The sequence below is a fragment of the Pelophylax lessonae genome, assembly GCF_965119305.1.
Source record: "Pelophylax lessonae genome assembly, chromosome: 1".
NCBI lineage: Eukaryota > Metazoa > Chordata > Amphibia > Anura > Ranidae > Pelophylax > Pelophylax lessonae.
In genome coordinates this window covers 892,028,821-892,100,909 of record NC_138768.1, presented here as the reverse complement: position 1 = coordinate 892,100,909, position 72,089 = coordinate 892,028,821, and positions in this window count along the sequence as shown.

The window sequence follows — 72,089 nt, the reverse complement described above, 5'->3', positions numbered from 1 at the left end:
GGGATGGCTTGCCTGGAAAAGTAGTGGCGGCTGGGCATGACGTACTGTGGGACAGCCACCGACATAAGGTTTTTAAAACTGTGCGTCTCCACCAGACGGAATGACAGCATTTCAAAGGCCAAGAATTTTGAAATGCTGGCATTCAGGGCCAGGGATTGCGGGTGAGTAGGGGGGTACTTCCTCTTCCTCTCAAGTGTTTGGGAGATGGAAAGCTGAACACTTTTACGGGACATTGTGGAGATGGTTGGTGACCCAGGTGGTGGTGTTGCTGACAGATCCTCTGTTTGCGGGGTGGGAGGTGCCGGTATCACCAGAGACGTTTCTTGGTTTTGAAGGTGTCTACTCCACTGCAGCTCGTGCTTTGCACTTAGATGCCTGATCATGCAGGTTGTGCTCAGGTTGAGAAGGTTTATGCCTCGCTTCAGGCTCTGATTGCACAGGGTGCAAACCACTCGTGTCCTGTCATCAGCACATTTTCTAAAGAACTTCCACGCTAGAGAACTCCTTTGAGCTGACTTTGGTGCGCTCGTTCCCTTGCTGCGTTGGGCAGTAGCAGGCGTAGTGTCTAGGACACGGCCGCTCCGCTTCTGCACCCTGCTCCCTCTTCTGCTGTGCTGGTGGCTCTGTGCGACCACCGCCTCTTCCTTCAAACTACTCAGGTCACCTGCATGACCTTCATTCCATGTGGGGTCGAGGACCTCATCGTCCTCCACATCATCTTCCACCCAGTCTTCACCCCTGCCCTCCTTGTCGATCTCCACAATTCTGAACGCCGCAGCAGTTGGCACCTGCGTTTTGTCATCATCGGAGACGTGCTGCGCTGGTCCTTCCATGTACTCATCTTGAGAAATAAGTGGTTGGGCATCGCTGCACTCAATCTCTTCCACTTCTGGGGCAGGGCTAGGTGGATGGCCCTGGGAAACCATGCTGACAGAGTCCTAAAAAAGAAGAAGAGACTGCTGTATGGCTTGGGGCTCAGACTGCTTGCCTGATTTGCAAGGGGGTGAGGTGAAAGACGGTTGGACATCGGCTGAAGGTGCCAACTCTGACCTTTCTGCAGTAGACTGGGTGGGAGACAATGTGAAGGAACTGGACGCACTGTCAGCAGCAAACCAATCTACTATCGCCTCTCTGTGTTCTGGCCTCATCACTTCTAGAGGCGTATGATGCCCTACCAAATACTGATGCAGGTTCTGTCGCCTACTAACACTTGAGGAAGGTGTTTCATTTGTGCGTGTAGCTGGCACAGATCGACCACGTCCTCTCCTTGCAACAGGAGCTCTACCAGCAGCACCACGACCCAGGCCACGGCCCCTATTTGACGGTCTCCTCATATTTCTGTAATTTAAGATCTTGCCCTAGAAAGGTGTTTATTGAATTGCGGAACAAAACAACAACAGTATCGCATGGGTGTATCTCACAGTCAAATATGCAAACTATGCCGCAATTTAATGTTTTTTACCCCAAAAGGGTGTATATTGAATAGCGGAATTGGATAAAAACGGTGTATCTCACACGTACAAACACAGACTAGGCCCCGATTAAAATTTTTTGTACCCTAAAGGCAGGATGAGGAAGAGGAGTAGGAGGAGTTGGGAACAGGAGGCAAACTGAAGCGCCCTGCAATCCTCGGCGGTAGAAGGAGATGCGCCAAACAGATTTAAAAAGGTGTATCTCACATGTACCGATACAGATTATCCTGCAATTTAATTTTTTTACACTCAAACAGGGTGTATATTGAATAGCGGAATAGGACAAATTTTACAAAACGGTGTATCTCACACGTACAAACACAAACTAGGCCCAGATTACAATTTTTTGTACCCTAAAGGCAGGATGAGGAAGAGGAGTAGGAGGAGTTGGGAACAGGAGCCAAACTGAAGCGACCTGCAATCCTTGGCGGGGGAAGGAGATGCGCCAAACAAATTTAAAAGGTGTATCTCACACATACCGATACAGACTATGCCGTAATTTAATTTTTTACACTCAAACAGGGTGTATATTGAATAGCGGAATAGGACAAATTTTACAAAACGGTGTATCTCACATGTACAAACATAAACTAGGCCCCGATTACCTTTTTTTGTACCCTAAAGGCAGGATGAGGAAGAGGAGTAGGAGGAGTTGGGAACAGGAGCCAAACTGAAGCGCCCTGCAATCTTCGGCGGTAGAAGGAGATGCGCCAAACAAATTTAAAAAGGTGTATCTCACATGTACCGATACAGACTATGCCGTAATTTAATTTTTTACACTCAAACAGGGTGTATATTGAATAGCGGAATAGGACAAATTTTACAAAACGGTGTATCTCACACGTACAAACACAATCTAGGCCCCGATTACAATTTTTTGTACCCTAAAGGCAGGATGAGGAGTAGGAGGAGTTCAAAACAGGCAGGAGGCAGACTGAAGCACCCTCAAATCCTCGGCAGTATGAGATGCGCCCCAAAAATTGGAAAGGTGTATCTCACACGTTCCGACACAGACTATCCCGCAATTTAATTGTTTATACCCAAAGGTTTTGATTAAATAGCGGAATAGAAAATATGATCAAAAAAAAGTGTATGTATCTCACACGTACAGAACCACACTAGGCCCCAATTACTATTGTTTGTACCCCTAAAGGCAGAATGAGGAGTAGGAGGAGTTTGGAACAGGCAGCACCCTCAAATCTTCATAAGTATGAGATGAACCCCAAAAACCCCAAATATCATTCAGCTCTGCTGCACGCCACAATTTAATTTTTTTTAACCCAAGGCTGTATATTGAATAGTGGAATAGAAAAAAGTGTATGATTTTTGAAACCACTCAATAATAGCACATGTGAACTGAAAACTAAACACAGCAGTGTATGATCAGTGGGCAAAAAAAATTGTGTTCACTGCACCCCACACACAGCAAAATCCATGTGGACCACTGACAACTGCCTATCTCCAGCCTCTCCCTAAATGGATAGATAAGATCGTAGATCGGTCACTGAAAACCCCTCCCACACAGCAAAATCGATCATAGAAAACTGACCCTAAAAATCAGCAGCAGCCTCTCCCTAAAAGGATTGATAAGATCGTAGATCGGTCACTGCAAACCCCACCCCACACAGCAATATCGATTGTAGTTTGTAGAACACACTGACCCTAAAAATCAGCAGACTCTCTCCCTAAAAGGATTGATAAGATCGTAGATCGGTCACTGAAAACCCCTCCCACACAGCAAAATCGATCGTAGAAAACTGACCCTAAAAATCAGCAGCCTCACCCTAAAATGCCTACAACTCGCCCTGCCTAACACACTCCGACCTGTCCCTCAATTCTATCCGGACACAAATGTTTTTTTTTTTTCCAGTCTGTCCCTAATCAGCAGCCAGCACGTATGATGTGTGCTCTCTCCCTGAACTAACACAGCAGAATGACGCAGCGGCGCTGCCTCGGACTTATAAAGACTTGGTCACATGCTTCAGATGGCCAATCACAGCTACTAATACATTTGTAGGCATGGCTGGGATGGCTTAGGCACACCAGTTAAACGCTTGTTGATTGGCTGTTGAAAGCCAGCCATGAAAAGCGCGCCAATGCATGCAAAACCCGGAAAAAAAAACGTCCGAACACGGATTTTTACCCGAACATACAGTAAAGTTTTTGGGTCCGTGTTCGGGTAACAAAAAAACAATTATTCGGTACGAACACGAATAATACAGTCCGTGTTCGCTCAACCCTAACTATGAGTCAAAAACAGATAATTAATGGTTTGAATTGCTTCAGATGGGACAGTAATATTTCTCAGCAATATCTTCATATAGAAATATGAAGATTTATTCCCATTGCCATGACATCTGTAATGTGTGTATTACATATCCCTCAATGTCAGACAGGTTTTCCCTATTGTTTGTGCATTGGGATAATGTGTATTCCAGCTTCAACGAGAGACACACAGACTGCCACTGGCAGACTTGTCCTATTGTTTGTGTATTGGGAGGGAATGTGGATTAGAGATGGCCTTGCGGTTCGCGGCAAATTTTGCTTGTTCGCTACCCGCCAATTTTGCGAACACATGGCGTTGTTCGCGGTGGCCATATTAGTTTACATTTGGGAGAACTTTGACCCATGACACAGCCGTCATGTGGAACGGGACAGCCAATTGAAACATTCCAGCACATGGACATACCCCCTACCTTATAAATAGACCTGAGCTGTCGGCCATTTCACATTCCGCTTTCTGCCAGTATAGGGAGAGGTCTGCTGTGCTCATCAGGGAGAGTTTACTAGACACATATAGTGCTGTGAAGATCCACAAAAGTCCTTTTCAAGCCTGGTATTTGGGTATAGGTCTACTAGTATCTTTTCAGTATAGGGTCAGGTATCCAGTCTGTGCTTCAGGGACAGATAGAGATCGGCAGACAGTGACACAAATCGCTCTGTTAATGTCCACGAAAGTCATTTAAAGGGCTGCAATTTTTTTGGTATTGCTGTGCAGTGCACTATATGGGGGGGTAATCCACTATATACAGTGGGTACGGAAAGTATTCAGACCCCCTTAAATTTTTCACTCTTTGTTATATTGCAGCCATTTGCTAAAATCATTTAAGTTCATTCTTCTTCCTCATGAATGTACACATAGCACCCCATACTGACAGAAAAACACAGAATTGTTGACATTGTTGCAGATTTATTAAAAAAGAAAAACTGAAATATCACATGGTCCTATGTATTCAGACCCTTTGCTGTGACACTCATATATTTAACTTAGGTGCTTTCCATTTCTTCTGATCATCCTTGAGATGGTTCTACACCTTCATTTGAGTCCAGCTGTGTTTGATTATACTGATTGGACTTGATTAGGAAAGCCCCACACCTGTCTATATAAGACCTTCCAGATCACAATGCATGTCAGAGCAAATGAGAATCATGAGGTCAAAGGAACTGCCTGAAGAGCTCAGAGACAGAATTGTGGCAAGGCACAGATCTGGCCAAGGTTACAAAAAGATTTCTGCTGCAATTAAGGTTCCTAAGAGCACAGTGGCCTCCATAATCCTCAAATGGAAGACGTTTGGGACGACCAGAACCCTTCCTACAGCTGGCCGTCCAGCCAAACTGAGCTATCGGGGGAGAAGAGCCTTGGTGAGAGAGGTAAAGAAGAACCCAAAGATCACTGTGGCTGAGCTCCAGAGATGCAGTCAGGAGATGGGAGAAAGTTGTAGAAAGTCAACCATCACTGCAGCCCTCCACCAGTCGGGGCTTTATGGCAGAGTGGCCCGACGGAAGCCTCTCCTCAGTGTAAGACACATGAAAGCCCGCATGGAGTTTGCTAAAAAACACCTGAAGGACTCCAAGATGGTGAGAAATAAGATTCTCTGGTCTGATGAGACCAAAATAGAACTTTTTGGCCTTAATTCTTTTTTTTTAATTCTTTTTATTTCAATATGTGCTTAAAAATGAACATTCCAAACGTCCTTTCAACAAAGAGACAAAACAATATAAAATAAAAAAATGATACAATAGCCAAATAATTATCTGTTTACTTAGTATTCATAATCTCTTTATGCCAAGGTATATCCATTTAGCTTAATTGATCGCCGTTGTCCCGGTGTGCCCCAACCCCTTGCTCCATTGCATTCATAGATTTATTTCCTCATCATACTATGTGCATCCCTCTATATCCTCTTAGTTATCTCCTTATATTCAACCATTGGTTAATGTTGATTGACTCCAATTATCCCAAATTTTATTATATTTCGTTGAGCATCCTCTATGCATATACAATACTTTACAATACAATACTTATTCAAATGGTAAAATCTGATTTACCGCTCTTATCCAGTTCTTAACAACAGGGGGCTTCACTTGAATCCACTTAACTGTGATTGTTTTCCTTGCCATAAACAGCGTTTCCCTAAGCATTATCTTGTGATATCTAGACCACGTTATTTCATCTAATATACCCAGCAAACAGGTTTCTGGGGTCAAAGGTACAGGCATATTCAGGACAGAGGATAATATTTGAATTATTTCCTGCCAGAATCTTGATATCACTGGACAAAACCACATAATCTGTATAAAGTCTGCCCGCTTAGCACTGCATCTCAAACATTTAGGAGATGCAATGCTTTGCATAGCATAAAGTCTACTTGGAGAGAGATATGATTGATGTAGCATATATAATTGTATTAACCTATTGTTTGCTGCTGGTGATACATATAAATGGGATGTACAGGCTTCTTTCCAATCTTCATCAGTTAAATTGGGAATTATTTCCTGCCATTTTGTTCTTATTGCCAAGGGATTCATTCCTGAATTAACCCTGGTTAAATGTGCATATATTTTAGAGATTAATCCTTTAGGGCCCTGGGACCTAAGGATACCAATCATTGGATATCTAGAGATCCCAGGTCCCAAAACTCCAAATTGCGCTTGTAATGCATGTCGCAACAGTAGGTATCTATATAATGAGGTATGTGGTATATCATATTTAATTTGTATATCTGAAAAAGAGTACATATGTGTTATGTCATATACGTCTGCAAGGACTGATATCCCCTTTTGTTCCCAGAACTGATACTCTACCAATTGTTTCAGTTGATTGAACATTGGGTTTCGCCATAGTGGGAGATCCATGTTTATTTGTGTGTTTCCCTCTATACGTTTTGCCTCTCTCCATATTGTACGAGCTAATGTTAACATTGGTATTTGCTTATATTTTAATTTATTCAAAGGTGCTTCTAGGGCTATAAGTAAATTATCGATTTGTAAAACATGAGCCAGGTGTGATTCTACCATCTGTAGTGTTACTGGTACTATCCATCCTGTGAGATGTTTAAGTTGTCCAGCGAGATAGTATCTGTATATATTAGGAAGTGCCATACCTGCTTCTGTTTTAGCTCTCTGAAGTGTGGTTAACTTCATTCTATTTCTACCCTTTCCCCAAATAAATGTGGTAAATAGGGCATCTATTTTTTTAAAAATAGTTTTAGGGACTATAACCGACATATGTGAAAAAATGTATAAATATTTCGGTAATAGGACCGTCTTGATTAAATTTATTCTCCCTGCAACTGAAAGTGGTAATTTAGCCCAAGTAGCTAATTTAGTTTTAATTGTTGTCATGAGTGGATTAAGGTTAGCCTGTAAAGCTGCTTGTGGTAATCTTGTAATATTTATTCCCAGGTATTTGAAAGAGGACACTACCTTTAATAAACTTGAATCCTTGCTTAGTGTGAGTAGTTGTGGTTGCAATGGCATAAGGGAGGATTTTTGCCAATTCATTTTAAGGCCTGAATAAGAACCAAATAGTTCTATTATATGCATAGCTGCTTCCAATGATCCATGTGCATCATTTAAATATAAAACAAGATCATCAGCATATAATCCAACTATATCTATCCTTTCTGCCAATGTAATGCGCCGTACAGAAGGGGTTTGCGAAGTCGAAGTGCCAAAGATTCAATAGCTACTGAAAATAAGAGTGGTAATAGAGGGCATGCCTGCCGGGTGCCTCTATATAATTGTATGGCCTTGGTTAAAAAGCCATTTACCAACAGCTGAGAAGTTGGATTTAGATACATTATTTCCACCCAAGTACAGAATTTCTCCCCAAATCCAAATGCCCTAAGCACTGCCTGCAAAAAGGGCCATTCAATAGAATCAAAAGCCTTTGCTGATTCAATAGAGGCCAAGACACTTGAGTCTGGTAGTTGATCTCTAAGCTGAGCTATAAGTTGTGTTCTTCGAAGATTTATAGATGTGGATTTTCCTGGCATAAGTCCAGTTTGATCTGGATGTATAATATTAAGTATTACATTGTTTAATCTATGGGCCAAAATTTTTGCAAGAATTTTGTAGTCTGTATTTAATAATGATATGGGTCGGTATGAAGCACAGTCTGTTAAATTTTTATCTGGTTTTGGAATTAGTACTACTGTAGCTAAATACATGGATTCAGGAAGTCTTTTTACCCTGAAAGCTGCAGCAAATACTTGAACTAGCACTGGGGCAAGAATATCTACGTATTTACTATATACTTCTAATGGAAGTCCGTCTGGTCCTGAAGCCTTTCCTATTGCTAGACTTGTTATTGCTCTTCTTACTTCTTCCTCGCTTGGATTTTCCTCTAATGATTTAACCTGCTCGGTCGTTAAGGCTGGAAAGTGTATTTCACTCAGATAAGTTGAAATTTCATCTGCATTATACGTAAGAGAGGTGGCATACATATCAGTATAAAACGAGTGAAAGCATGACATAATACCAGCCACATCCCTTGCGCATTCCCCGTCAGGGCGTTGTATATTAGTTATAACTAAACTTGTACTTTGTTGCTTAGCCATATGTGCTAAAAGACGACTTGAAGTATTCCCTTGTTCAAAGTACTTCTGCTGATATTCAAATTGTTTGTATTTAGCTATTGCTGCTATATGTGTAGTATATTTTCTTACTGTCATTTCCCATTTTTCCCTATTTATTTCAGTTGGTGTTTTCAAAAACGCAGCTTCTGTATCTCTACATTGCTCTTCTAGATCTTCCGTTTCCTGCCTGGTGGCTCTTTTAATATATGATATTGTTGATCTAAGTGCCCCCCCGTAGATATGCTTTCAAGGTATCCCAAAAGATCAAATCGCTTTGGGATCCATGCGTTTCTAAAAATATCTGTAATTGTTCAGGTATACGATCGTGCGTTCCAATCTGTGATAACCAATATGGCTGAAATTTCCAGTTTTGCTTCATTCCCTCAATTCCTATTGCTATATTTACCAGGAGTGGTGAGTGATCAGACACTCCTCTAATCAAATATTCAACAGAGACAACCCTAGAAATAATTTTATCATTTCCCAGCGCCAGATCTGTTCTTGACAGACATCCCCTTCCTGGGATGGTCCAGGAATAAGCCCCGGTCTAGGAGATAAATCATTCGCCACAAATCTCTCCATCCAAATTCTTCCCCTATCTCACGAAACATAAGTGGTCTTCGAGTTCTTTTTAGGGGGGGTCCATGCCTGTACATCAGCGGGTCCCACAGAAGATTAAAGTCTCCAAGGCATAGCACTAATGCCTCTGGGTATAAACTTGCAAATAGCATGGCTTCTTTAATTACACTTAATGTAGCAGGTGGTGGATTATACAGTGGGTACAAAAAGTATTCAGACCCCCTTAAATTTTTCACGCTTTGTTATATTGCAGCCATTTGCTAAAATCATTTAAGTTCATTCTTCTTCCTCATGAATGTACACATAGCACCCCATACTGACAGAAAAACACAGAATTGTTGACATTGTTGCAGATTTATTAAAAAAGAAAAAAACTGAAATATCACATGGTCCTAAGTATTCAGACCCTTTGCTCAGTATTTAGTAGAAGCCCCCTTTTGATCTAATACAGCCAGGAGTCTTTTTGGGAAAGATGCAACAAGTCTTTCACACCTGGATTTGGGGATCCTCTGCCATTCCTCCTTGCAGATCCTCTCCAGTTCTGTCAGGTTGGATGGTAAACGTTGGTGGACAGCCATTTTTAGGTCTCTCCAGAGATGCTCAATTGGGTTTAAGTCAGGGCTCTGGCTGGGCCATTCAAGAACAGTCACGGAGTTGTTGTGAAGCCACTCCTTCGTTATTTTAGCTGTGTGCTTAGGGTCATTGTCTTGTTGGAAGGTAAACCTTCGGCCCAGTCTGAGGTCCAGAGCACTCTGGAGAAGGTTTTTGTCCAGGATATCCCTGTACTTGGCCGCATTCATCTTTCCCTCGATTCCAACCAGTCGTCCTGTCCCTGCAGCTGAAAAACACCCCCACAGCATGATGCTGCCACCACCATGCTTCACTGTTGGGACTGTATTGGACAGGTGATGAGCAGTGCCTGGTTTTCTCCACACATACCGCTTAGAATTAAGGCCAAAAAGTTCTATTTTGGTCTCATCAGACCAGAGAATGTTATTTATCACCATCTTGGAGTCCTTCAGGTGTTTTTTTAACAAACTCCATGCGGGCTTTCATGTGTCTTACACTGAGGAGAGGCTTCCGTTGGGCCACTCTGCCATAAAGCCCCGACTGGTGGAGGGCTGCAGTGATGGTTGACTTTCTACAACTTTCTCCCATCTCCTGACTGCATCTCTGGAGCTCAGCCACAGTGATCTTTGGGTTCTGCTTTACCTCTCTCACCAAGGCTCTTCTCCCCCGATAGCTCAGTTTGGCCGGACGGCCAGCTCTAGGAAGGGTTCTGGTCATCCCAAACGTCTTCCATTTGAGGATTATGGAGGCCACTGTGCTCTTAGGAACCTTAAGTGCAGCAGAAATCTTTTTGTAACCTTGGCCAGATCTGTGCCTTGCCACAATTCTGTCTGAGCTCTTCAGGCAGTTCCTTTGACCTCATGATTCTCATTTGCTCTGACATGCATTGTGATCTGGAAGGTCTTATATAGACAGGTGTGTGGCTTTCCTAATCAAGTCCAATCAGTATAATCAAACACAGCTGGACTCAAATGAAGGTGTAGAACCATCTCAAGGATGATCAGAAGAAATGGAAAGCACCTGAGTTAAATATATGAGTGTCACAGCAAAGGGTCTGAATACTTAGGACCATGTGATATTTCAGTTTTTCTTTTTTAATAAATCTGCAACAATGTCAACAATTCTGTGTTTTTCTGTCAGTATGGGGTGCTATGTGTACATTCATGAGGAAGAAGAATGAACTTAAATGATTTTAGCAAATGGCTGCAATTTAACAAAAAGTGAAAAATTTAAGGGGCTCTGAATACTTTCCGTACCCACTGTATCCCTCCGGAGAGCATTCTGAAGTCTCTCCTAAATATTTCTGCTCTGCGTGCCATTGCAGAGCCCAATATTGATTGTCCAGCTCTATCTCCTGCTGGACCAGCCTGTCCAACTCGGATACCCATTGCTCCTGGGGCCGCTCTCCCAGGAATGCCATCCGCAACTTCTGTTGATCACTGGCCTGTTCCCCTGGGGTTGGAAAGCACTTTCCCTGATATATACCAGCAAGCTGGAGGGCGCCACTCCAGAGCCCCACTCAAATCTGCTGCCTGAGCTCCAGGTATTGATCCGCAGACACCGTCCTGGGGTATACAGAAAGGGCGATCCGCAGCACCCCCTCGAACTCTGATGCCAGGTCCATATCTCCGTTGGGTTGACACAAACCATCCTTTGAAGACTGCTGTATGCTATCCTCTACATTCATGCTGCTGCAATCCTCTTCCTCCTCTTGCTCCTGTGTGTTTTGTGTCCCTGCAGGAATGATATATGCATAAAGGAGGAAAGGAAGTCCTCCTCTTCCTCCCGCTGTTCTGCCTCAAGTGCCCTGTCCATGATTCCATGAAGCGTGTGCTCCAGCGGGTAGACTAGAGGGATAGTGTCACTGATGCATGCATCGTCCCGGCTCACCATCCTTGTGGCCTCCTCAAATGGTGACAGGACAATGCATGCATCCTTTATCAAAAGCCACTGGCATGGCGAAAAAAAAGCCAAGCTCCCCTGAGTCTGTCCTTGTGCCATACTCAACCAGGTACTCATTGATGGCCCTCTGCTGCGTGTGCAGCCGCTGCAGCATTGCCAATGTTGAGTTTCACCTGGTGGTGTAACGATCTGGGGTCAGGCTCGAAGACCAGTAGCTATAGCAGTCGCAGGTCACGCAGGAACCAGCAGGATAGGAACACTGACAGGTCACCCAGGCAGATGACACAGGCTCACCTGAGGTGCGGAGTCTAAGTACTAACCGGTCTTCACCAGCGCTCCTGAAGGTGGAGATGGATTTTGCTGCGTGTTAGCACCAGGTCGCGGTCCTCAAGATCGCCCCACCAGGAGGTGAGCAAGTCAAAATCCAGTAGCAGATAGGGATTAAGCTGAAGCGTAGTCAAGGAGTAGCCAAAGGTCGGTAACCAGTAGTTGCAGGTTGGGATCAAACAGAAGAGTAGTCGAGGAACAAGCCAAGTGTCGATAACGGATGATAGCAAAGATACGGACGGCAGCAGGAGAGACAAGCGAGAACATTTTCTTCTGGCTCCCAGGAATTTTCTTCTGGTCCATATCATTCCCATTGAACCAGATATTGTAATTTATTCCTAAAGATCCTGGAATCAAGAATTCTCTCCACTACAAATTCTTCTTCACCCTGTACTTCAACAGGTGGAGGAGGTGGAAGAATTCTTCCAGGAAAGGGATTTTCCTTAAATGGCTTGAGCAGTGATATGTGAAAAACCGGGTGAATTCTCATACTGTCGGGAAATTTTAAACGGAAAGTGACTGGGTTGACCTGAGCAGAAATCTGGAAAAGTCCCACAAACTTTCGTCCCAACTTTGTAGATGGAACATGGACTTTCAAATTTTTGGTTGATAACCAAACCTTGTCACCCACTTGAAAGGTAGGAAGAGATCGGCGATGTCTATCAGCAGCCTTCTTGTAACATTCCTGAGCCTCCTTCAAAGTCTCAATTAATTTCTCCTGAATCTCTTGCAACATAGTTAATCTGTTGGCTACAGCAGTAATTGGAGTTGAGATAGGGAGATCAGGAATAAAAACTGGATGATAACCATTGTTTAAGAAAACGGGCTTTGAGAGGTTGAGCTATGTCTAGAATTGTTGTAAGAAAACTCTGCAGTAGGAAGATAGTCCACCCAGTCATCCTGAAGATAACTAACAAAACATCGAAGGTACTGTTCTAAAGTTTGACTGGTCCTCTCAGTCTGACCATTAGACTGAGGATGAAAAGCAGAAGACAGGTTGATTGCTACTCCTAAAGCTGAGCAAAAGCTTTTCCAAAACTTTGAAGTAAACTGTACTCCTCGATCTGACACAACGTCTTCAGGAATTCCATGTAGTCTGAAGACTTCTCGAACCATCAACTCGGCAGTTTGTTCCGAAGAGGGTACCCCCTTAACTGGTATAAAGTGAGCCATCTTGGTGAGGCGGTCAACGACCACCAAGATAGTGGTCATTCCTTTTGAGGGGGGTAAATCAACCACAAAGTCCATAGAAATTGACCCCCATGGTCTTGATGGGATAGGGAGTGGTTGGAGCAACCCCAAAGGAGAAGCTTGGGGTGTCTTATTGCGTGCACAGGTCAGGCACGAGGCTACATACCTTTTAACATCTTTCTTGTACCCAGGCCACCAAAAGGAGCGTGATAAAAGTTCCTCTGTTTTAGAAACTCCAAAATGTCCAGCAAGTTTTGAGTCATGACCAGTGGCGGCCCGTGCATAGGGGGCGCCAGGGCGCCGCCCCCCCTAAAAAAAGAAAAAAAAATGACAAAATGAGCAATAAAGTTTTCCAAAAAAAAAAAATTTGCGTTCGCCAACTTCGCCGCCGCCGGCCTATGTGGAGGCTGGGGGGGGTGGGGTTACGACCCAGAAGAGGCGCCGATTGGCTGCCTTCTGGGGGCGTAACCTGGGCGCAGGGCACAGCGCTTGGACACCCCCACTTCGTGGATTCCTGGCTGTGATTGGTCCAGTCTCCAGCCTGGACCAATCATCATCCAGGACATCCGTCGCTGACGTCGCGTGCGTCATTCTGAGTGGACGGACGATGGAGTTGGGTGGACGGACGGGAGTGACGGCGGCACCGGAGAGGAGACCATCGGATGACCCAGACGACCGGACCAGTCACATCACCAGGCCGCAGCGACGATGGAGTCGGGTGGATGGACGGGAGTGACGGCGGCACCGGAGAGGAGACCATTGGATGACCCAGACGACCGGACCAGTCACCTCACCAGGCCGCAGCGGCAGGAGCGGAGGTCATCTGGAAGAGAAGAACCAGTCAGTCGGGACTCGGTCACCACCGGTAAGTGAGTCCTCCCTGTCCTGTCAGTCTCTGCAATCATTGGGGTACAATGCTGTGGCACTCTGCAATCATTGGGGTACAATGCTGTGGGCACTCTGCAATCATTGGGGGTACAATGCTGTGGGCACTCTGCAATCATTGGGGTACAATGCTGTGGGCACTCTGCAATCATTGGGGACAATGCTGTGGCGCTCTGCAGTGATTGGGGACAATGCTGTGGCACTCTGCAATCATTGGGGTACAATGCTGTGGGCACTCTGCAATCATTGGGGGTACAATGCTGTGGGCACTCTGCAATCATTGGGGTACAATGCTGTGGGCACTCTGCAATCATTGGGGACAATGCTGTGGCGCTCTGCAGTGATTGGGGACAATGCTGTGGCACTCTGCAATCATTGGGGTACAATTCTGTGGGCACTCTGCAATCATTGGGGACAATGCTGTGGCGCTCTGCAGTGATTGGGGACAATGCTGTGGGCACTCTGCAATCATTGGGGTACAATGCTGTGGGCACTCTGCAATCATTGGGGACAATGCTGTGGCGCTCTGCAGTGATTGGGGACAATGCTGTGGCGCTCTGCAATCATTGGGGTACAATGCTGTGGCGCTCTGCAGTGATTGGGGACAATGCTGTGGCGCTCTGCATTGAAAGGGGCTCGCACGCTAAACTCTGCATTGATGGGGGCACAGAACAGTGTTCATTGCATTGAAGGGGGCACAGCACAGTGTTTATTGCATTGAAGGGGGCACAGCACAGTGTTTATTGCATTGAAGGGGGCACAGCACAGTGTTCATTGCATTGAAGGGGGCACGCACGCTGATCTCTGCATTAAAGGGGGCACGCACGCTGGTCTCTGCATTGAAAGGGGGCATGTACGCTGGTCTCTGCATTGAAAGGGGGCATATACCATCTCCTGTACCATGATCTGTGACATGCCTATACCATATCTGTGCCATGCCTATACCATCTCCTGTACCATCACCTATGCCATGCCTATACCATCACCTGTGCCATGACTTCAAAGTCACGCAATTTTTTACTGCGTTTTTTGGCACGAAGCTATACCTATTACATTTTTCTTTTTGCGCCCCCCCAAAAATTATGAGCACCAGCCGCCACTGGTCCTGACTCAACCGGAGGACTTCAACCTGAGCAGACTCAGGTACATAGAGGCGATGCGTTTTAATCCAAAAGCCATTCTTGAACTCAAGACTGATGTCCATAGGAGGATCATTGAGGAGTGAGTCATTCTCGTACCCTTCTTTGAGGAGACTCAAGAATGCCTTTGAACTTGTGACACCTAGGAAGTTCTTTTGAGGCCGAATTGTGCATTCAGCAATGTTCTCCTAGGAAGGCCCCGACAACATCCGTGATAAGGCATCAGCCTTACCATTTCTTGACCCAGGTCTATATGAGATAATAAAATTAAATCTAGAAAAGAACATCGACCAACGTGCTTGTCTAGAAGACAATCTTTTGGCAAAACAAATGAATTCTAGATTTCTGTGATCAGTGAGAACGGTCACAGGATGCTTAGTACCTTCCAGCAAATGCCTCCATTCGGAAAAGGCTTCCTTAATTGCCAGTAACTCCTTATTCCCTATGTCATAATTCCTCTCGGCTGAAGACATTAAATGAGAAAAGTAAGCACAAGGATGAAGCTGCATCTTTTCACCGCTTCATTGAGAAAGGATAGCACCCACAGCAGAGTCAGAAGCATCCACTTCTACTACAAAAGGTAGCTCAGGATTTGGATGTACCAATACTGGTGCAGAAGTGAACAAAAGCAGCCTGAGCATTAGATGACCACACAAAGGGCACCCCTTTCTTTGTCAGCTGTGTAATCGGAGCTATCACCTTAGAGAAATTTCTTATGAATTTCCTGTAGAAATTGGCAAACCCGATGAATCTTTGAATTTCCTTAACGTTTCCAGGGACAGGCCAATCTACTACTGCTCTAATCTTCTCAGGATCCATGCTTACTCCATCTGGTGAAATAATATACCCCAGAAACTGGATCTGGGTTTGTTCAAACTCACATTTCTCCAATTTGATATAAAGTCGATTCTGCCTCAATCTTTCAAGGACAGTGCAAACATACTTGTGATGCTCCTCTAGGTTATTAGAAAAAATGATGATGTCATCCAAATAAGCAACTACAAATTGGTCCAACAGATCTCGAAAAACATCGTTGATGAAGTGTTGAAAGGTTGCAGGGGCATTACAAAGACCAAAAGGCATAACCAAGGACTCGAAGTGTCCGTATCTGGTTCTAAAGGCAGGTTTCCATTCATCTACTTGGCGGATATGAACAAGGTTATAAGCCCCCCGCAAGTCAAGCTTTGTGAAAATCTTGGCAGAACGAAGTCTTTCCAACATTTCAGAGATCAACGGGAGAGGATAACGGTTTTTAATAGTAACTTTATTCATGTGCCTGTAATCAATGCATGGACGTAAGGTAGAGTCTTTTTCAACAAAGAACAAGGCTGCTCCAGCAGGGGATGTTGAGTGTCTAATAAACCCCTTCTCTAAATTCTCATCAAGCCACTCCCTGAGCACCTTTAATTCAGGTTCTGATAAATTGAATAGGCGGCCGAAAGGTATTTCTGCACCTGGGGCAATCATATGGGCGATGAGGAGGTAACTGGTCGGCGTTCTTCTTATCACAGACATCCTGAAACTCATGGTATTGTGGAGGCAGTTTAGGATATGACTGTGCTGTAACCACATCCAACTGTGTTTCCTTAATCTGTGGAGAACTAATTGGACAAGGCTCTCTACAGTATTCCTCACAATGGGGGGATGTAAAATTTATAACGCGTGCTTCCCAATTGATTGAGGGATTATGGGTGGAAAACCAAGGGATGCCCAAGATCACAGGAAATTTAGGTGACGTAATCAGCTGAAAACTGATGGTCTCACGATGGTTAGCCTCAAATTGGAGAACCAAAGGGACTGTTTCATGTGTAACAGGTCCTGAAGTTAAGGGTGAACCATCCACTGTCTCCATATCGACTGGGGCTAATTTATTTCTTGTCTGAATCATATTGTTTTTGGCAAAGTCTATGTCCATAAAGTTCCCCCCTGCACCAGAGTCCAGCATAGCAGAGAGCAAGGAATCTCAATGCCCTCAGAGATAAGTTTAATAGGGAGGACAAAATGAGGTAGTGAAGAATTTACTTTATTTTCTTCCTGAACCAACGGGGAGATGGACTGGCTAATGGAGTTTATTTGTTCAGGCGTGATCACATCAACCGATGCAATTGTTCTTCTAACCTTGTTAGGGCAGTTAATTGCATAATGACCAGAATCTCCACAGTAAAGACATAGGTTCTCAGAACATCTTCTTTCCTTCTCCTGAATGGAAATGGATCTCTTAATTGCATCTACCTGCATTGGCTCAGGAGTGTTAGAATTAGGAGCAACTTTGAAATCCTGCTGAACAAATGGAGTAGCAGAGAAACGCATGCCACTCTTACTTGCAAACATTCCCAGCCTCTCCTTCCTCCTTTCTGTAAGTCTCTGATCAATTTTGATACATAATTGGATGAAGGCATCGAGATCATCAGGAGTCTCAACTCTAACGAGCTCATCCTTTACCTGTTCAGAAAGCCCTCGGCGGAACTGACTTTTTTGCGCAGCAGGGTTCCAAGTAGTATCTGCAACCCAACATCTGAATTCTGCTGTGTACTCAGCGACAGAGCGTCTTCCCTGCCTCAGACTATGCAGCTTTGCTTCAGCAGTAGCACAGCGGTTGGGATCATCAAAAACCTGATCCATTGCTGTCAAAAAGGTCTGCAGATTATTTAAAATAGCACTGTCCTGCTCAATATATGGGGAGGCCCAAGCTAGAGCTTCTCCAGTCAGAAGTTCGAGAATCAAGGTTACCTTTCTCTTCTCAGAAGGAAATGCAGCAGGATGTGTTTGGAAATATAAACGACACTGATTTAGGAAACCTCTGTAATGATGGCGGTCTCCATTAAACTTGGATGGCATATGTGTGATAGTATTACCTCGGTCCAGTAGTAGTCTCTGCAGAGCATGAATCTCCTTCTGTTGTCTTTCCAATAGACTTTCTAGTTTATTAAACTTTTTCTTGGCAGGTAACACCAAATTCTTGCAGCTCAGCAATTTGTTGCCTAAGAGGAGTCAGGATGCTTGCTATAGCGGCCTCCATGTTTTGGGCCAGAATATTCTGTCACGATCCGGGGTCAGCCTCAAAGACCAGTAGCTATAGCAGTCGCAGGTCACACAGGAACCAGCAGGATAGGAACACTAACAGGTCACCCAGGCAGATAACGCAGGCTCACCTGAGGTGCGGAGTCTAAGTACTAACCGGTCTTCACCAGCGCTCCTGAAGGTGGAGATGGATTTTGCTGCGTGTTAGCACCAGGTCGCAGTCCTCAAGATCGCCCCACGAGGAGGTGAGCAAGTCAGAGTCCAGTAGCAGATAGGGATTAAGCTGAAGCGTAGTCAAGGAGTAGCCAAAGGTCGGTAACCAGTAGTTGCAGGTTGGGATCAAACAGAAGAGTAGTCGAGGAACAAGCCAAGTGTCGATATCGGATGATAGCAAAGAGACAAGTGAGATATCGGCTGTTTAAGGCACAATATTCTGGCGGCCAGGAAGTGCAAAGACATGGTTTATAACAGGAAGTTCATGGGTTCAAGGTTCAAGGCAATAAAGATTCATAGCAGGATCATTCAAGGATTTTTCCAAGGAGCTGTCCAGCATTCCAGGTAGCTCAGTGAGTAGAGTCATTGCCAGACACCATGGAGGTCTCAGGTTCAAGTCTGGGTCCTGACAGGTGGGCATGTCACAAATGAGGCTGTTGGTGGACAGGTTGAATTCCCGTTGCAGGTCAGATAAACGAGCACTGGCATTGTATGAACGCCGGAAATGCCCACAGACTTTTCTGGCCTGCTTCAGGAGATCTTGTAAGCCCAGGTATCTGCTCAAGAAATGCAGCACCACCAGATTCAGGACATGTGTCAAGTGTCCCTGACGGAGGGCGGAAAGAAGGTTGGTGCCATTGTCGCATACAACCATTCCTATCTCAAGCTGTTGTGGCGTCAACCATCTCTGAGCTTGCCCCTGCAGAGCTGACAGAATCTCTGGCCCGGTGTGATGCCTATCCCCTAGATAGACCAACTGAAGCACGGCGTGGCATCTTTTAGCCTGACTGCTTGTGTAGCTCCTTGAACGCTTAGGGAGCACTGCTGCTTCAGAGGACAATTGAGCAGAAGAGGACATGGAGTAGGAAGAAGAGGAGGAGGAGAAGGTGGTGGAGTAGCTAGATGTGGCAGAACCAGCAGAAAGGCCCTGACCTGTTTTTTTGTTAGGGGGCGGGGCCAGTTCTGGATGGCTTCTACTTTGTTCCTCTGAGGCTTTACTAGTCTCCTACCCACAATGTACCCCAGGTACTTCGCTTCCTGCATCCTAACAGCTGACTTTTCTGGATTTACGGTAAACCCTGCTCTTTTCAAAGAGTCTAGGACGGCCTGGACCCGAGATAGATGGGACTCCCAATCAGTACTGAAAATGACGATATACCGAAGCGTATAGTCCATGGGCCGTAATGTTTTGTCCATAGACCTTTGAAAACGTGGCTGGGGCGGAGTGTAAACCAAACGGCATTCTTTTATATTGCCAGTGGCCTTCTGGAGTGGAAAAAGCTGTTTATTCCCTGGCTTCCTTGGTGAGCGGAATCTGCCAATACCCTTTTGTAAGGTCTAGTGTGGTAATGTACCAGGTGGGACCCAACCTCTCAATAAATTTGTCTACCCGGGGCATCGGATATGCGTCAAATTCTGAGACTTCATTACGTTTTCTGAAGTCATTGCAAAAAATCGCAGAGTGCCGTTGGGTTTTGGTACCAGAACGATAGAACTTGACCATTCACTCTGCGATTCTTCAATGATGTCAAGTTCCAACATTCTTTTTACCTCTTCAGACACCGCTTTCCTATATGCTTCTGGGATGCGATAGGGCTTTAAGCGGATTTTTACATTGGGCTCTGTAACAATGTCATGCTCAATTATGTTGGTTAAACCTGGCAATCCTGAAAACTTTTCTTTATTTCTCTGCAGGAATTCTCTCACTTATTGGCTTTGGGACTTAGTCAGAGTGGCAGCAACATACGCTAGCTCAACTCCTGCAGGGTCTTCTACAGTGACCCCTACCACAGCAGATGCCTGATCTCGGTCTCTAGGGTTTTAGCAAATTCACGTGGTAGATTTGGTAGGGTTTCCTCTTCCCAGGTTGGTGTACCCTGTAATTCACATCACCAACTTTTTCCACCACCTCAAATGGACCCTGCCACCTGGCCAAGAATTTGCTTTCTACTGTGGGTATTAACACCGCTACCCGGTCTCCTACCTGGAACTGTCTTATCTTGGCGGACCAGTTATGCACCCTCCTCTGGGCATCCTGTGCCTATTGGAGGTGTTCCCTTACCAACGGCATTACTTTTGCCACCCTCTCTCTCATTTGAGAAATATGCTCCACCACAGTTTTGTGTGGTGAGGACTCCCTTTCCCACGTTTCCTTCACCATATCCAGCAATCCGCGGGGTCTTTGCCCATACATTAGTTCAAATGGCAAAAAACCTGTGGAGGTCTGCGGAACCTCCCGGATGGCAAATAACAAGGCTGGGAGCAACATGTCCCAATCTTTGCCATCCCTCTGGACCACTCTTTTTAGCATGGATTTTAAGGTCTTATTAAACCTCTCAACAAGGCCATCTGTCTGCGGGTGATAGACGGACGCTCGCAACTGTTTGATCTGAAAAAGTTTGCAGAGGTCCGCCATTACGGTTGATATAAACAGGGTGCCCTGATCCGTCAGGATCTCTTTGGGCAGCCCAGTGCGTGAAAACATGAAACAACTCTCGGCAATAGCCTTAGAGGTTGTTTTCAGTAATGGGACTGCCTCCGGATACCTGGTTGCGTAGTCTAATACTACTAATATATATTGGTGTCCCCTCACAGATTTTACTAACGGCCCCACCAGGTCCATAGCAATCCACTCAAACGGCACCTCAATTATAGGCAAGGGAACTAAGGGGTTCCTATAGTGTGACACTGGGGCTGTTAACTGACACGTGGGGCAGGAAGCAGAGTACCTCTTTACCTCTGCCTTCACGTCTGGCCAGTAAAACTGGTCAGTTATTCTGGCCTCTGTTTTCTCCGACCCCAGGTGTCTGCCTAATGTGTCATTGTGAGCTAAATTGAGGAGCCTTCGCCGATACGACTGGGGAACCAGCAACTGTTCAATAATTTCCCCTCGGCTTTCAGTCACTCGATAGGCCAAATCCCCAATGAACGCAAAGTGCGGAAACTTTTGTTCTGCCCCTGATATTTGTGGGACTCCATTCACCACTGAAATCTGTTCTTGGGCATTGACTAAAGAGGGATCCTGTAACTGGGTGGAGCTAAATGCCCCCTTGGATATGTCCAGGTCTGGGAGCACTGGTCTGGGGGAAACCTCCCCTTCAGCCTCCCCAAGGGGAATCTGCAGTGGGGAAAGTTCCTCTTCATCTTCCCCCAACATGACCTGTAACAGAGAGTCTTCCCCTCCCTCAGGGGTCAACTCGGGCTTGAGACCTGAAACATGAACGTTATCAATCATATCAACATTTTCTAGTATACCACTACCACCCCTAGGTGTTTCAAAGCAAACGGGGTGTTGTCAGGTCACCTGTGGCCAGGTGACAACTGCACCCTGTTGGAGGCAGGGGCGCAGCGCAAGGTAGTGAACCCTATAGCAGACTGCTGCGGATGGACCAGAACGTGAACCCAAGATCCCCAGGGCGCGGAGTCTAAGACCCAGCAGGTGTTCACCAGTGCCTCTAGTGGTGAGGATGGACTTCGCTGCAGCTGGGCCCAGGTCGCGGCCCCTGGGGTCCCCCAGGTCATGCTCCTTAGGGAGTGAAGGGAAGCAGCCACTCAGGACACACAGAATGGTGAAGGGCAAGCCAAGGTCGGGGGAACAGGCAGACAAGGGTAGTTAATAGACAGGCCAAAGGTCAGGATAACAGGCAAACAGGGATAGTCAGGGACAAGCCAAAGTCGGTACACAAAGTAGTAATTTCAAGCACACGGCAAACAGGAACAGGAAACTAATACTGTTGAACAGCAAAGCAGGCCTGCAGTGCGTTGGTTAATATAGACTTCCTGTGATGGCCTGGGCGGGGCAGGAACAGGAAGTATAGGTGATAAAAAGGATCCAGAAATGCAGTCTGACCTCTAATACAGACATGAAGGTACAGGTAAGCTTGCCAAGCTCTATTGCAAGTCCATGACAGTACCCCCCCTCTTACGAGGCCTCCCCCTACCCCGCCTGGGCCCAGGTTTAGAGGGACACCTCAGATGAAACCCTCTTAACAGACGAGGTGCAAAGACCTCCGATGCAGGAACCCAAGACCTCTCCTCAGGACCAAAGCCTTTCCAATGAACAAGGTACTGAAGAACGCCTCTACAGAGTCGGGAATCCAGAACTTGACTGACCTCATATTCCTGATTATCCTCAGAGACCGGTGCCATGGTAGGGAAAGGACGAGAAAACTTATTGAGGACTAAAGGCTTCAGAAGGGAAACATGGAAGGAGTTAGCAATCCTGAGGCTTTTTGGGATCTGAAGTTTGAAACAAACCGCATTCAGTTTAGAAATGATGGTATATGGACCAATGAATCTTGGAGCAAACTTCAGGGAAGGCACTCGAAGCTTGATGTTCCTGGTGGAGAGCCAAACTTTGTCCCCTGGCTGAAGAGAAGGTGGTGTGGCGGTCAGCAAAGCCTTTGAATTTGTCGGCAGCTGCCCGGAGGGAATCATGAACGTCACTCCAGAAAGAATTGAAGGACTCCTGAGCTGAAGCCAATGCTGGGATATCCGGAGAACAGGCCATGGGAAGCGGAAGTTGAGGATGTCTTCCATAAACTGCGAAGAAGGGTGTTTTCTGCGAACTGGTATTTACATGATTGTTATGTGAAAATTCCGCCCACGGAAGTAGAGAGGACCAATCGTCATGATGTGCGGAGACTAAGGTGCGAAGAAAAACCTCTAACTCCTGATTAACCCTCTCCGTCTGCCCATTAGATTGAGGATGGTAAGAAGAGGAAAAATCCAAGGCAATATTGAGGGATTTGCAAAAGGCTCTCCAGAAACGAGACGTAAATTGAACGCCCCTGTCAGAAACAATGTGAGAAGGAACCCCATGGAGGCGGAAAATTTCTGGAATAAAAATGGGAACCAAGGCAGGAGCAGAAGGAAGACCAGGAAGGGGAACAAAATGAGCCATCTTGGAAAACCGATCGATTATCACCCAAATGACTGTATTACCGTACGACAGTGGGAGATCGGTGATAAAATCTATGGCAATATGAGCCCAGGGTTCCTTCGGAATAGGCAAAGGCATGAGGAGCCCAGCAGGAGCTTGTGTGGAGGATTTAGACTGAGCACAGATATGACAAGCCTTGACATAGTCTTTGACCTCCGAGCGGAGATTAGGCCACCAGTAGTGACGGCTGATAAGCAAGAAGGAGCGGAGAAACCCTGCGTGGCCTGCCACCTTGGAATCATGTCCCCAATGAAGAATCTTAGTTCTTAGCTCAGTGAGGACAAATGTCTTACCAGGAGGAATCTTCGAGTCCAGGGTGGTAGAATGGGCAATAATGCATGAAGTGGGGATGATCGGCTCAGGTTCAGGAGTAGACTCCTCGTCCAAAGTGTCAAAGGACCTAGAAAGTGCATCAGCCCGACCGTTACAGGAACCAGGTTTGTGTCACGGAACCATGAACCAGACGTACAACAACAGATAAGTGAAAATAAGAAGGCTTTATTGAAAATCAAGCTGTAAAGCAAAAGTCCAAACGGATGGCGAAACCGAGGCAGAGTCCTTGCGAAGCCAGAGGTCAGGAACCAGAAGGGTAGTCAGACGAAGCCGGGATCAGGAACCAGCAGGGTAGTCAGACGAAGCCAGGATCAGGAACCAGCAGGGTAGTCAGACGAAGCCAGGATCAGGAACCAGCAGGGTAGTCAGACGAAGCCAGGATCAGGGACCAGAAACAGCAGCAGTCTTAGAAGCATGTGAACACAGGAGGACCAAGCAAGGAACTGAAGCCACAGACCTCCTATATATATGAGCTAGGCATCCAGCTCCTCCCAGTGGGAAGGAGGAGCTGCAGGGTGGGAGGCTACAAGAAACCCAGAAACCAAGATGGCCGCCAGCACATGTCAAACGAAGGAGAACAGCAAGAAGGTAAGACCATGACAGTACCTCCCCCTCAAGGGCCCCTCCTCCGCGGAGTAAAGAACGGTCTCTGAGGGAAGCGTGCGTGGAAGGCTCGGAGCAAGGCAGGAGCATGGACATCTGCGGAGGGAACCCAGGAACGCTCCTCTGGACCATAACCACGCCAATGAACCAAAAACTGCACCCGACCGCGGACCAGGCGTGAGTCCAGGATATTGCTCACCTCATACTCCTCACGATTGCCCACTTGGACCGGACGGGGCCGAGGAACCGAGGAAGTGAAACGATTACACACCAGTGGCTTCAACAGGGAGACATGAAACACGTTGGAGATCCGCATGCCAGGAGGAAGCGCAAGGGCATAGGCTACCGGGTTTACCCTGCGAAGCACTCGGAAGGGACCAACAAAGCGAGGCGCCAGCTTGGGAGTGGGCACTCGAAGGTTGAGGTTGCGGGTGGACAACCATACACGGTCTCCGGCCTGGTAGGAAGGAGCAGGCGCTCGTCTGCGATCAGCCTGGAGTCTCTGGCGCTGCGCAGAGACCTCAAGGGACTTCTGGATCTGTACCCAAGAAGCACGTAGGACGGAAAGGTGATCCTCCACAGCCGGAATATCCTGGGGAGAGAATACCTCCGGTAACACGGCAGGTTGGAACCCATAATTGGCCATGAAGGGAGACGTCCCAGAGGAAGAGTTCACCGCCGTGTTCCTGGCAAACTCAGCCCAAGGCAGGAGGTCAACCCAATTGTCTTGGTGATCGGAGACATAGCAACAAAGGAATTGTTCCAAGGCCTGATTGGATCGTTCTGCGGCCCCATTGGACTGAGGGTGGTAGGCCGAGGAGAAGGAGAGATGAATCCCCAACTGGGAGCAAAAGGCGCGCCAGAACCTGGACACAAACTGACTCCCCCGATCCGACACAATCTCCTTGAGCAAACCGTGCAACCGGAAGACCTCCCTGGCAAAAATCGTGGCCAACTCCTGTGCAGAGGGTAACTTCTTAAGAGGAACACAGTGGCACATTTTGGAAAATCGATCCACAATCATGAGAATGACCGTATGGCCTCGGGATGCAGGGAGGTCCACAATGAAATCCATCCTCAGGTGTGACCATGGGCGCTCCCCGGTGGCTATGGGTTGCAGAAGGCCCAACGGAAGGTGCTGAGGGGACTTACTCTGGGCACAAACTGAGCATGCCGCTACATATGCGGCGATGTCGGAACGTAGGGAAGGCCACCAGAACAAACGTGAAACAGCCCAGGACAGCTGATTCTTACCAGGATGCCCCGCGGTCTTGGAGTTATGGTAGGTTCGCAACAACTGAGTGCGCAACTCCTCAGGCACAAAACATCTGCCGTTGGGTCTCTCAGAGGGAGCACCAGATTGAGCCGCCAAAATCTGCTCACCCAGGGGAGAGGTCAGGCTGGTGCGAATGGCGGCCAGGATCTGATTCGGAGGTATGACCGAAGTCGGAATCGACTCCTCCCTGGACAGGTCGGAGTACTGCCGTGATAAGGCATCCGCCCTGATGTTCTTGGAACCGGGTAGGTAGGAGACCACGTAATTAAAACGTGACAAGAACAGAGCCCATCTGGCCTGACGTGGTGTCAATCTCTTGGCCTCAGAAAGGTAGGTCAGATTCTTGTGGTCCGTCAGGATGAGGACCGGAACCACCGAACCCTCGAGCAAGTGCCTCCATTCTTTAAGGGCCTGCACGATGGCCAATAACTCCCTGTCACCAATCTGATAGTTGCACTCCGCGGAAGACAGTTTCCGGGAGTAAAACCCACAAGGAAGCAGAGGACCCTCTGGTGTTCTACGCTGAGACAGAAGGGCGCCTACTCCCGTCTCAGACGCGTCCACCTCGAGGACAAAGGGCAACCCAGGGTTGGGATGCGACAGAATCGGAGCCGACACAAAGGCGGACTTTAGAGCCTCAAAAGCTCGGATGGCTTTGAGCGGCCAGACCTGGGAATTACTGCCCTTCCTGGTCAGATCTGTGAGAGGCTTGGCTAGCATGGAAAAGTCCCTGATGAACTTCCGATAATAATTGGCGAAGCCCAAAAAGCGCTGCAGGGAGCGAAGACCACTGGGCTGGGGCCACTGTAAGACAGCCGAAACCTTCTCAGGATCCATGGAGAACCCCTCAGCGGAAATGATGTAACCTAAAAAGGTTACCTGGGATCGGTGAAATTCGCATTTCTCAAGCTTACCGAACAGCTTGTTCTCTCGTAACCGTTGCAACACTCGTCTGAGATCCAGAATGTGGGTCTCCAAGGATTCAGAATATACCAAGATGTCATCCAAATAGACCACCACACACTGCTGCAACAGGTCACGGAAAACATCGTTAATGAATTCCTGAAAGACTGCGGGCGCATTGCACAACCCAAAGGGCATAACCAAGGATTCATAATGACCGGTCCTGGTGTTAAACGCGGTCTTCCACTCATCGCCCGCCTTGATCCTTACGAGGTTATATGCCGCCCTCAGGTCGAGTTTGGTAAAGACCGTGGCCCCTTTAAGGCGATCGAACAGCTCGGAAATCAAGGGTATCGGGTAAGCGTTCTTGATCGTGATGCGATTGAGACCCCTGTAATCGATGCAAGGCCTCAACTCACCGCCCTTCTTTTTCACAAAGAAAAATCCAGCCCCTGCCGGGGACAAGGATTTGCGAATGTGTCCGCGTGAAAGCGCCTCCTTCACGTACTCCTCCATGGCCTCATTCTCCGCTACCGACAGTGGATAGACCTTGCCACGAGGAGGAACGGCACCAGGTTGTAACTCGATGGCACAATCGTATGGGCGGTTCGGAGGTAGGGCAACCGCGCGCACCTTATCGAATACATCCGGGTACTCCTCGTATTCAGGAGGCAACAGAGAGTCCGAGGAAGTACACAGCAACTTGACAGGCCCATGGATGCAACTAGCCCCACACTGCGGTGACCACGAGAGGATCTCGGCCGATCTCCAATCGAAAGTCGGATTATGCTTCTGGAGCCAGGGGTACCCCAAGACCACCGAGTAGTGTGGAGACGAAATAACCTGGAAGCAGACCGACTCTCTGTGAACGGCACCAATGGCTATCCCCACTGGAAGGGTCTCATGAGTCACGTGTGGCGGCAGAAGGGGTCTGCCGTCTATCGCCTCAAGAGCCAGTGGAGAACCTCGGGCCTGCAGAGGAATGGAATTGGCGGCAGCGAACACACTATCAATGAACAAACCACCAGCACCAGAGTCCACCAACGCCTGGGTCATCACCGAGCCCCCGACCCAGGAGAGGACAACAGTGATCAGTGGTTTGTCAACACGGGAAACCGGGGACGAGGAGACTCCACCCAAGATCTGCCCCCGACAGGATCTCAGGTGCGAGCGTTTCCCGGACGGTTCGGACATGCCAACCGAAAATGCCCACCGTGACCACAGTAGATGCATCGACCCTCGCGTCTTCGGAGTACCCTCTCCCCCTCGGACAGGCGAGCAAAGCCCAGCTGCATGGGTTCACCCCCAGCCAAGTCATCCCCAGGAGGCGTGGGAGGAGAGGGAGGCACGGGTGGGACAGCAAAGGTAGGCGCCAATCTGTTAGGAGGCCTCCGCAGACTCTCCTTAAAGGAAGGTCTCTCCCTGAGTCTGGTGTCAATCAAAATCAAGAAAGAAATAAGAGACTCAAGCTCCACTGGTAGGTCCTTAGCTGCAACCTCATCCTTCAAGGCATCCGAGAGACCATGAGAGAAAGCAGCGACCAGAGCCTCATTATTCCAGCCCACCTCTGCTGCCAGGGTACAAAACTCAATGGCGTATTCAGCTACGGATCGTGAACCCTGTCTGATGGACATAAGGAGCTTCGCAGCAGAGGCAGCACGAGCCGGCACATCGAATACCCTCCGAAGAGAAGCAACAAAACCGGAAAACTCGGCAACCATCGGATTGTTGTTCTCCCATAAAGGGCTGGCCCAGGCCAAGGCCTTGTCCGAGAGCAGCGAAATTAAGAAGCCCACCTTTGATCGCTCAGTAGGAAAGGCATGTGGCAGCAACTCGAAATAAATGCCCACCTGGTTAAGGAAACCTCGGCACTGAGTTGGCTCTCCCCCAAAGCGCTGTGGAAGGGGGGCAGAACCGGTCATACCCCGAAAGACCGCAGGCGCAACAACAGGTGTCGGGGTAGACTCTGGCGCAACAACCGGAGTGGCAGTAGGAGCGGGCCCAGGAGCGACAACCGACCCATCGGCAACGGGAGCGAAATGAGCCGTGCGTTCAAGCAGGGTTTGCAGCGCCACGGCGAACCGACCCAACAGGTGATCCTGCTGATCAAGTCTGGCAACCAGCGTGGGTAGCGAGGATGGCCCTGTACCGTCAGAATTCATGGCTTGGTCCTAATGTCACGGAACCATGAACCAGACGTACAACAACAGATAAGTGAAAATAAGAAGGCTTTATTGAAAATCAAGCTGTAAAGCAAAAGTCCAAACGGATGGCGAAACCGAGGCAGAGTCCTTGCGAAGCCAGAGGTCAGGAACCAGAAGGGTAGTCAGACGAAGCCGGGATCAGGAACCAGCAGGGTAGTCAGACGAAGCCAGAATCAGGAACCAGCAGGGTAGTCAGACGAAGCCAGGATCAGGAACCAGCAGGGTAGTCAGACGAAGCCAGGATCAGGGACCAGAAGCAGCAGCAGTCTTAGAAGCATGTGAACACAGGAGGACCAAGCAAGGAACTGAAGCCACAGACCTCCTATATATATGAGCTAGGCATCCAGCTCCTCCCAGTGGGAAGGAGGAGCCGCAGGGTGGGAGGCTACAAGAAACCCAGAAACCAAGATGGCCGCCAGCACATGTCAAACGAAGGAGAACAGCAAGAAGGTAAGACCATGACAGTTTGTACATAATTGTGAAATTAAAACGGGAAAAGAAAAGACTCCACCTGGCCTGTCTGGGATTCAGTCGTTTAGCATTCTGTAGGTACTGTAAATTCTTGTGATCTGTGAAGATCGTTATGGGGTGAGGAGAACCTTCCAAAAGATGACACCACTCTTCCAGCGCCAATTTGATTGCGAGAAGTTCCCGGTCACCGATGGCATAATTTCTCTCCGCCTGAGAAAATTTTTTGGAAAAGAACGCACATGGTTGACGTTTCTTCTCAAAGAGTTGAAGAAGAACAGCTCCCACCCCCACTGAAGAAGCGTCCACTTCAATGAAAAATGCATCCCCAGGATTAGGTCTCCTCAAGAGAGGCCCGGAGACAAAGGCCTGTTTCAGATCATGAAACGCAGCGACAGCTTCGGGGGGGCCAGACTTTGGCATTAGCACCCTTCTTGGTCAAGGCGATAATAGGTGCAGCAATGGAAGAGTAATTCCTTATGAACTGCCTATAGTAATTTGTGAAGCCAAGAAAGCGCTGTGTGGCCTTAAGACTAGCAGGAAGGGGCCAGTTGGTAATGGCTTAGACCTTCCCAGGATCCATACGAAGGCCCAAACTTGAGACAAAGCATCCTAGAAATAGGACCTCAGAACATTTAAAGGAACATTTCTCCAGCTTGGCATAGAGATTATTCTCTCGAAGGCGCTGGAGTACAGTGCGGACATGGTTTCTGTGGACATGCAGATTTTCCGAAAAGATCAGAATGTCATCCAGATAGATGACAACAAACTGGTACAGCAGGTCCCTGAAGATCTCATTGACAAAGTTTTGAAACACAGCTGGGGCATTACACAGCCCAAAAGGCATGACCAGATATTCGTAGTGACCGTCCCGAGTGTTAAACGCCGTCTTCCATTCATCACCTTCACGAATTCGAATGAGATTGTACGCCCCTCTGAGATCCAACTTGGTGAAAATGGAGGCACCCTTCAACCTATCGAATAGTTCAGATATTAAGGGTAAGGGGTATCGGTTCTTAATAGTAACAGCATTTAAGCCTCGATAATCAATGCAGGGTCTCAAGGTACCATCCTTCTTGGCGACAAAAAAGAACCCTGCTCCTGCAGGCGATGAGGATTTCCGGATGAAACCTTTCTCAAGATTTTCTGCGACATACTCAGACATGGCCTGGGTCTCAGGGATGGACAATGGGTAGGTACGACCCCTGGGCAGAGTTGCCCTGGGAACAAGGTCAATGGCACAGTCAAAAGACCTGTGGGGAGGAAGCACTTCAGCTGATTTCTTACAGAACACATCCCGGTAATCGCTGTATGCAGCGGGAAGGTCAGAAGATACCGATGTGGTGGCAACGGAAATTCTCTCCTTTGGGGTCACCTTGGAAAGACATGACGAGAAACATGAAGGGCCCCAAGCCAAGATCTGCCCAGAGACCCAGTCCACATGGGGAGAGTGGAGCTGTAGCCAAGGAAGGCCCAATACAATGGGAGTAGAGGCTTTGGGCAGGATGAGAAAGGATATCCATTCCTGGTGGAGAATCCCTATTGACATCCTAATGGGTAGTGTCTGGAAACGAATAGGGCCCCCTGGAAGAACAGTTCCATCAATAGCCGAGACTACCAACAGCGTAGAGAGGGGTGAAAGGGTGAGCTTCATAGAAGAAGCAGTTTTCCAGTCCATAAAGTTGCCGGCAGCCCCGGAATCCAGATATGCAAGGGTAGATTGGGGAGAAGTGCTTACATGAAGGGACACTGGAAGAAGAAGACGGAAAGGTGATGTTTCTGGGTCCAATACTCCACCTTCCAAATGTATTAGACCCGAGCGTTTCCCGGACGAAGCAAACAGGAGTCACGAAAATGTCCCTTGCCTCCACAATAGAGGCACAAGCCCAAAGTTCTGCGCCTAGCACGTTCCTCGGGGGTTAGTCTGGTTCGGTCCAGCTGCATGGGTTTCTCTGGCAGAGGATGCTCCACGGAACGGAGAGAGGGAAGCTCAGACTGGCTAGGTCCCAGGGAGTGTTGGCGTTTTCTTTCTATGAACCTCTCCTGAAAACGAATGTCGATCTGGTTACATAAGGTGATGACCTCGTCCAGACGGACAGGGATGGTTCTTCCTGCTAATTCGTCCTTCACTCGTTCAGATAGACCCTGTAAAAAGGTAGCGACCAGGGCCTCATTGTTCCAGCTCAACTCAGCTGAGAGGATACGGAACTGAAGAGCACATTGTCCCACTGAACGGGATTCTTGGCGGAGACGTAAAAGAGCACTAGCCGCTGAAGAAACCCGAGCCGGCTCCTCGAAGATATTACGAAAGGGCTTTAGGAAGTCAGACATGTTGGAAACCACCGGATCATTCCTCTCCCATAGGGGGGCAGCCCAGGCTAGAGCCTCACCGGAAAGGAGGGAAATAATATAGGCTACCTTTGCCCGATCAGACCGGAAGTTTTGCGGCTGAAGCTCAAAATGGATGGTGCATTGGCTAAGAAACCCCCTGCAGGCCTTGGAGTCTCCAGAAAAACGGATTGGAGGAGGTAGATTCAGTGAATGCAAATCTGTGACTGGCGCGACAGGCCCAGCCACTGGTTGCTCTTGGTGTTGCGGATTCGAGGTTCCCAACGAGGTCTGAAGCTGTTCAAAGCGGGAAGACAGCTCCTGCAGGAATCGCATCACCTGAGTCTGATTAGCTTCTTGCGTCTTGAGTCTGCGAACTAAGCCCTGTAATGGATCATCTGGAGGGCGCGGCACATCGGCCGGGTTCATGGCTGTTCAAACTGTCAGGTCACCTGTGGCCAGGTGACAACTGCACCCTGTTGGAGGCAGGGGCGCAGCGCAAGGTAGTGAACCCTATAGCAGACTGCTGCGGATGGACCAGAACGTGAACACAAGATTCCCCAGGGCGCGGAGTCTAAGACCCAGCAGGTGTTCACCAGTGCCTCTAGTGGTGAGGATGGACTTCGCTGCAGCTGGGCCCAGGTCGCGGCCCCTGGGGTCCCCCAGGTCACGCTCCTTAGGGAGTGAAGGGAAGCAGCCACTCAGGACACACAGAATGGTGAAGGGCAAGCCAAGGTCGGGGTAACAGGCAGACAAGGGTAGTCAATAGACAGGCCAAAGGTCAGGATAACAGGCAAACAGGGATAGTCAGGGACAAGCCAAAGTCGGTACACAGAGTAGTAATTTCAAGCACACGGCAAACAGGAAACTAATACTGTTGAACAGCAAAGCAGGCCTGCAGTGCGTTGGTTAATATAGACTTCCTGTGATGGCCTGGGCGGGGCAGGAACAGGAAGTATAGGTGATAAAAAGGATCCAGAAATGCAGTCTGACCTCTAATACAGACATGAAGGTACAGGTAAGCTTGCCAAGCTCTATTGCAAGTCCATGACAGGTGTGTTGTGGGCAGTTCTGGACCAGACCCCTGAGACTTTAGCCCTTCAGGCCCCACTGTCTCTAGTTCTCTTGGCCGTCCAGGTAGTCCACTCTGCACTTGGTTCCATAGTTCAAGGAATAGTGGACAATCCCGCCCCACTATGATATCGTGGATTAAGCTGTTTACCACCCCTACTTCCTGTGTCACTGAGGTGCAGCCATAAGAAACAGTCACAGGTACCAAGGGGTACTCCCTGGTACCCCCATGGATACATACTACCCGAAGAGTCTTACTCACAGGGCCGAGTCTCCCGATCACTCTAGCATGGACCAGTGTCACCATACTCCCGGAGTCCAGTAATGCCTTGGCAGGAAGGTGGTTCACCCTAAACTCGCATTCAAACTGTCCTGCTGTTAGATCGAGATGGGTGGTACATGCTAGTTGGGCATAGAAGGAGACTCTCCTGCCCACTCCACATTCCATGGGCTCCTCCTGAAGTGGGCACTGCGCCCGGGTATGGCCCCAGGATCGACAACGCCAACACTGTATGTCTCCCATTCGGTTGCCAGTGGCCGATCATCGAGGATCTGGTGAAACTGAGGCAGGGATGCAGGTTCCTGGGTCTGGTCATGCTCCCCTCCTGGAAAAAAAGGAGGGGGGGAGGGTGAGTCTTTTCAGTGCTCAGCTAGTTTTTCAACACAAAGGATGCGCTCTATTGTGACATTCATGTTTTAGGGAGTGACTTTGTCATTTTCCTATTTTTACAGTTTTTCATGTTTAGAGCGCCTCTTTATCTTTTCCAATTGTATCCACATATGCATTTATTTGTCAGCTATGTAGTGTGTGATTTATGGAAGAATTCTTTCTTTTTTCTTTTTTCTATTAATGATTTTACATACCTGTTTTTGTATATCTGTCTGTTCATACATATTGAACATTGTGGATTTGTACACACACATGCAGATTGTAGGAAGAATTTGTAATTTTTTATATATCGGAACAACGATTGAAAATACATATTGCATGTGTGTGGGTGTTGCTAGCACTCAGATGATTGAGTCTCCCTTTGTTAGAGCCAGGTGTTTGTGTCCCGGCAATTACACTTTTGATTGGAGAAGGTGATACTACCTGGCTCATAAAGAGGAGGTACTTGTCTGTGTGCAATCAGCAATGAATAAGCACAAGGTGTGAAACGCGTCTGCTGTCCAGTCTGTCTTGTGGTCTTGTCTGATGTTGTACTTATGATTTGAAGAAATAAACTCAAGTTTCCAAGTTCCTGGGTCTGGAAGTGCCACCTTCTTCTTCATTCACCCCTCCTGGATGCTGCAGCTGGCCGTCCTACCCTTGATGTGAGCTCCCGTTGCTTGGCAGGTCCGAGCAGATCCTCCACCATGGTATACCTTTCCACCTACTCCACCAACCGGTCAACTGTTGCAGGGTCTCCATGGCTTACCCAGCATTGAAGGTCATTCGGCAGGGACCTCAGATACCTGTCCATCACCACCCATTCCAGCATTTGTGGGCCAGACAACGTTTCTGGCTTCAGCCATTTTTTGACCAGCTGCACCAGTTCATGCATCTGAGACCTCGTTGGGCGGTCAGGTTGGTACCTCCAGCAGTGCACCCTTTGGGCCCTAACGGCTGTAGTCACCCCTAGGCGGGCCAGGATCTCAGCCTTCAGCCGCTCATAGTCTTTGATGTGTTCCGTCGGAAGATCAAAGTAAGCCTTTTGCGGGTCACCGGTAAGCAAAGGGGCGATGATGCCAGCCCATTGGTCACGGGGCCATCCCTCTCACTCCGCTATCCTTTCAAAAGTAAACAAAGGCTTCTACATCATCATTTGGAGTCAGTTTCTGTAAAACATGGCTGGCTCTCACGGCTATTTGGTTGCCAAGGCCAACAGCTACTTGCTCCCGTCCTTGAGCTAGATGCTGTACTGCTTCCTTTAAGGCCGCCACCTGAGTTTGTGTAGCCTCCTGCTGGGCTGTAAGATGGGTGACCAGCAAGCGGGTAGTCTCCTGCTGAGCTGCTATAGCCTCCTCATGGCGACGGTTCGCTTCTATGGAGGCTTGCTGCTGGGACACAGTGGCTTGCATTAGTGCCTTGTCAACCTCCTCCATGTCTTTTCCTGCTGTGTGCAAAGACTTCTCCCAAGACAAGCAAATGGGTACACTGTCTCTTTAACCACCTCAATACTGGGCACTTAAACCCCCTTCCTTCCCAGACCAATTTTCAGCTTTTAGCGCTGTTGCATTTTGAATGACAATTGCGCGGTCATGCGACACCAAATTTATAACAAAGATAATAAAAGATTCAGCGCTGAATGAGTATAGACTTAGACCAGCAGCTAACACTCAAGTGTAATCCAACACCCTCAATACATATATAAATAATAGTGTAGCGCAGTCCAGTATTATGTTTTGGAGCTTATTGGGAAAGAGTATCCTCTGTGATTTTGAGATATCGTTATGCTGGAGGCAATTGTCTGGTCCTATTGATATCGTTTTGGCTGATCATCGTGGAGATTGATTCATGCTTTTAGACCCTGTGGGGTCAAGTTCTGGAGGTGAGAGGCAGAGAATGCCGGGTGATGGGATTTTATGAGCACTCAAGTCACACATATTATTTATTTCACCGGATCACCAGTGGACTGTGTGTTTTCTTACCATCTATATCTTCACCTATGAACTTTTTTACTACCATATGGTCTTATAATGATTTTTGTGGCTTTTTAAGGATTTACTTCAATTTGTCATAATTCATTTTAATACTGGACTGCGCTACACTATTATTTATATATGACACCAAATTTATGTAATTTTTTCCCCACAAATAGAGATTTCTTTTGGTGGTATTTGATCACCGCCAGGTTTTTTCTTTTTTGGTGCACAAATTAAAAAAGACCGAAAAGTTTGAAAAAAAAACGTTTTTTTGTTTAGGTTATAAAATTTTGTAAATAGATACGTTTTTTCCTGCACTGATGAACACTGATGACGCCGCACTGACAGGCACTGATGAGGAGACACTGATGGGGTGGCACTGATATGCAGCACTGATGGGCACTGATAGGTAACACTGATATGCAGCACTGATGGGCACTGATAGATAGCACTGATATGCAGCATTGGTGGGCACTGATAGGCAGCGCTGATGGGCACTGATAGGCAGCACTGATGGGCACTGATAGGCAGCACTGATAGGTGGCACTGATCGGCACTTATGGGGGGCACTGATAGACAGCACTGGTGGGCAATAATGGGCACTGGTGGGCGGCACTGATAGATGGCAATAACGGGCACTGGTGGGCAGCACTGATAGATGGCATTGGTGGGCAGCACTGATAGGGGGGCACCACTGGCAGGCTCTCTGAGCCCTGTTTGCCATCCCTGGTGGCCATGGTTGGCATCCCTGGTGGTCATGGGTGGGCATCCCTGGTGGCTCTAGTGGCACCCCCTCCCCCCAGGGCTGCACTGGTAATCAATCATCTGATTACCAGCACAGACCCCCCCCTGTGATCAGTGAGTACTTAGAAATACTCACTGATCCCCCCGGCTGCAGCACCGATCCTCTCCTCTTCTCCTCACTGACAGGATCTGTCAGGAGGAGAAGAGATCGAAGCCGTTACAACAGCTGTATTGACATTACATGACGGCTGTGATTGGACACAGCCATCATGTGATCAGGAGGGCCAATCACAGGGCCCTCCTGCCGCATCTTGTCGCTCTGTGTCCTAGGGACACAGGCACATCGAGATCGAGCCGCTGTGCGTGCCCGCAGCGGCGCAATCTCTCTCCTTCTGAAGGACGTTCCGGAACGTCCGATCAGAAGGACGAGACTCCCACCCGGCCGTATATGTACAATGGCCCGGGTGGGAGATGGTTAAAGTCACTTTTCAAATCAGCTTTTTTGGCATTGCCCGCATCCGAAACACCAGTTGTGATATTTGGGGTGATAGCTCCAAGGGATCACGTGCACAAGCCGGGTAAACTTAAACAAGAAGTGGTTTATTTTCTTCCATAACAAAAATAAGGCTTCCAGCACCAAACAGTTCAGAAAACAGGCATAACTTAAAGGTCCGCTTAACTTCAGCATAAATGGAAATTATAAAACAATACCGGCTTTTTGCAGGGGTTTTTACCCCAGGTATGTAGTCCCAAGCAGCAGCTTGTCTCCAGCCACCATGCAGCACACAAACACTCTTGTTTTAGCAGCTCAGTCTCCCAGGTGTATGTCCAGCTCCTACTCTCCACCCCCACTGACACTACTTCCTGTCTTTAAGAGCTGGTCTCTCTGGGAGAGGGCTTAACCCTTGCCTTCCTGTGAGCCCATACTTCCCTTAAAGGGACCACAGCCCAAATATTGGTGAAATGTAACACCCATCCAGGATCCAACCTCTATGACCTCCACAATAGTTACATAGTTTGTGAGGTTGAAAAAAGACATCCGTCCATCCAGTTCAACCTATGATGTGTGCTTGTGTTTGCTGTTAACCGTACATTGTATACCCCTGTATGTTGTACATTGTATACCCCCTGTATGTTGTACATTGTATACCCCTGTATGTTGTACATTGTATACCCCTGTATGTTGTACACTGTATACCCCCTGTATGTTGTACATTGTATACCCCTGTATGTTGTACATTGTATACCCCTGTATGTTGTACATTGTATACCCCTGTATGTTGTGGTCTTTAAGGTGCCCATCTAATAGTTTTTTGAAACTATCAATGCTCCCTGATGATACTACTGCTTGTGGAAGAGAATTCCACATCCTTACTGCTCTTACAGTAAAGAACCCCCTACGTATTTTAAGGTTAAACCGCCTTTCCTCTAGTTTTAGTGAGTGGCCATGTGTCTTATTGTATTCCCTTTCTCTGAAAAGTTTGTTCCTTATGCTAGGGTCACCAGTACAGTATTTGTACATTGATATCATATCCCCCCTCAATTGTCTCTTCTCCAGAAAGAATAAGTTCAGTGCTTGTAGTCTTTCCTCATAGCTGATGTCCTCCATTCCCCTAATTATTTTTGTTGCCCTTCTCTGGACTCTTTCCAATTCCAGCACATCCTTCCTGAGGACCGGTGCCCAGAACTGGACAGCATACTCCAGATGTGGCCGGACCAGAGTCTTGTAGAGCAGGAGAATAATCTCTTTATTTCTGGAGTGAATCCCCTTTTTTATACATCCCAGTATTCTGTTGGCTTTACTTGCAGCGGCTTGCCTGTTGTCTACCAGTACCCCCAAGTCCTTTTCCATCCTAGACTCACCCAGAGGTTCCCCCCCTAGTGAGTAGCTTGCTTTCTGGTTTCTGGCCCCCAAGTGCATTACTTTACATTTTTCAACGTTAAACCTCATCTGCCATGTAGTTGTCCACCCCGTTATTTTGTTCAGGTCCTCTTGTAAAGTTTCCACATCCTGCATAGAAGATATTGGCATGCTTAGTTTAGTATCATCTGCAAATACTGAGATTGTACTAGATATCCCCTCCTCTAGATCATTTATGAATAAATTAAACAGGATTGGTCCCAGGACAGAACCCTGGGGGACCCCACTTTCCACACCAGCCCAATCCGAGTACTCCCCATTAATCACCACCCTCTGGACTCTCCCCTGGAGCCAGTTCTCTATCCAGGTACTCACCTTATGGTCCATACCTACCTTCCTTAGTTTGTACAGTAAGCGTTTGTGGGGAACGGTGTCAAAGGCCTTTGCAAACTCCAGATACACCACATCCACCGGCTTTCCTTTATCCAGATACACCACATCCACCGGCTTTCCTTTATCCAGATACACCACATCCACCGGCTTTCCTTTATCTAGGTGGCAGCTCACTTAATCGTAGAAGGTTAATAGATTGGTTTGGCAAGAACAATGATGAATCCATGCTGATTACTACTAATAATACAGTTTTCATTACTAAAGTCTTGTATGTGGTCCCTTAACATCCCCTCCAAAATCTTGCAGACTACTGATGTTAGGCTGACCGGCCTATAGTTACCCGGGATACACCTCGGCCCTTTTTTAAATATTGGTACCACGTTGGCTTTTTTCCAATCAGCTGGCACCATTCCCATCTGTAAACTATCCTTAAAGATCAAGAATAATGGTCTGGCAATCACCTGGCTGAGCTCTTTAAGAACCCTCGGGTGCAAGCCATCCGGTCCCGGTGATTTATTTATGTTAAGTTTCTCTAGTTTAGTTTTAAGTCTATCTTCTGTTAGCCATGGCGGTACTTCCTGAGGTGTGTTGTTTAGTTCGGCCTTACAAGCTGGGTTCGTGTAGCCCCCGATTCTTTTGTGAAGACTGAAGAGAAGAAATTATTTAACACTTCTGCCTTTTCTCTGTCCTCAGTGGCCATATTTCCTTTGTCGTCTTTTATGGGGCCAATGTGTTCTAGCCTCGTTTTCTTACTGTTTATATACTTAAAGAATTTCTTGGGGTTCTTTTTACTCTCCTCCGCTATATGTCTCTCGTGTTCTATTTTAGCCGCCCTGATTTCGTCTTTACATTTCTTATTACACTCTTTGTAGTGCTTAAATGCTGCCAATGACCCCTCAGTCTTGTATTTTTTGAAGGCCTTTTCTTTAGCACTAATATGCATTTTTATGTTGGAGTTTAGCCACCCAGGGTTTAGTTTTGCTCTTTTAAATTTATTTCCCTGTGGAATGCACTGGCCCACCCCCTTGTTAAGTATGCTCTTGAAGCACTCCCATTTTTCCTCCGTGTTCTTTGTTCCCAGGGTTCTATCCCATTTGATATTTTCTAGCAGAGAGCGCAGTTTTGGGAAATTGGCTCTTTTGAAATTCAGTGTCCTTATATTACCCTTGTGTTTCCTATTACTATAATTAATACTGAAACTAATTGACCTATGGTCACTGTTTCCTAAGTTGCCCCGTATTTCTATATCCGAGAGCAGGTCTGTATTGTTGGTAATCAGTAGGTCAAGTACCGCATTGTTTCTTGTCGGTGCATTCACCATCTGACCCATGAAATTGTCCTGCAAAACATTTAGGAACTGCCGAGCCTTGGCTGAGTGCGCGGTTCCTTCTGCCCAGTCTATATCTGGATAATTAAAGTCCCCCATTATAATGACATTTCCCATCCTTACTGCCAATCCTATCTGTAACATGAGGTCCGCCTCACCCTCCTCCCTCTGGTTGGGGGGCCTATAGCATACGCCCAATATCACCTTCCCCACCGTTCCTTCCCTTTGAAGTTCTACCTATAGGGATTCTGCCTCGTCCATAGCTCCATTATTAATATCATCCCTCATATTTACCTGTACACTGTTCTTAATATACAGACATACCCCTCCCCCTTTTTTACCTTCTCTATCTCTGCGATAAAGGGAATACCCCTGAATGGTCGCCATCCAGTCATGAGAGCTGTCAAACCAAGTCTCAGTTATCCCCACAAAATCTAAGTCCTCCTCAAACATCAGCAGCTCCAGCTCTCCCATCTTGTTGGCCAGGCTTCTGGCATTGGTATACAAACCTCGTAATTTTGACCGGTTACATATATCCTCATTTGATGTTTTTAGGCTGCTCTTGAGATTTTTCCCCATACCCTACACCAAATTGGACCACTTGGATCCTTGGGGCATTTTGGACTGTTCTTACTTATCTAACCTTTTAGGAATATTTTAGTTATTTATTGCGCTGCACTGTTTTATGTATTTTATTTAGATATCTCTCTCTGTTTCACATCTTGGGAAAGAAAAGGCTCCTCGCTGTCTGACTGTGATGGATGCACAGATTCTTCTCCATGTTGTATGTGTGAGCAGTGCCGGTATATCAGTGTGCAGTCACAGGTTATGCAGAAAGCAGGTGTTTGTGCAGAGCAGAAATCAAACAGTCTATCACAGCACAGCAGTTCCAACAGCAGAGATATATCTGTCATGTAAATCCTCAAATTCAGTACACAGAAAACTCCTGTCAAGAGACTAGCCAAAGCAAAGTTGCCCACAGGCCTGGTACAGTGGCCAATTTCCAATATGGGTGCGCCCGTTTTCACAAGAATGCACTTACACGTGTGTGTTCCGTCACATTCAATGAGTGACATATTATGGCGCCCTCTAGCCTTTAAAAGAGAGACTGTGGCTCATAGACATTGCTTCTTGTTCCTGTGTGCGCTTATGCTTCTGATCTCCTGTTACTGACCCGCCTTGCCCTTGGATTCCTCTTGTCTCTCTCCCAGCTCTGACCTCAGATTGCCCATGGATCTGCTCTTGTCTCCTGTCCTGTGTATGCCCTCGGCTTGCCTGACCACATCTCTGATCTCCTGTCTGCTGACCACTGGCTTACTGACCTTGCATCCATCCCTGACTACACCACCTGCTTTGCCCTGTCTGCTGAGTTCTGCCCTGGTGCCTACCTGCTGTACCCAGCCTGCTGTACCTACCTGCAGTACTTACCTGCTGCTCCAGCTTACGATACCCACCTGCTCTATCCAGCCTGCTGCACTTTCCACTGCACCCTGTTTCCTGCTTTGTGCAGTCCACACCCCCATCCACTATCCGGGGTTCTACTGATCACCTCATTTGGTATCCACCTGCTGAGAGATCTTCACACCTGCATCTCTCCTCCGTGGCACAGCCGGAAATCCCTGCTTCTTTGAGCTTCGTGTTCCCGGTCTCCATCTCCAGGGACACCGAGCACTCAGCCACAAGGAGAGCCCACTCAGCACTTTGGCTTCAGGATCAGATATGTGACAACTCCTTTGCACATACAAAGTTCCCACCTGAAAAAAAGATTTGCTTCCGATTAGTGAGAGCAAAAACATGGAAATGTTGTAGAGTGCAATCTGATCCCCAGCTGCTACTAAGCAAATCTCAGAGTCTGTAATGAAGGATGAACTTCCCGAGTGCAGACAAGACCATGTGCCTACTGAGCCACGGGTAAACCTCACAACAGACGCATCAGAGAGTATAAAGACTTTAGAAATCCATTTTCTAACTGTTCTGTTTGAAATGCGGCTCTATGCTTTGACTTACCTCTTTAGACCCAGTCTTTTGGACAGTACAGTCACCTGCTGACTTGGCATCACCCACAGGCTGCTTAACTCCTCAATAAGACACAGAAGTTGAATAAACACTCATTGACAAAAAGCAAATCTTCTGTCATGTGACTTCAGTAAGCTGAGATCTGATTGGTTTCTGTGGTTCAGTGCATTTTGTATTGTACATCCTCATTATTCTGCATAAAATAACTTTTATATCAATGGGAGATCAAACCTAACTCTGTACCTTCTCTTCTCTTATTTTCAGTGACCATGGTCCATCAAAGTAAGGAGCTTCATTATTAAAAGTCTTTTTATGTTTTCATTATTCTCTAATCATGGACTAATAAAAATGTAGCTTGATAGGGAACTCCAGTCAACCTGTTTTTGTTTATTGTACAATATCTCACAAAAGTAAGTACACCCCTCACATTTCTGTACATATTTTATTCTATCTTTTCATGTGACAACACTGAAGAAATGAGACTTTGCTACAATGTAAAGTAGTGAGTGTACAGCTTGTATAACAGTGTAAAATTACTGTCCCCTCAAAATAACTCACACAGCCATTAATGTCTAAACCGCTGGCAACAAAAGTGAGTACACCCCTAAGTGACAATGTCCAAATTGGACCAAATTAGCCATTTTCCCTCCCCGGTGTCATGGGACTTGTTAGTGTTACAAGGTCTCAGGTGTGAATGGGGAGCAGGTGTGTTAAATTTGGTGTTATCGCTCTCACTCTCTCATACTGGTCACTGGAAGTTCAACATGGCACCTCATGGCAAAGAACTCTCTGAGGATCTGAAAAAGGGAATTGTTGCTCTACATAAAGATGGCCTAGGCTATAAGAAGATTGCCAAGACCCTGAAACTGAGCTGCAGCACTGTGGCCAAGACCATACAGGGGTTAAACAGTACAGGTTCCATTTAAAACAGGCCTTGCCATGGTTGACCAAAGAAGTTGAGTGCACATGATCAGCGTCATATCCAGAGGTTGTCTTTGGGAAATAGACGTATGAGTGCTGCCAGCATTGTTGCAGAGGTTGAAGGGCTGGGGGGTCAGTCTGTCAATGCTCAGACCATACGCCGCTCACAGTTGGCTGAAGACAAGCAGACTGAGGACATGGATTACTGGAATCATGTCCTGTGATCTGATGAGACCAAGATAAACTTATTTGGTTCAGATGGTGTCAAGTGTGTGTGGGGGCAACCAGGTGAGGAGTACAAAGACAAGTGTTCCTTGCCTACAGTCAAGCATGGTGGTGGGAGTGTCATGGTCTAGCACTGGGGAGCTACAGTTTATTGAGGGAACCATGAATGCCAACATGTACTGTGACATACTGAAGCAGAGCATGATCCCCTCCCTTCAGAGATTGGGCCGCAGGGCAGTATTCCAACATGATAATGACTCCAAACACCTCCAAGGTGACCACTGCCTAATTAAAGAAGCTGAGGGTAAAGGTGATGGACTGGCAAGGGAAAGTGGATGAGCACAAGGTTTCTAACATCCACCAGCTCCGTGATGTCACCATGGAGGAGGGGAAGAGGACTCCAGTGGCAATCTGTGAAGCTCTGGTAAACTCCATGCCCAAGAGGGTTAAGGCAGGGGAATACCAAGGGGTAGGTGATACCAGCGCCCGCCAGGAGCGCAGGCCAAGGGGGGGGGGGCGCAAAAATAAATTGGCAGTGTAAGCAGTGGCAGTATGTGGCTCCATCAAGAAACCACACGCACAGTACACGGGGGAGGAGCACCTCCCCCTCGCGGCCTGCATAGGAGCACTGGGTGTCGAGTGACTACTCGGCGTTCAGCATGACAGACAGCGCGCCAGACATCGGGCGCCCCCTCAGCTCCCCTCTCCTGTGAAAGAAATAGTCCTAAAATTGGGGCTATCTACAGCGCTTGCTAAAAAACTTATATATATTAATCTGTGAGTATAAATATATATAATGTGCAAATAGTGCCAATGTGCTAATAAATATGCAAAGCAATTAATCAATATTCCAAATCCATATGTAAAAATTATAAAAACTTTTTCTAAGTGCAAATAAAATCTCAAAGTGCAAATGCTTGTGCAAATCAATAACTTAATATTATAAGTTCAGGCATAAATCAATATATTTTCTTTGTGCAAAAAATGTCCAAGGTATAAATGAAATTAAATATACAGTCCGAAAAACTCTTTTTCTTGGACATGTGCCAGTGCTCTTTCAAAACAAATTTGGTGACTGGTAAAAAATGTGCCAAAGTACTTGAAGCTTTCTTCCCGTGCAGTATAATATAGGTGGGTAACTTACCGAATGGAGTGGGTCTCATATATCGTATAATATTGAGACCAACCAGGCTTTATGGTAAGTTCCCTTTAAGAGTCCTCCTCAGCCGCTGATGGTTTTCCTCCTCACGGATCCATAGGGCAGCTATTTTTGGCCACTTGCTTCCATAAAACATACTCTGTAGATCTGTGTCTGTTCAGTTCTCTTTCTCTGTAGTGTAGAATTCCAGTAGTGTTTATGACATCAACAGTTTATACAAACAATATGTCAGAAGAGTGTAGCAATGCCCCCACCCTCTACACCGACAAATACAGCAATCCTTAAAAGGGGACAGGGTGCAAGACGATGGATGCAGCATACCCACATTCACATAGCACCACCTCACATCCTAATGAGGAAACACTTTAAAGGTACTGTACATACAGTATCTCACAAAAGTAAGTACACCCCTCACTTTTTTGTAAATATTTTATTCTATCTTTTGAATACAATGTAAAGTAGTGAGTGTACACCTTGTATAACAGTGTAAATTTACTGTCCCCTCAAAATAACTCAACACACAGCCATTCATGTCTAAACCGCTGGCAACAAAAGTGAGTACACCCCTAAGTGACAATGTCCAAATTGGCCCAAAGTGTCAATATTTTGTGTGGCCGCCATTATTTTCCAGCACTGCCTTAACCCTCTTGGGCATGGAGTTCACCAGAGCTTCACAGGTTGTCACTGGAGTCCTCTTCCCCTCCCCCATGATGACATCACAGAGCTGGTGGATGTTAGAGACCTTGCGCTGGTCCACCTTCCATTTGAGGATGCCCCACAGAAGCTCAATAGGGTTTAGATCTGGAGACATGCTTGGCCAGTCCATCATCTTTACCCTCAGCTTCTTTAGGAAGGCAGTGGTGGTCTTGGAGGTGTTTGGGGTCGTTATCATGCTGGAATATTGCCCTGCGGCCCAGTCTCTGAAGGGAGGGGATCATGCTCTGCTTCAGTATGTCACAGTACATGTTGGCATTCATGGTTCCCCCCATGAACTGTAGCTCCCCAGTGCCGTCAGCACTCATGCAGCCCCAGACCATGACACTCCCACCACCATGCATGACTGTAGGAAGACACACTTGTCTTTGTACTCCTCACCTGGTTGCCGCCACACACGCTTGACACCATCTGAACCAAATAAGTTTAACTTGGTCTCATCAGACCAAAGGACATGCATAAAAGATAGAATAAAATTGTAACGGAACAGGACACCCCTGACCGGGTACCTCCGTTGACAGATGCTCCTAGTGCTTCCCGAGGGGCTCCAAGCACTCCGCCAGACACCGTAACCACTTCAGACCCCACGAACCGCCGCAGCTTGGTTAGGGTCTTGCAGTCTCCTACCCACCCTGAACCTACGACGAGGCTCCAGGTTCCTGTGGGTGAACCTCTCTTTCCCCAGAGAGTGCAGCAGAACAAGCTCTTACACAAGCTCTTACAAGAGCTCAGTGATTCTATGGAAGACCATAGCAATCCCTTGTAACAGATTTCCCCAATAAGAGACAGGACTCTAGATTGAGGGTGAAGAACTAACTCTAGAACTCCTTTATTGAACAGACTTATATACAGTTTTCACCCACAAGGTTACCGCCTAGGTGGACCTTGTTGAAGACTGGACGTGATATTCCCCAACCAATAGGAACAGAGTTTTACACTCTCATACAGTGTACAAAATATACAATGTGGGACAATCCCCCCTCCCCCTTAGCATCCAATTCACATATCTATAAGTTTCTCCTAAGGTAGACAGACAGAACAATGTGAGGTATTTAACAATGGAACAGACAGGTAAACTTTAACACAATACACATTCCCTTCCAATACACAAATAATAGGGAAGTCTGCGAATGACAGTCTTTGTGTCTCTCACAGCCAAGCATGGAATACACTGTGTAAGGTGGTATTAAATATTCATATTTCTATATGAAGATTTTGCTGACAAATATTTAAGCAATCCAAACCATTACTTATCTGTCTTTCACTCATAGTGACGGTTAGTACCGTCACAAAAATATTTCCAAAAATGTGAGGGGTTTACTTACTTTTGTGAGATACAGTAGCTGGTTATTCCACATGAAGGATGTCAGGGAGGCAGCATATTTGCTGCTACATGCTGACTATAACAGTAAACCCATCTGTTTTTCATATACTCTACAATTTAATCTACATAAGATGTATCAGTATATAGCCAATAATCAGTTATTCTGAATGTTGAGTTATTTGCTTTGAGGTCATTAGGAAAGGAAAAGCAGCCACTCTTTACATCTGGGAGGAAAAGAGATTTAATCTCCAAATACAGAAAGGTTTCTTCACAGTAAGAGCTGTGAAAATGTGGAATAGACTCCCTCCAGAGGTGATTCTGGCCAGCTCAGTAGGTTGCTTTAAAAAAGGCCTGGATTCTTTCCTAGGTGTACATAATATAACCGGATACTAACATTAAGGCTGGGTTTACACTGGATTTGGAAGGGTTTGCACCAGGGGGTCCGGTGCATCCCATATGCACCGTTTCAGGTCTGAATTTGTGACTGAATTCAGACCTGAAATGGACCAGAAGATGCACAGGACTTTTCTGCCAGCCTCACCGCAGCCGAAACTGAGCTATGTGAGCTGGCTCCATTGAGTCTCCTGTCATGCAAATTGGATGCAGGGAAATCCGCATCGAATTTGCAACAATGTGAACCGAGCCTTATAACGTTGATCCAGAGAATGTCCAATTGCCTTTCATGGGACCAGCAAGGAATTTTTCCCCCACTTGCCAAAATTGGATCATGCTTTGCGGGGGGTTTTGCCTTCCTCTAGATCAACTGTGGGTATAGATTTGTGTATTTGGAATTATATGATTTGTTTCCCCTTTTTATTGGTTGAACTAGATGGACTTGTGTCTTTATTCAACCAGACTAACTATGTTACATAGTTACATAGTTACATAGTAGGAGAGGTTGAATAAAGACAATAGTCCATCCAGTTCAACCTGTGTAGGCGCGTGTGGCTGTAATCATCTCACATACCCCTGAATGTTCTGATCCTTGAGATGTACGTCCAATAGTCTTTTAAAAGCCACCATACTACCCGCAGAAACCACCTCTTGTGGTAGAGAATTTCACAATCTTGTAGCCCTAACAGTAAAGAACCCCCCACGTTGCCTGAGGTTAAAACGCTTCTCCTCTAATCGCATTGTATGCCCCCGAGTCCTCATGCAATCCCTTCGACTAAACGGCTTTTTTTCTAAGCTGAGATCCCCATTGAGATATTTAAAAATTGCTATCATGTCCCCCCTCAGGGGTCTCTTCTCCAGGGAGAATAAATCAAGTGATTGTAGACGCTCTTCATAATCAAGGTCCTCCAATCCCCTAATTAGTTTAGTTGCCCTTCTCTGGACTTTCTCCAGCTCCAACACATCCCTCCTGAGGACTGGCGACCAGAACTGGACAGAATACTCCAGATGCGGTCGGACCAGAGTTTTATAAAGTGGAAGGATTATAGTCTTATCTCTGAAATACAGCCCTTTCTTTATGCATGCTAATATTCTGCTAGCTTTGGCGGCTGCCGCCTGACATTGCATGCTGTTGCCTAGTCTATCATCAACCAAGACTCCCAGATCTTTCTCTATTTTTGATTCCCCCAAGGGTTCCCCCCCTAACGTGTATTGTGCTTTTATGTTTCTAGTCCCCAAGTGCAAAACCTTACACTTCTCTACGTTAAACCTCATTTGCCAAGTCGTTGCCCACTCCGTTATTTTGTCCAGGTCATCCTGTAGGATATCTGCTTCATGCTGCGTGGTTATTGCCCTGCCCAATTTTGTGTCATCTGCAAAAACTGCTATTGAACTACTGATACCGACCTCGATGCTGTTTATGAATAAATTGAACAAGGTTGGTCCCAGGACTGAGCCTTGGGGGACCCCGCTTACTACCTCAGACCAGTCTGAGTATGCGCTGTTTATTACCACCCTTTGGACACGCCCTTTTAGCCAGTTCCGTATCCAAAAGCAAACCCTGCTGTCGATGCCTGCAGACCTTATTTTATAGATTAAGCGCTTATGGTGAACTGTATCAAACGCCTTAGCGAAATCCAAGTACACCACATCTACTGGTCTGCCCCTATCTAGCTCACAGCTCACCTCCTCGTAGAATGCTAAGAGATTGGTTTGACAAGAACGCCCATTTGTAAACCCGTGCTGATTACTGCTGATGATGTTGTTGTCTTTAGCAAACTCTACGATATAGTCCCTTATCATCTCCTCCAGAAGTTTACATACTACTGATGTCAGACTGACAGGCCTATAATTTCCCGGGATATGCCTCTGACCCTTTTTGAATATCGGAATCACGTTAGCTTTCCTCCAATCTCCTAGTACATCTCCTGTCCTAATACTGTCCGCAAAGATCAGGAACAGTGGTCTGGATATAACCTTACTGAGTTCCTTGAGTACTCTTGGATGTACGCCATCCGGACCTGGTGATTTGTTTGCGTTAAGTTTATCCAGCATTTCCCTGATTTCACCCTCTGTTAGCCATAGTGGCAAGTCCTGTGTATTACTACTAACCATACAGTCATGGTCAGTGTACCCCAAACAGTCATGGTCAGTGTACCCCAAACAGTCATGGTCAGTGTACCCCATACAGTCATGGTCAGTGTACCCCATATAGTCATGGTCAGTGTACCCCATACAGTCATGGTCAGTGTACCCCATACAGTCATGGTCAGTGTACCCCTCCTTTTCCTGTGTAAAGACTGACGAGAAAAAAGAATTCAGCACCGTTGCTTTTTCAGTGTCCTCTGTAACCATCCTCCCATCATCGTTAATTATGTGTGCAATATGCTCTGCCCTAGTTTTTTTGCTATTGATATACTTAAAGAATTTCTTTGGGTTTTTTTTACTATCCTCCGCTATTTGTCTCTCAAAGTTGATTTTAGCCATCCTGATTTCGTGTTTACACTTCTTATTTGCCTCCTTGTATTGCTCGAAAGCCAATGCTGTGCCCTCTGATTTATATTTCCTGAAGGCCAATTTTTTTCCCCTAATAAGGTTTTTAACGCTACGGTTTAGCCAGCCAGGTTTGGCTTTGTCTCTTCTAAATTTATTTACCATAGGAATGCACTGCAAGATGCCTTTGCTTAATATGTTCCTAAAGCATTCCCATTTTTCCTCTGTGGTCAGTGATCCCAGGGTTTGGTCCCAGTTTACCCTTTCCATCAATGAGTAGAATTTTGGAAAGTTTGCCCTTCTGAAGTTTAGGGTTCTTATGTTCCCCACTTGCCTTGTTATATTGTTATTTACACTAAATGTGATCATCCTGTGATCGCTAGAGCCCAGGTTGTCCTGGACCCCTACCTCCGAGATTATGTCTGGGTCATTAGTGATCAATAGATCCAGGATAGCATTCTCTCTAGTAGGAGAATCCACCAACTGTGACATGTAATTATCCTGTAAGGTTTCCGTGAATAGACGGGCCTTCTGTGAGTGTGCAGTCCCCTCTCCCCAGTCAATGTCGGGATAATTGAAGTCCCTTAATATGATGACTGATCCCAGTTTTGCCACTTTACCCAAAAGTGCTAAAAATTCCAGCTCTACCTCCTCCCCTTGTTTAGGTGGCCTATAGCAAACCCCCACAATTACTTTTCCCTTTTCTCCTTCCCTAAGGAGTTCTACCCACACGGATTCTAACTCCATACTCATCCCATCCGTAATGTCACTCCTCTCTATCACCTTTACACTATTCTTGACGTAGAGACATACCCCTCCCCCTCTTTTTCCTACCCTGTCCTTCCGGTACACCGAATACCCTTGGATATTTGCCAGCCAGTCATGTGAGGGGTCGAACCAAGTCTCCGTTATTCCCACAAGGTCTATGTCCTCTTCATGAACCAACATTTCCAACTCATCCATTTTATTAGCTAGGCTCCTGGCATTAGCATATACCCCTCTTAGTTTTACGGAAGATAAACGTAATTGGCGGTTATGTTTATTCCTGTTTGGTCTGTGGTTCTCCCGCACAGACCTACCGATTGACGTTGTGGACCTACTGTCGCTGCTGACCCTACAACTGCCTTCAGTCCTTTGCTCCCTCCTAACTGACTCTACTTCTAAGCCCTCACCCCCGTCTCCTAGTTTAAAAGCCCCTCCAACTTGGTGGCCATCTTTCTCCCCAAAAGAGCTGTACCGCCCCAATTAATGTGCAGCCCATCCTTACTAAAGAGCCGGTAGCCGACTGAGAAGTCAGCCCAGTTCTCCAGGAATCCAAACTCCTCCTTCCTACACCAATTCCTCAGCCACTTGTTAAGTTCCCTAATCTCCTTCTGCCTCTCCTGTGTGGCTCGAGGTACCGGCAGTATTTCAGAGAAAACCACCTTGGAGGTCCTTTTCCTCAATCTATTCCCTAAGTCCCTGAAATTGTTCTTTAGGATCCTCCACCTACCTTTTACTTTGTCATTAGTGCCCACATGCACCATGACCGCTGGGTCATCCCCAGCCCTGCACATCAATCTGTCTGCCAGATCTGCGATGTGCCGAACTCGGGCGTAAACAACAAACTGTTCGGTTACCGAGATCTTTTTTACAGATTGCCCTCTCTGTCCTCTTGATAATTGAGTCCCCAACTACCACAACCTTTCTAACCTTTCCTGATTTACGGCCCCCCTTCTTCCTGGAGCCGACCCCCCCCTGGCAGCTGGGGGAGGGCGCGTTCTCCAGCTCTGCCACCCCTGAGTTGATATCCCCCTCAATCTGCAACTCGGCAAATATGTTAGGGTGTACCAACTCAGGACTGGCCTCCCTGACACTCCTCCCTCTACCCTTCCTAACAGTCACCCAGCTGCGTACCTCTGCTGCTTGCGTCTCCTCCATTCCTCCCTCCTCTATGCTGACTCCTGCCAGCGCCTGATGGGCAATGTCCAAGCTCCTTTCCAGGTTGTAGATGCCATGCAGTGTTGCCACTGTGTTCTCTAGATCCACGATGTGGGCTTCCAGAGCAACAAGTCGCTCACATCTTACACAGCAGTATTCGTCCTCGATTGGTTCATCAAGGAACGCATACATGCCGCAAGAAGTGCACTGAGTGGCATCCCCAATCCTGTCGGACATTATTACCCACTACTCTATGGGGATATATTAACGACCTGCTCTTCCTTACCTACACTACCTCTGTCTCCCCTGGTACTAAACCTGGGGCACTCACCAGTCGCTAATACCCTCACCAGTCACTAGATACTCACCAGTCGCAAGGATACTCACCAGTCACAAAGATACTCACCAGTCGCAAAGATACTCACCAGTCGCAAAGATACTCACCAGTCGCAAGGATACTCACCAGTCGCAGGGATACTCACCAGTCGCAGGGATACTCACCAGTCACAAGCCACTTCACCAGTCGCAAGGATACTTACCAGTCGCAAGCTACTTCACCAGTCGCAAGGATACTCACCAGTCGCAAGGATACTCACCAGTCGCAAGGATACTTACCAGTCGCAAGCTACTTCACCAGTCGCAAAGATACTCACCAGTCGCAAAGATACTCACCAGTCGCAAGCTACTTCACCAGTCACAAAGATACTCACCAGTCGCAAGGATACTTACCAGTCGCAAAGATACTCACCAGCCACAAGGATACTCACCAGTTGCAAGGATCCTCACCAGTCGCAAGGATCCTCACCAGTCGCAAGGATCCTCACCAGTCGCAAGCTACTTCACCAGTCGCAAGGATACTCACCAGTCGCAAGGATACTCACCCATCGCAAGCTACTTCACCAGTCGCAAGGATACTTACCAGTCGCAAGCTACTTCACCAGTCGCAAAGATACTCACCAGTCGCAAGCTACTACACCAGTCACAAGGATACTCACCAGTCGCAAGGATACTCACCAGTCGCAAGATACTCACCAGTCGCAAGGATACTCACCAGTCGCAAGATACTCACCAGTCACAAGGATACTTACCAGACTTCCCAGGTACTCAGTCGCAGAGACAGTCACACAGTAATCAGTCGCAGCACAGACAAACAGCTATTGATTTCTCACAGAGATCAGTCACACAGCTTTCTCCCTGTTTGCAGCTGCTGCCTTACTCACAGCTGCTGCCACACACACACACACACTGGGATGGATGTCTCCTCCTCCTCACTTAGCACGGACGGTCCTCCTCTGCCTCCAGGCACTAAGGAAGGCGGTTTCCAACCTCCACCGCCGCTCTCTGCCTCGGTCCCTGCACCCGGAATCCCGGTGAGGTTATTCACGTCCCTGATGTCCTTCTAGCGGCTCCCATCCTCCACCGCCGCTCAGTTGCCGGTCCCTGCACGGTGCACCCGCACCCCTTGCGCGGTTTCCTACGAACGTGTCACCCGCAGCTCCTCTTCCTCCTCTTCCTCCTCGCTAGTTACCGGTCCTCCTCACTAGTGACCGGTCCCTGCACGGTGCACCCGCACCCCTCGCAGCGCGGTTTCCTACGAACGTGTCACCCGCAGCTCCTCTTCCTCCTCGCTAGTTACCGGTCCTCCTCGCTAGTGACCGGTCCCTGCACGGTGCACCCGCACCCCTCGCGGCGCGGTTTCCTACGAACGTGTCACCCGCAGCTCCTCTTCCTCCTCCACAACTACTGGTTTCTCTCAGCGCCACCCTCCTCTTCAAGGATGTTATTGTTAGTGACATTTTGTGACATTACAGTTAGCTGTGACAGGGTATGTCGCCCAGGATTTTCAACCAAACAGGTTGAGGGGCTCCAGGATGATTGTTTAATTTGAAGGAATCTATTTTGTCAGTTTCCTCTGTGGTTGGTGAAATCCAGTGGGGGACCCGGAGTCTGGTCCCCAAGATATTTGGTAGCGATCTGGCTGGGAGGAAATCTCCAATCCTGGGACCCTTTTTTTTGGGACTGGCCAGGAGATTGATTATGCAGGTGGGTCTGGGCAAATTGTACCAGGGTTCTGGGCTCCACCCTCCTGAGGAGTTCAGGTGTGCAAGGGAGAAGCCAGAGGGCTGCACAATGCAGTCTGACAGAGAGACAGAGGGGCCAAGCCTCTGGGCTGGATGTCATGTACCTGGCTGAAGGCTGAGGTGAGGAGAGGGCTCCCCTTGCAGCTGAGTGCAGAGTACCCCTGAAGGTGGTGACAGAGGGCGCTATGCCCAAAGATGCACAGGTTGTCTGAAGATGAAGCTGCCTAATGGTTCCAGAAGTGAGGGCATCCAAGAACAGAGAACTAGTCACAGCAGATGATTCTCTGGAGGTGCTGGAAGATCTTGACGGATAAGGCAGGAAGCAAAGTCAAAAGCCAGGGAAGAGGATCAAACACACAGGAGGTAAATCAGGAGCAGAAGCAGAAGCGTGGTCAGGATCAAGCCAGGGTCAAACATAGGATGTCAATCAGGAACAAAGGCAGAAGTAGGTCTGTGGACCAAGCTGGGGTCAGAGCCAGGAGAGAAGCCAGAGCAGGTCAGGAGTAACTTTAAGCCGGGTTGGTAAATTGTAATCAAACAGAAGCACAAGGCACAGGATACAAAGGATGACGATGATCCAGCAATTTGTGAGAGGATCTGCTGTCTTTAAATAGGCCAGTGGAGGCTGCCAATTACCACGCTTTGCATGCGCCAATGGGCTGCCATGCAGGAAGATTCAGTACTGCGTGCCATGCCCTAATGCGCATGCATGAATTAGTGCAGCCATACTAGATATTAGCATGTTTGTCGGGTCTTCTATAAATCCTTCCTTGACACTGGAGCACCAAGAAAGCTGGAAAAAGAGTATTAACTGAGATACAGTGTTTGTACAGGAATACAGGGACTCTGTTATATGGTCAAGAGGACCAAGGCGTAAAGACTGATCAATGGTGCTGTTAAAGAAAGTCAGGAGGCTGAAAATAATTTTGTATTGGTGGTGGATACCCCTGTGTGGGCAACTGTTCTGTTGTTGGTCTTTTTCCCTTTAATAAACGTTGGCCAACAAGCCCTTAAATGGCACAACTGGCATGGACTCTGCTCACTGATAAGCTCTAAACTAAGCTAAGCACCCCCAAACATCACACTATATATATATATCAAACCAAAATAGGCAGAAATACAGCAAAAACAGCACAAAGAAGCAAAAACTCCATAGGAGGCGGCACAAGACTCAAACTCCTATAGTACAGAAGAATTGGTGTGACATGTGACTTAGGGTGATCTAACCTCGATTGGGGGGGGGGGGGGGTTGTTGTCATTTAAGACATACAATACATCAATCTGTTTTGCGGTAAAGCAAGAAAGCAGAAACCCTGTAGTATATTTATGTGGTTTAACCAAACAAGATGAATGTTGTACATGCAAACTACATAAAACTTTAGGAAAACAATACAAGGTATAGAGTACAGAGTATTAAATATACTGTATATATATAAACACACAACACGTGCACATGCTACCTAACCTTCCTAGCAAATGAACATTGACAATGGTCTGTGTGTGATCGGGATACACTAAAAGGTCACTTAGCTTGGGTTAAAGTAGGAAATATAACAAAGTTCATGTAAGGGATTTACCCAAATTTAAGAGTCCAGATTCAGTGGTTTGGTAGCTTCCAGCAGGCATGCAGCACTCAGCCAGGTGTCTTCTCTCCCAAACCTACTACTCCACCCCACACCAGGAGCTTCCTGTCTAAAAGTGCTGCTTTCTGGATGCCTAACCCTGTAAGTCATTCTTCTCCTTTATGGTCAACTGTCCTGGTTCAATCTCATACCTTGCCCTGAGTACACCAACTGCACCAACCATTCCCTTTAGAGGGACCATGATCAGATTACTGTATAGGTGACACATAGCACCCGTCTAGGACTCATCCTCAATGTCCTGTACACTGTTTATATAAAATCACCAATATTATTATACTATATGCACTTTATGACTGCTTCCTGTGCCTCTGAATTCCCGTACTCTTTGTCTCCTAGGACATGCTCAGAGCTTGGAGGAAATGATAGGCATAGGGCATACATGACAGGGTGGAAGGAAAACCAGGCAGTAGGGGGTTAAATTAGTTGTTGGGATATGAGAGGTCAGGACTCTTACCTTATTGGCAGAGCAGACGAGGTGATGGGGAGGAGCAGGAGAGAGAGTAGTTGGAGGGGAGGAGTGAAGGGGCTTCACTGGCAGACTGGAGATCATATGAAAAACATCTCTCCCGCCCGCCCTGGTGATGCCGTTTTCTGTCCTTCTGCTAAGGAGGTTGGACATTGGCGGTTGGGGTCCTTGATGAGGGTCCAAAACATGGCGTCGAGCGATAAAATGGTGGGACCCATCTCAGGTATGGAGTCCTATGGATGGTCTGGTTCATTCTAGACCGACCGGGTAGTGTAAGGTGGTGGGGGTCTGTGGTCAGTTAGGACAGTGCTCGAGGCGGTGTTTTGGCGGCTGGGAACAGAACCTAACTTAATGGTACCACAGACTCCAGTGTTGTGGGAGATGATATGGTCAAGGATCTGCAACCATTCTTTGATCTGGATTGGTTTGACTGTTTTATGTTTTCCTGTTATTTATGGTTTTGTTTAATAAAAGGCCGAACCGTCCATTTAATCCCAATGCTGAGTTAGCGTTGTCATTTAAAGGTAAAGGGGGTGGTGTTGGGTACTGATCCAGATAATATGGTAAATCGGTGGGATTTGAACTATCCTAGTCATGTATTGTTTACACCTGGAATGTTGGTGCCAATATACAGATTGAATAATCCCAGGCCCATACACATTTTTGGTCAGTTAGTGGATGGGGAGTGGAATGGTAAGCTTCAGCTGTGTCAACTCCTTTTTGCTGTCTGTATTCTCCCCTAACATAAATTCCCTCTAAAACCCCAAATTATTCCCAAACAAAAATGTACAAATTCCATCTTCCTCCCAGTACACCCCTCCTGCTGAAATCTCCCCTCCAAGCACAAATATTTTTCCCCTGCCAGAATTCCCTTTCGCAAGACAGACATGTGCTCCCCAAAGTCTTTCCTCCCAGCACATATGCCCCCCAAACCCCCCCCCCTCCCAGCACAAATCCTCTCCTTTTCTCAATCTCCACTCTCAACTCAAATCCTTCCCTTCTCAAAAATCCCCCCTCCTAACATAAATCATTTACCCCCTCCAAATTCCCCCCTCTCAACAAAAATTTCTTCTCCCAACCCCACCAACACAATCTTCCACCCAAAATTCTGTCTCTAAACACAAATCCTCTCCACCCCCCCCCCACGATATCTTCTATCATGTGACCCCCCGTGAGCTGAGATCTGATTGGTTGCTGGGGCTCAGGTCACATGGTACATCCTCATTACTATGTATAAAGTGACTTTTATATCAATGGAAGATCAAACCTAACTCTGTGTCTTCTCTTCTCTTAGTTTTAGATACCAGGGAGTATCAAGGTAAGGAACTTCATTATTATAAGTCTTTTCATGTTTTCATCATTGCAGACATCCCAACCTGCAAAAACTCATTTCAGGGAGGTTAGCCCCCCCCACACACGCCGACGCCCCCCCCCCCCACACGCACGCGCCGCACCCCCCCCCCCTTTCCAATTTAACACTACCAGAGAATAATGAAATGAAATGTAATCAGTATACCTGGTCACTGGTGCTGGTACTGGTCACTGGTGCTGGCCTGGTCACTGGGGCTGGTACTGGTCACTGGTACTGGTGCTGGTCACTGGTGCTGACTGGTGCTGGTACTGGTGCTGGTCACTGGTAATGATCACTGGTGCTGGCCTGGTCACGTCACTGGTGCTGGTACTGGCCTGGTCACTGGTGCTGGTACTGGTGCTGGTCTGGTCACTGGTGCTGGTACTGGCCTGGTCACTGGTGCTGGTGCTGGTCTGGTCACTGGTACTGGCCTGGTCACTGGTGCTGGTACTGGCCTGGTCACTGGTGCTGGTACTGGTCACTGGTGCTGGTCTGGTCACTGGTGCTGGTACTGGCCTGGTCACTGGTGCTGGTACTGGCCTGGTCACTGGTGCTGGTGCTGGTCTGGTCACTGGTGCTGGTCTGGTCACTGGTGCTGGTACTGGCCTGGTCACTGGTGCTGGTACTGGTGCTGGTCTGGTCACTGGTGCTGGTACTGGCCTGGTCACTGGTGCTGGTACTGGTGCTGGTCTGGTCACTGGTGCTGGTACTGGCCTGGTCATTGGTGCTGGTCACTGGTGCTGGTACTGGCCACTGGTGCTGGTACTGGCCTGGTCACTGGTGCTGGTACTGGTGCTGGTGCTGGTCTGGTCACTGGTGCTGGTACTGGCCTGGTCACTGGTGCTGGTACTGGTGCTGGCCTGGTCACTGGTGCTGGTACTGGCCTGGTCACTGGTGCTGGTACTGGTGCTGGTACTGGCCTGGTCACTGGTGCTGGTACTGGCCTGGTCACTGGTGCTGGTACTGGTGCTGGTACTGGCCTGGTCACTGGTGCTGGTCACTGGTGCTGGTACTGGTGCTGGCCTGGTCACTGGTGCTGGTACTGGTGCTGGTACTGGCCTGGTCACTGGTGCTGGTACTGGCCTGGTCACTGGTGCTGGTCTGGTCACTGGTGCTGGTACTGGCCTGGTCACTGGTGCTGGTCTGGTCACTGGTGCTGGTACTGGCCTGGTCACTGGTGCTGGTACTGGTACTGGCCTGGTCACTGGTGCTGGTACTGGCCTGGTCACTGGTGCTGGTGCTGGTCTGGTCACTGGTGCTGGTACTGGCCTGGTCACTGGTGCTGGTACTGGCCTGGTCACTGGTACTGGTACTGGCCTGGTCACTGGTGCTGGTACTGGTGCTGGTCTGGTCACTGGTGCTGGTACTGGCCTGGTCACTGGTGCTGGTACTGGTGCTGGTCTGGTCACTGGTGCTGGTACTGGCCTGGTCACTGGTGCTGGTACTGGTGCTGGTCTGGTCACTGGTGCTGGTACTGGCCTGGTCACTGGTGCTGGTACTGGTACTGGCCTGGTCACTGGTGCTGGTACTGGTGCTGGTCTGGTCACTGGTGCTGGTCACTGGTGCTGGTCACTGGTGCTGGTACTGGTGCTGGTCACTGGTGCTGGTGCTGGTCACTGGTGCTGGTCATTTGCTGGTACTGGTCTCAGGTGCTGGCTCTCTGGTGCTGCTCTCAGGTTAGGTCACTGTGTCTGTCACAGAGTGGGGTGTCACGATGATTGGTCCCGCGCCAAAAATGCCTCCTGGAGTATAAGATGTGGCTGTAGTAGAGAGCAAAGCCTCTGCTTGCTTGCTGCAGCTCCTCCCACAGGCGGAGTGCATGACTCATATCACTCCGCCTGTGAGCCGGATCTATTTCGGCTCCGTGCAGGCTTGCTGACACACTCTTCTGCCTGCATCGATGAGTCATCTGACTCACACACAGAGCCGGGACATTGCTCTGAGCTCGCGGGTGTCCGTGAGCTCAGGGCGGAAAGCGGGAGTCTCCCGCGACTTGCGGGAGACTTGGGATGTCTGTCATTGTGTAACAAAAGTGTCACTGAAAGTGGAACTCCAGACAAGGCTTTCTTGTTTACAGTGCTGGGACAAGGTCACCCAGCGCCCAGGGCGAAAATGCCAAACTGCGTGGGTTGTGCATGACCAATCGTTTGTGCCTGATAACCACACTTGATAATTACACCTATGTATAGAGTGCAAAGGTCAGGACTGAATAATTTACCCCTATGAGGCATTTCATATATGCATGCATACATACATACAAACACTCAATATATACATTAAACCACCAACTTATGTACCTGTCTGACCCAAATGTCTTCCCTGAATTTTTTTCATAATAAACGTTTAAGACCGCATTCACACTAGTACGACTTGGACCGCAACTTGTCAGCCTGACAAGTCGTGGTCCGTCACGCTCCCATTGTGTAGTACAGGAGCCGTTCTAATAGGAGCGACACAAGTCACTCCGACTTAGAAAAAGGGGCCTGTACTATTTCGGGGCGACCTGAAGGCGACTTGCATTGACTCCCTTTATGTGAAGTCCGTGCAAGTCACGCTGAAGTCGCGCTGCACGTGACTTCACAGGTCGCCCCCTAAGTCGGAGCGACCTAATGTGAACGGAGTCTAAAACCCAACTTCAGAAAAAAAAAATCAACCCTTGCAATGGGGCCTGAAAAGTCCCAGTATATTCCTACTAGCATGTAAAAAAAAAAAAAAATGGTTTGATATTATCATTGTGTGTATGGGACTTTTTTATTCTAGGAACAGAGGATTGAGGTAAAACCACTTAGTTCACACTGGTGTGATGTGGGAAACCCTGCTATTCAGTGCCGGTTCCCGCATTGCACCAGAATCGCATAATGGTTTACACTGGGATCTGCAAATCTCTGGGGGGTATCAATGTAAAGGTAATGATGACACCTCCAGATTGGTTCGCAGATCGCAGTGCGAACTGTGAAATGGTGCAGGAATAGGATCGCATGAGTGTGAATACGCATGCAATGCGATTCCAGTGAGAACCAAAAAAAAGGGCCCTGCACCATTTTTGTGCAAATGGGATGCGATTTCAGCCAAAAAGTTTGTATGGCTGAAATCACATTGCACAGACATCGCATGTGATCTGCACAACAATGTGGTGCAAATCACATGCGATGTCTGCCATTGCAATAGTGTGATTCGGCACTTAAACTGGTACACATGCATAGGTTTTTTTTTTTTTTTTGGTATAGCCAGTGGGCTGAATTGAAAAAAAACACTTACAGATTCATCCATCCACACAAGAGGTGGATGAAGAAATCCCCCCACAAGACGTATTCTGATGCTGGGGACTCTTCTCTGTCAGAATACACCGATCAGCATTGCAGCCGGTTGGCTGCAACCTGCTGATCGAACAAGGTTTTCCATCAGGCTCCAATTCTACAGAAGCTGATCTGACAGGCGGCTTCTGTCTAACAGGCAAGGCCACACATAGATCAAAATTTAGCTGGTCCCTGCTGAACCGAACAAATTTTGTTTCATGTGTACCCAGCTTTACCTTGATCCTTGTTGCAGTAGGCTCTCTCCAGTGCTGTGACTGGTCCTCGGGAGCTCCTGGGTAAACTGTGACTGGCTGTGGCCACACTCCAGTCTCATCATACCATACAGGGTTAATGTTCCTGTATGGTATATGCTGAGATTTTGGTGGAAGAGGAGAGCACTGCAGCTGGCTGGAGAAAGTATACATGAGGCTATTTCCCCCAGCACTGCAAGGGTGGACTGTTTCACTTTGCTGGAGTTGGGCTGCAACACATCACTTGTATATGGTCAAATCTTTGATTAGGTTAGGAATAGAGTTGAGCGGACACCTAGATGTCCGTGTTCGACGGGTTCGGCCGAACTTTAAAAAAAAGTCCGGGTCCGTGTCCCGGACTTTTACCGAACTTTTCCCGGACACCGAACCCCATTGAAGTCAATGGGGACCCGAACTTTAAGGCACTAAAATGGCTCTAAAACACCAATGGAAAGGGCTAGAGTGCTGCAAATGGCAGCAAAACGTAGTTAAGAGCATGGCAAGTGCTCTGCAAACAAATGTGGATAGGGAAATAACTTAAAACAACAAAAAAAAACAGAAAAATAAAACAATGTTCTTCATCTCTGAAGGACGAGGCCCATATGGAGTAGGAGGGAGGTTGAGGTGGTGGTGGATGTGGCGGTGTCATAGGCGTGCGCACAGGGTGTGCCGGGTGTACCTGGGCACACCCTAATCACCTAGGGCACATAGCATTATCGCTCTGTTTGCCAGTGAGGAGATGGGAAAGATCTCCCTCGGACCTGCTCTGCTCTATTTCTCTTTGCCAGCAGGGAGAGTAATGTATCGGGGCCATGTACATGTAGGCAAACACATGCATGTGTATTTAAACTTTGGGGTGCACACCCTAATGCAATAGGCTGGGCACACCTATGGGCAGTGTAGGTGGAAGCGGCGGTGGAGGAGGACCAGGGCCGGATTAAGAGCATCATGGTCTTGGTGCTGAGGATTTTGAAGGGCCTTAAGGGCCGTGCCTTGGCATGCACCCAGAGGAGGAAGGGTGCAGCCATGCATGCCTAATTCAACATGGGATGCTGTCTCTGAAGCCCATAAACACATCCATGCATCGGCAACTGTCCCTCCTTGTCAGGCCTTCGCGCTGTGTGGGGAGGTTCTGAGGGTGCTGCCTGGGGAAGCGAGCATAGAAGCCAGACTTCTGTGTTTACAAGTGACAGAAGAGCGGTCACAGTGAATATGGCCAACCCGGGGCCTATATAAAAGGTAGGGGCCTGGAGCTGCAGCTCCAATAGCCCCTACGTTAATCTGGCCCTGAGGAGGAGGACGAGGTAGCCAACACTGCTTCTTTTCACAAATTTTAAATGAGGGTACACCCCAAAAGAGTGAGAAAGAGCAAAAATGGAACAATGGGTGGGTAAGGTCGGTATCCATTGCTATTCTGCACAAGGTACGGAAAAGTCCCGTGGGATCCATGCCTGGTTCATTTTAATGAACGTGAGCTTGTCCACATTGTCTCTGGACAGGCGGCTGCGCTTGTCTGTTATAACGCCCCTAGCCGTGCTAAATACCCGTTCAGATAATACACTGGCTGCAGGGCACGCCAGCACCTCCAAGGCGTAAAGGGCAAGCTCAGGCCATGTGCCCAATTTGGAGACCCAGAAGTTGAAGGGGGCAGACCCCTCATTCACTACATGTAGGCGTGTGCACACATACTGCTCCACCATGTTGGTAAAATGCTGCCTCCTGCTAAGACGTTCCATCTGAGCTGCTGGTGCTGCTGTTTGTTGTGGCGTGCTGACAAAGCTTTTCCACATTTCGGCCATGCTAACCCTGCCTTCTGAGGTGCTGGCGGTGCCCTGGTTGCGTTGGCGACCTCCTCCTCCTCCTCCTCTGCCTTGTGCTTCCACTGTGGCCCCGCTGTCAGAAGGGAATGCCAGCAGCATCGCATCTACCAGCGTGCGCTTGTACTCGCGCATCTTGCGATCGCGCTCCAGTGAGTGAATTAAGGACGGTACGTTGTCCTTGTAACGGGGATCCAGCAGCGTGGCCACCCAGTAATCAGCACAAGTTAGAATGTGGGCAACTCGGCGGTCGTTGTGGAGACACTGCAGCATGTAATCGCTCATGTGTGCCAGGCTGCCCAGAGGCGACGAAAGGCTGTCCTCTGTGGGAGGTGTATCGTCCATGTCCTCTGTATCCCCCCAGCCACGCACCAGTGATGGCCATGAGCTGGCCTGGGTGCCACCCTGCTGTGAACATGGTTCCATCTCCTCCTCCAGCTCCTCCTCCAGCTCCTCCTCCTCCTCATCCTCCAGAACTGTGCCCCTGCTGGACAATTGTGTCCCTGGCATTTGTGTGTGCAGGAACCCACCCTTGGAGCCCCTTGCGAATGACTGCCCTGAAAGCCTTTGAAATGTTACCTCTTCATCCTCCTCCTCCTCATCCTGTGCCACATCCTCTTCCATCATCGCCCGAATTGTTTTTTCAAGGAGGCATAGAAGTGGGATAGTTAAGCTGAGAACGGCGTCATTGCCACTCGCCATGTTGGTGGAGTACTCAAAACAGCGCAACAAGGCACACATGTCTCGCATGGAGGCCCAGTTATTGGTGGTGAAGTGGTGCTGTTCCGCAGAGCGACTCACGCGTGCGTGCTGCAGCTGAAACTCCACTATGGCCTGCTGCTGCTCGCACAGTCTTTGCAGCATGTGCAAGGTGGAGATCCACCTTGTGGGCACGTCACATATGAGGCGGTGAGCGGGAAGGCCGAAGTTACGCTGCAGCGCTGCCAGGCGAGCAGCAGCAGGGTGAGAACGCCGAAAGTGCGCACAGACGGCCCGCACTTTCTGCAGCAGCTCTGACATATCGGGGTAGTTTTTAAGGAACCTCTGCACCACCAAATTCAGCACATGCGCCAGGCAAGGGATGTGCGTCAAACCGGCTAGGCCCAGAGCTGCTATGAGATTTCGCCCGTTATCGCACACCACCAGGCCGGGCTTGAGGCTCGCTGGCAGCAACCACTCATTTGTCTGCTGTTCCATGCTCCTCCACAACTCCTGCGCGGTGTGTGGTTTGTCCCCCAAACAGGCAAGTTGTAAAACTGCCTGCTGTCGTTTAGCCCTGGCCGTGCTGAAGTTGGTGGTGAAGGTATTACGCTGTCCGGATGAGGAGGCGGTAGAGGATGAGGTAGCGGAGTAGGATGAGCTAGGAACAGGAGGCAAACTGAAGCGCCCTGCAATCCTCGGTGGTGGAAGGACATGCGCCAAATTGCTATCCGCCTCAGGCCCATCCGCCACTGCATTTACCCAGTGTGCCGTTAGGGAGATATAACGCCCCTGACCGTGCTTACTGGTAAACATATCGGTAGTTAGGTGGACCTTGGCACAGATGGCGTTGCGCAGTGCACACCTGATTTTTTCCCCCACTTGGTTGTGCAGGGAAGGGATGGCTTGCCTGGAAAAGTAGTGGCGGCTGGGCACGACGTACTGTGGGACAGCCACCGACATAAGGCTTTTTAAAACTGGGCGTCTCCACCAGACGGAATGACAGCATTTCAAAGGCCAATAATTGTGAAATGCTGGCATTCAGGGCCAGGGATCGCGGGTGGGTAGGGGGGTACTTCCTCTTCCTCTCAAGTGTTTGGGAGATGGAAAGCTGAACACTTCCACGGGACATTGTGGAGATGGTTGTTGGTGACCCAGGTGGTGGTGTTGCTGACAGATCGTCTGTTTGCGGGGTGGCAGGTGCCGGTATGACTACAGAGGTGGCTGGAGCGGCCGAGACTGCAGCAGAAGAGGAAGCAGGATGAGCCAGAGACGTTTCTTGGTTTTGAAGGTGTGTACTCCACTGCAGCTCGTGCTTTGCACTTAGATGCCTGATCATGCAGGTTGTGCTCAGGTTGAGAAGGTTTATGCCTCGCTTCAGGCTCTGATTGCACAGGGTGCAAACCACTCGTGTCCTGTTATCAGCACATTTTCTAAAGAACTTCCACGCTAGAGAACTCTTTTGAGCTGACTTTGGTGCGCTCGTTCCCTTGCTGCGTTGGGCAATAGCAGGCGTAGTGTCTAGGGCACAGCTGCTCCGCTTCTGCACCCTGCTCCCTCTTCTGCTGTGCTGGTGGCTCTGTGCGACCACCGCCTCTTCCTCCAAACTACTCAGGTCACCTGCATGACCTTCATTCCATGTGGGGTCGAGGACCTCATCGTCCTCCACATCATCTTCCACCCAGTCTTCACCCCTGCCCTCCCTGTCGGTCTCCACAATGCTGAACGCCGCAGCAGTTGGCACCTGCGTTTCGTCATCATCGGAGACGTGCTGTGATGGTCCTTCCATGTACTCATCTTGAGAAATAAGTGGTTGGGCATCGCTGCACTCAATCTCTTCCACTTCTGGGGCAGGGCTAGGTGGATGGCCCTGGGAAACCCTGCTGACAGAGTCCTCAAAAAGAATAAGAGACTGCTGTATGGCTTGGGGCTCAGACTGCTTGCCTGATTTGCAAGGGGGTGAGGTGAAAGACGGTTGGACATTGGCTGCAGGTGCCAACTCTGACCTTTCTGCAGTAGACTGGGTGGGAGACAATGTGAAGGAACTGGAGGCACTGTCAGCAGCAAACCAATCTACTATCGCCTCTACGTGTTCTGGCCTCATCACTTCTAGAGGCGTATGATGCCCTACCAAATACTGCTGCAGGTTCTGTCGCCTACTCACACTTGAGGAAGGTGTTTCACTTGTGCGTGTAGCTGGCACAGATCGACCACATCCTCTCCTTGCAACAGGAGCTCTAGCAGCAGCACCACGACCCAGGCCACGGCCCCTATTTGACGCTCTCCTCATATTTCTGAAATTTAAGATCTTGCCCTAGAAAGGTCTTTATTGAATAGCGGAACAAAAGAACAACAGTATCGCACGGGTGTATCTCACAGTCAAATATGCAAACTATGCCGCAATTTAATGTTTTTTACACCAAAAGGGTGTGTATTGAATAGCGGAATAGGATAAAAAACTGTGTATCTCACACGTACAAACACAGACTAGGCCCGATTAAATTTTTTTCTACCCTAAAGGGAGGATGAGGAAGAGGAGTATGAAACAGGCAGCACCCTCAAATCTTCAGAAGTATGAGATGAACCTCAAAAACTTGGAAAGGTGGATCTCACACGTACCGACACAGACTATTCCGCAATTTAATTGATCCCCAAAGGTTTTTATTGAATAGCGGAATAGGAAATATGATCAAAAAAAGTGTATGTATCTCACACGTACAGAAGCACACTAGGCCCCAATTACTATTGTTTGTACCCCTAAAAGGATGGATGAGGAGGAGGAGGAGTATGGAACAGGCAGCACCCTCAAAGCTTCAGAAGTATGAGATTGTGTTCACTGTACCCCACAAAGATTGTGTTCACTGCACCCCAAAAGGATTGTCTTCACTGCACCCCACAAAGATTGTGTTCACTGTACCCCACAAAGATTGTGTTCACTGTACCCCCCAAAGATTTTGTTCACTGCACCCCACAAGGATTGTCTTCACTGCACCCCACAAGGATTGTCTTCACAGCACCCCACAAAGATTGTGTTCACTGTACCCCACAAAGATTGTGTTCACTGCACCCCAAAAGGATTGTCTTCACTGCACCCCACAAAGATTGTGTTCACTGTACCCCACAAAGATTGTGTTCGCTGTACCCCACAAAGATTGTGTTCACTGTACCCCACAAAGATTGTGTTCACTGTACCCCACAAAGATTTTGTTCACTGCACCCCACAAAGATTGTGTTCACTGTACCCCACAAAGATTGTGTTCACTGCACCCCAAAAGGATTGTCTTCACTGCACCCCACAAAGATTGTGTTCACTGTAATCCACAAAGATTGTGTTCACTGTACCCCCCAAAAGATTTTGTTCACTGCACCCCACAAAGATTGTGTTCACTGTGCCCCACAAAGATTGTGTTCACTGTACCCCACAAAGATTTTGTTCACTGCACCCCACAAAGATTGTGTTCACTGTACCCCACAAAGATTGTGTTCACTGCACACCAAAAGGATTGTCTTCACTGCACCCCACAATGATTGTGTTCACTGTACCCCACAAAGATTGTGTTCACTGTACCCCCCAAAGATTTTGTTCACTGCACCCCACAAGGATTGTCTTCACTGCATCCCACAAGGATTGTCTTCACTGCACCCCACAAAGATTGTGTTCACTGTACCCCACAAAGATTGTGTTCACTGCACCCCAAAAGGATTGTCTTCACTGCACCCCACAAATATTGTGTTCACTGTACCCCACAAAGATTGTGTTCACTGTACCCCCCAAAGATTTTGTTCACTGCACCCCACAAGGATTGTCTTCACTGCACCCCACAAGGATTGTCTTCACTGCACCCCACAAAGATTGTGTTCACTGTACCCCACAAAGATTGTGTTCACTGCACCCCAAAAGGATTGTCTTCACTGCACCCCACAAAGATTGTGTTCACTGTACCCCCCAAAGATTGTGTTCACTGCACCCCACAAAGATTGTGTTCGCTGTACCCCCCAAAGATTTTGTTCACTGCACCCCACAAAGATTGTGTTCACTGTACCCCACAAAGATTGTGTTCACTGCACCCCAAAAGGATTGTCTTCACTGCACCCCACAAAGATTGTGTTCACTGTACCCCACAAAGATTTTGTTCACTGCACCCCACAAAGATTGTGTTCACTGTACCCCCCAAAGATTGTGTTCACTGCACCCCAAAAGGATTGTCTTCACTGCACCCCACAAAGATTGTGTTCACTGTACCCCACAAAGCTTTTGTTCACTGTACCCCCCAAAGATTTTGTTCACTGTACCCCACAAAGATTGTGTTCACTGTACCCCACAAAGATTTTGTTCACTGCACCCCACAAAGATTGTGTTCACTGCACCCCAAAAGGATTGTCTTCACTGCACCCCACAAAGATTGTGTTCACTGTACCCCACAAGGATTGTCTTCACTGCACCCCACAAGGATTGTCTTCACTGCACCCCACAAAGATTGTGTTCACTGTACCCCACAAAGATTGTGTTCACTGCACCCCAAAATGATTGTCTTCACTGCACCCCACAAAGATTGTGTTCACTGTACCCCACAAAGATTTTGTTCACTGCACCCCACAAAGATTGTGTTCACTGTACCCCACAAAGATTGTGTTCACTGCACCCCAAAAGGATTGTCTTCACTGCACCCCACAAAGATTGTGTTCACTGTACCCCACAAAGATTGTGTTCACTGTACCCCACAAAGATTTTGTTCACTGCACCCCACAAAGATTGTGTTCACTGTACCCCACAAAGATTGTGTTCACTGCACCCCAAAAGGATTGTCTTCACTGCACCCCACAAAGATTGTGTTCACTGTACCCCACAAAGATTGTGTTCACTGTACCCCACAAAGATTTTGTTCACTGCAACCCAAAAATATTGTGTTCACTGTACCCCACAAAGATTGTGTTCACTGTACCCCACAAAGATTTTGTTCACTGCACCCCACAAAGATTGTGTTCACTGCACCCCAAAAGGATTGTCTTCACTGCACCCCACAAAGATTGTGTTCACTGTACCCCACAAAGATTGTGTTCACTGTACCCCCCAAAGATTTTGTTCACTGCACCCCACAAAGATTGTGTTCACTGTACCCCACAAAGATTGTGTTCACTGTACCCCACAAATATTTTTTTCACTGTACCCCACAAAGATTGTGTTCACTGCACCCCAAAAGGATTGTCTTCACTGCACCCCACAAAGATTGTCTTCACTGCACCCCACAAAGATTGTGTTCACTGTACCCCCCAAAGATTTTGTTCACTGCACCCCACAAAGATTGTGTTCACTGTACCCCACAAAGATTTTGTTCACTGCACCCCAAAAGGATTGTGTTCACTGCACCCCAAAAAGATTGTGTTCACTGCAGCCCACACACAGAAAAATGGATGTGGATCACTGACACCTGCCTATCTCCTATCCCACACCACACAGCAATATCGATTGTAGTTTGTAGAACACACTTTCTCTAAAATTCAGCAGCAGCCTCTCCCTAACAGGATTGAGAAGAGATCGTAGATCGGGACTAAGTGCAGACCCCACCCCACACAGCAATATCGATTGTAGTTTGTAGAACACACTTTCCCTAAAATTCAGCAGCAGCCTCTCCCTAACAGGATTGAGAAGAGATCGTAGATCAGGATTAAGTGCAGACCCCACCCCACACAGCAATATTGATTGTAGTTTGTAGAACACACTGACCCTATAATTCAGCAGACTCTATCCCTAAAATGCCTACAACTCGCCTTGCCTAAACACTCCGACCTGACCCTAAATTCTATCCGGACACCAATTTGTTTTCCCTGCCTGTCTTTCCTTAATCAGCAGCCAGCACGTATGTGTGCTCTGTCCCTGAGCTAAGCAACAGAATGACGCCGCTGCGGCTGCCTCGAACTTATAAAGACTTGGTCACATGCTTCAGACGGCCAATCACAGCTACTCATACATTTGCAGGCATGGCTGGGATAGCTTAAAGCCAATCAACAGTTAAACGATTGTTGATTGGCTGTTGAAAGCCCGCCATGAAAAGAGCGCCAAAACATGCAAAACCCGGAAATAAAACGACCGAACACGGATTTTTTACCCGAACATACAATAAAGTGTCCGTGTTCGTGTTCGGGTAACAAAAATCCAATTATTCGGTACGAACACGAATAATACAGTCCGTGTTCGCTCAACACTAGTTAGGAATATACTGGGACTTTTCAGGCTCCACATACTGTAGATGTATTCCACATACACACTGTATCTTATTAAAAGGCATGATTTTCATTAAGTTACAGTGTGTATGTGGAATACATCTACAGTATGTAGAGCCTGAAAAGTCCCCCTATATTCCTAACCTAGTCAAAACATTTTACTTTCTCTTTAGTAAACCTGCACTGCAAGGGTCAGTACAGGCGCACAGCACAGCATTGCACAGCACTGCAAGGGTCAGTACAGGCGCACAGCATTGCACAGCACTGCAAGGCTCAGTACAGGCGCACAACACAGCATTGCACAGCACTGCAAGGGTCAGTACAGGCGCACAACACAGCATTGCACAGCAATGTACTGTGTATAGAACCTGCTACATCTGTACCATGTATAGAACCTGCTACATCTGTACCATGTATAGAAACTGCTGCATCTGTACCATGTATAGAACCTGCTACATCTGTACCATGTATAGAAACTGCTGCATCTGTACCGTGTATAGAACCTGCTGCATCTGTACCATGTATAGAACCTGCTGCATCTGTACCATGTATAGAAACTGCTGCATCTGTACCATGTATAGAACCTGCTGCATCTGTACCATGTATAGAAACTGCTGCATCTGTACCATGTATAGAACCTGCTACATCTGTACCATGTATAGAAACTGCTGTATCTGTACCGTGTATAGAACCTGCTGCATCTGTACCATGTATAGAACCTGCTGCATCTGTACCATGTATAGAGCCTGCTGCATCTGTACCATGTATAGAGCCTGCTGGATCTGTACCGTGTAAAGAACCTGTGTAACGCTGAGCGCTCCGGCCCCTGCTCCTGGACCGGAGCGCTCGCGGCATTCGTCCCTGCAGAGTACCCATGGTCAGACTCTCTGGCCGGGGACACTCTGCCCCTGCCTCCGTCGGGGACGCGGTCCGCCATGCGAGGTGTCCCCGCGCATGTCCCGCGTCCCAGGTCCACTCATCTGTGCCCGCTCCAGCTCTCTCCTCCGCTCCCCGCTCTCATGGTCCCCAGCACCATAGGGCGCGCGCGCCGGCTGTTTGAAATTTAAAGGGCCAGTGCACCAGTAATTGGTGCCTGGCCCAAACCTTCCTTACTGTTTCCTATTTAAGTGACCTGCCCCTTCCTGCCCTTGCCGGATCTTTGTTTCCTTAGTGCCCTAGTGAAAGCATTATTTGTGTATCCCTCGCCTGTTGCCGAACCCTTTGCTAACGACTATCGCCTCTGAACCTGTGCTGCCATCACTGACCTTTGCTACGTCTGACTACGCCTCTGCCTGTCCCTTTTGTACTATGCCTATCTCAGCAGTTAGTGAGGTTGAGCTGCTACCGAAGGACACGACCTGGTATTTACCGCTGCAGCAAGACCATCCTGCCTTGCGGCGGGCTCTGGTGAAAACCAGTAACTACTTAGAACCGATCCTCCGGTACGGTCCACGCCATTCCCTCACTAACACAGCGGATCCACTCCCTGCACCGCTTCTGCTACCAGCCCGGATCCTGACAGTAAGATCCGGCCATGGATCCCGCTGAGGTGCCTCTGCCTAGTATCGCGGACCTTACTACAGTTGTGGCCCAGCAGTCGCAGCAGATCGCCCAGCAAGGTCAACAGCTGGCACAGTTGACCGCCATGCTGCAGCAGCTTCTTCCAGCACAGCAGCAGCCGCTTCTCCCGCCTGCACCTGCTTCACCACCGCAGCCAGTGGCCGCCGCCCCTTCTAGAGTCCGTCTGTCCTTGCCGGCCAAGTACGACGGTGATCCCAAGTTGTGCCGCGGATTCTTATCCCAATGCTCGCTTCACCTGGAGATGTTGGCTGACCAGTTCCCTTCGGAGAGAGCCAAGGTGGCATTTGTCGTTAGCTTGCTTTCGGGGAAGGCCCTGGCCTGGGCTACACCGCTTTGGGACCGCAACGATCCTGCCATTGCAAGTGTCCAGAGTTTCTTTCAGGAATTCCGGAGTGTCTTTGAGGAACCAGCCCGGGCTGCCTCAGCAGAGACTGCGTTATTGAATTTGTCCCAGGGGTGTTCCTCTGTCGGAGACTATGCTATCCGTTTCCGTACCCTTGCTTCGTAACTCTCCTGGAATGACGAGGCACTCTGTGCTACCTTTAAGAAAGGCTTGTCCAGCGCCATAAAGGACGTCCTGGCCACACGAGAAGTCCCTACCAACCTGAGTGACCTCATCCATTTGGCCACCAGGATTGACTTCAGTTTTGCTGAGCGACGAGAGGAACTGCTACAGGAAAAGGGAAGTGCTCGTCCCAGACGCTTTCCTCGTCTGGCTCCTATCTTCCAGCATCCACCGCAACCCTCTTCTGGGCCTCCCGTCAAGGAAGCCATGCAGGTGGATCGATCTCGCCTGACCACACAAGAAAGGAACCACCGTAGAGACGAGAACCTCTGTCTGTACTGTGCCAGTACTGAGCACTTTCTAAAGGACTGTCCGCTCCGTCCACCGCGTCAGGGAAACGCCCGCAACTAGTCAACGTGGGAGAGGCGTTGCTAGGTGTGAATACCTCCTCTCCACGCATTACTGTACCTGTGCGGATTTCCGTGTCTGCCAAGACCTCCTTTGCTGCCTCTGCCTTTCTGGATTCCGGTTCAGCCGGTAACTTCATCGACGCCTCGTTGGTGAACAAGTTCAACATCCCTGTGGTTCGTTTGCTGAAGTCCATGTTCATCTCCACAGTTAATGGAGAGAGACTCGACGGCCTGGTGCAATTCCGTACAGAACCCCTTCAGATGGACATCGGAGTCCTGCATTCCGAGCGATTGGAGTTTTTTGTGTTACCCCATTGCACCTCAGAACTCCTCTTGGGTCTGCCCTCCAGCGCCATTGTCCCGTTCTGGACTGGACCTCCGGAGAGGTTCGAAGCTGGGGTTCGGCTTGTTTCGGAAGATGTCTCAAGCCGGTACGAGGCAAGTCTGCACCTGTTATTTCTCCTCCTCCCGGTCTGCCTGAACCATATGCGGATTTTGCAGACGTTTTTTGCAGAAAACAAGCGGAGGTGTTTCCTCCACATAGGCCATATGATTGTCCCATTGACTTGCAACCTGGCACTATGCCGCCTAGGGGAAGAATCTATCCTCTCTCTCCTCCAGAGATTCTAGCCATGTCTGAGTATATCCAGGAGAACCTGCAGAGAGGGTTTATCAGGAAATCCTCTTCCCCTGCCAGAGCAGGATTCTTCTTCGTTGCTAAGAAGGACGGCACCCTTAGGCCTTGCATAGACTTTCGGGGTCTCAACAGCATTACTGTAAAGAACCGTTATCCTCTCCCCCTGATTACGGAACTCTTTGACTGGTTACAAGGCGCCAAGTACTTCACCAAGTTGGATCTCAGAGGGGCCTATAACCTTATTCGCATCCGAAAGGGTGATGAGTGGAAGACGGCTTTTACACCCGAGACGGGCATTTTGAGTACTTAGTCATGCCTTTCGGACTCTGTAACGCTCCAGCGGTCTTCCAGGAGTTCGTTAACGACATTTTCCGAGACCTGCTCTATACCTGTGTCGTGGTCTATTTGGATGACATTCTCATCTTCTCTACTAACTTGGATCAACACCGTGCTCATGTCCGCTTAGTACTCTCCCGTCTCAGGAAGAACCGCCTCTACGCTAAATTTGAAAAATGCTTGTTCGACCGTACCAGTCTTCCCTTCCTAGGCTACATAATTTCCGCCAAGGGACTACAAATGGATCCTGCCAAACTGTCTGCCATCCTGGACTGGCCTCGTCCCTCTGGCCTTAATGCCATCCAGCGATTACTCGGATTCGCGAACTATTATAGACAGTTCATTCCGCATTACTCCACCCTTGTGGCACCAATTGTAGCCCTAACCAAGAA